Source organism: Notothenia rossii (assembly GCF_949606895.1).
Source record: "Notothenia rossii genome assembly, chromosome: 8".
NCBI lineage: Eukaryota > Metazoa > Chordata > Actinopteri > Perciformes > Nototheniidae > Notothenia > Notothenia rossii.
This window is the reverse complement of record NC_136906.1, coordinates 54,024,640-54,096,728: the sequence shown is the minus strand read 5'-3', so window position 1 is coordinate 54,096,728 and position 72,089 is coordinate 54,024,640. Positions and strand designations below refer to the sequence as shown.

The following is a 72,089-nucleotide window of genomic DNA, read 5'->3' as shown; positions in this document are numbered from 1 at the left end:
TGCATAACTGTTAATTGAACTTAAAAGATATGCAGATGTTTGAAATTAAAACCATCAATATGAAAATCTTCAGCCAGGAAATAATCATAATCAAACCTTTTTTTTCAATCTGAGACAAAACAAGTTGCATAATAAACTCACAAAGTCAAGACGAAGCTCTCAGATATGATCTATGACTCAAGCATCAAGAAGAACTTCTAGCAGGTCAGGAAAACCTGTTTGACAGGAGATAATGGTAGCAGAGAATATAAAGAGACATTTATGAATTACCAATTGTCATTTTATAACACATATAGTATGTTTCTTCACATAAACCTTTAAACATAACCTTTAAACATACACATATTACATTCCTCTCACCACATGAAATAAGCTCAGGAACCTAAAAGTGGCCCAGTGAATGATGGAGGAGACAAAGCAGGTCCTCAAAAGGGGACAGAGGGAAAACAACTTCTTAGGCTGTCATATATAGGGTGGTCAACCTAAAAGAGACATGGAAACATTATTAAGTCTCTTATCATCACAAATCAAGTATGAATTCATATAACATTATAAGACACATGACATACTCAAAAAATCATAGACTTCTCAAAAAGTGGTGAAGTGGAGGCAGTAAGGGAGCAAATCCTTGAAAATGGACGGAGGGGGAACAATTCCTCAAGCTCTCACATGTCAAGTGGTCAACCTGAGAGGGAATCGGATACATTATTAAGTCTCTAATCATCACAAATTCAGTATGATTTCATAAAACATAAAAAATGATAAACTCACCATACTAGAGGAGACTCAACAGCCAAACTTTGGTGCAGTGAAGGTAGAGAGTGGAGGCAGAGAGAGAGCAAGTCCTCGAACATGGACGGAGGGGGAACAACTCCTCAAGCTCTCACATGTCAAGTGGTCAACCTGAGAGGGAATTGGATACATTATTAAGTCTGAAAAATAAATAAAATGTTTTCCTCTGTCCTGCACCTAGAGTTGAAAACTTTTGGGATGTGCGTTTCTTTCAAAACTTTTTTAAAATTATGAAGTATGAATTTATACAACATTAAAAAATACATGATAAACTTACCAAATTCTAACAATGGTCCCAAATGAGAGAACAAGTCCACATATAGAACAGAGGGAGAACGACTCCTCAAATATATCAGAACAACCTGTAATGGAGAATAATTGATAATTTAGTGTACATGATCACACCATTAAGGATCAACACAAAAGCAAAATACAACTTCTGAAAAGCATCATTAAAATGACAAATAATGAATTACTACATCCATAATGTGTGATGTGTGATAATAACAATAATATTAAATATTTCTCGCCTTATCAGTGGACCAGCTTTTTAAGCAGCTCACTCTTCTCTGCAAGTCTGTCTATCACAGAGTCAGAGTCCAAGGACATGAGGATGTCTTTCTCTGTGGCCATCAACATAAATGCCTCCAATTTATCAGATGAGAGGGTGCTTCTGAGTCTGTTTTTAATAAACTTCAAAATTGAAAATGTGCGCTCACAAGCCACCTGTGTGAGGGATAATGTAAGCAGGTATTTATAAGCAAGGCCTAGGACAGGGTATGCATCTGTTAGCATGTTGAAACGGTGAAGTATCTGGTAGCAGCACAGAGGGCATTCTTTGCAGGAGCAACAGCTTATGGGAGTTATCTCAACCTCTTCTGTGTTGTCCTCCTCACCACCTGATCCATCTTCTACTGTTCTTGCTTTGTACTCTGCCAATGGGGATGCCTTCAGCCTGTTCCACTGGAGTGCAAAGCTTTTCAACTCGGCCTGCATATTTTCCTTGGTTGCCCTGCTGTCAAATCCTTGCAAGCACTTGCTTAAGTCTTGGAGGGCAGACTGGGGAAGAGCACTGGTGCAGAGCTGAGGGAAGTTTCTGGGATCCAGACATGCCAAGTCAGCATATAGATTGCCGTGTGTTAAAAAGCGCCCATGAATGGCTTCAATTGCTGTGTCCATGATCCGGTTATGCACATTCACCTCATAGGATTTTTCTGCATCATCCAGGGTCTCATCCTGAGCCATCTCTCCAGGCAAGACTTTCTTCATCCTCCTCCTCTTTTGTGGCAGTGTGGCCTCCACTTCAATGTCCGTGTCATCTCTCTCTTGGATTTCTGTGTTTGTCCAGTTGACAAATGTGTCTGCTGCTTTTTTTACAGATTCAAAATCTCTTCCCAAGCTTTTCAGCGTATCCTGTGTCGATGCCACCATTCTGTGAGCAGAGAGGATGTCCAATCCTGCCGTCTGAAGGTATTTAGACAATGGAGAGGTATGTTCAAATATGCGGAGGAAGATTTGAGCCGTCAAGATCGTCTCATACTTGAGCAATGACTGCATATCCTCTGGCCATGACACGGATACATGGTTTCACTGTTGCCTGTTTCTGTATAGCTGATAATGTCAACAGCACATCAACGTACAGAACCATCTTCCGGTTTTCCAAAGGAGCCAAACACCTTCTTCAGGGCCTCATGCTTGGCCCACCAGCGTGTCTCGCCAATAGGAGCAAGGCGTCTACGTCTCTTGTTTCGGCCTGACTCTTCCCACACATTCATCCTTTTATATGACTCTTTGATGAATACCGCAATGCCATTGAGGAGCGCAAGCAGGGACCCACTCTCAATAACAATCTGGGTTGTGTTTGCAAGCACCAGATTTAGTACATGTGCGTAGCACCATACATGCACCTGGTTTGGAGATTGTGCAGACAATAGTGAGGAGAATCCTTTGTATTGGCCTTGCATGTTTGATGCCCCATCAGTCGCATTTCCAATGCACATGGTCTTGCTGAGGCCCATTTTGTCCAGAACTTCTGACAGCATGTTGACAAAGGCCTGTCCAGTGGATGAACTGCACTTCAGCACTGCAACAAGCCTCTCATGAACAACATCAGTAACATACCTCATAATTATAGAGCATTGATCCTGAGAGGTGATGTCCTGTGTTGTTTCCAGCTGCACTAAAAACATTCCTGCTTTCTTGATATCACTGGAGATGTTTTTTTTAATCAGATGGTGAATTGCATCTATCACTGAGTTGACTGTGGTTTTGGAGAGTAAAGTTACAAGAGAACCTCTGCCTCTCGTGCCACCAGACAAATGCAACTTTTTGCTGTTCTCAATGCAGCTGTCCAGGTGCTCTTTTAAACAGAAATCATACTTCCCCAGTAGAAGTATGAGTTCCAAGAAATTACCATGATCAAATGTGTGGTCTTCCAGAGTATATGCTGCCTCATTTTCTGACCTCCTGTATGCAAGCCCCCTCTTCCCAAGAACCTTGATGATATCTGTGATGCGCTCCAAAACCTGCCGTCTCTTTCTGACCTGCTCTCTGTGCGCCGACATCTGACTGCCACCAAACACACTGCTGATATCAGCACTGGTGGATTTCAAGAGGTAAGCTTCAGCACAGTTTCTGTGTCCACTGCTTCTCTCATGCTCCTCTGTGCGCTGGTGTATATGCCTCCAATCTGACATTCCACTGATGAACAGACTGCTATCAGTTCTCTTACCGAATGCCATGCAGATGAAACAATACAGCATGTGACGCTCTGGACAGTACGTCAGGCACCTTCTACTGGTGCCGTCTCTGCTACAGAACACTTTCTGCACCACTGGATTGCTACTTTTTTGCTGAGGATGGTAATTTAAAAATGACTGACTGGAGATTTCTCTAATCAGGTTGTGAAAAAAAATCTGTTATTTGACTGGCACACTCATAGCTCTCAACAGCTGTTTCCCTCTCAGGTGATCCTGTCTTTGGGCTGACACACTCCTCACTCTCTCCAGCCTTTTCCCTCTCAGGTGATCCTGTCTTTGGGCTGACATACTCCTCACTCTCTACAGCCTTTTCCCTCTCAGGTGGTGCAGTCTTTGGGCTGCCTGAATTGGTCTGGCTCTCTCCCTGAACTGACCAGCTGGACTTGCCCTGAACCTGTCTGGGCTGGACATAGGGAAAGCATTTATCATTGGATGGGGAAATAACTCAAAACCACAGAATAATGTACAAGATAAAAGATTAGTTCATATTGAACGAAACATTCGCGAGCGTAACAACACTAGTGGCTTTGCCATGTTTTCATTATGACACTTAGTGTTTTCCAATGGAAAAAATTAAGATCTTTGTGACAAAACCTGAAAATGCTCAAGACAGCACTATCCACAGTCATTTGAAAACTACAGTAAAAGTAACACATTTACACATAAATTAAAGTTACACACAAATTATGAAATAGTTATCACCTCAGTAAACAATAAATGAATTGAAAGATTACAATACATTTAATGGCAAATATTGCAAATTAATCTAATTATTTCCTATAGGTTTACTTATATTTTGTGCTAAAATTCAAAGTATCTCATCTGTATTTACAATACAGCTTGATTCTGCAGCTTCATCTCTACTTACAGCTCGTTGGTCCATGTGAACGTTTACTGTTGCTATGGCTACAAGAAACCGCTGACGTTAGCAGCTCTTAGCTAGCCTAGCTAAATCATCTGAACAATAAAAACCCATATCACAATTCGGCATATTTAAACAAAATCAACCACAACTACCAACATTCACAGCCCTTCAACTCTGGGCTAATATGTTGTCACAAGTAGGACTATGCAGTTAATTAGGTCACATCACATTCAATGTAAAAACATTTTCTACTTTTTTTTGGACATGTCTCAAAAATATAGCCTAGCCAGCCCCAGGCTAACGTTACTTACCATGTATGCCTCCACTCGCTCGTCTCCCGGCGCAGCAGCACCTGCTGGGGGGGTGACCACGGCACCAAATAGGTCCGTCAATTTAGAATATTTAGCAGCCTCCACCTCCAGAGACTTCAGCTTTTTAAGTCGCAGTTTTTCAGCGCCACCCGGGCGTTTCTTCTGCTTATACATTTTCAGCTCTGCAGCAGCCCGTCCCGCGACTCCCAGCCATGCCATGAGGTCCCGCCCCACCCTGGTTTGTGTTGTGATTGACAGCACTGTCAGGGCTCTCTGAGCCTGTCAGCCCATGATTGATTGACAATGACAAACAATAGACCAATAATATGTGTCGATGCTGGCAACACACTGCTAGCCCTCTGTAGCCAATTGGCCGGCCCAATTGGAGGGAATTTAGAGGGGAAAAAAAGAAAAGAAAAAAAACATTGCGGACCGGCCCACATTGGGTCAACGGCCCACCGGGACGATGCCCGGTATGCCAGATGGCCAGTCCACCCCTGTGTACAGCGTAGGGCACTGAAGAACGATGCTGCTCCTACTTTGTTTGGACCAGCGGGAGATTCGGGTACACAACCTGTAAGTATTCATTGTTGTTTGTGTATTTATGATGTTTAAAACAAACAAGGTATCTACCATGACTGTTTAAATGGGTAAACGTTTTTCGGGCTGCTAAGTTGGGATCGCGGAGAAATGCTCTCCGCAGACCCATGCTCACGTTATAATAAACATTTCTTACTCAATATCAAGCCACACTTATTGTTTGTACTTCGGCTGTAAGTGTTTGTGTGTGCTCAGGATGAGTTTCGCTTGTTCTCGCTGTATCGCCGACCCGGAAGCCTGTCTGCTCCTCGCAGCAACGAGCCTTGCAACGTCCCGACCAATCAGAGCACACTGGGCTCACCGGGCCAGAGATGCTGTATGAAAAACCAATGTGAGTTTGGAAAATTGCACAATATAAAGCTATTTTAGTATACCTCAACAATGGAATTATGATCAGTAGAAATGGCCATGACATGGGCCCTTTAACTTAAATGTTTCTTAATAGCCTGACCTGGTGTCATGGGGCTGAAGGTAATAACATTTGAAACAGCCTACCATTCTATCCTTTTCATGATGTTTAGTCTCCAGGGGCTTAGGGGTCTATTGATCAAGTAGTGAGACCTGTTTTTGGATAGATTAGTCACTGAAGCAGGAGGCTTTCAGATCTAACAAAGAGCAGTCCCTTAAGTGTTTTGATGACTCAAAATCTTGTTATCGCTTCAATTTGTAGTCAAGGGGATCCTTTTACCGTGCACAATTTCAGAGAAAGTTCTCTTTTTCTTTTGTAGCACAATCGCTAAACACGTTCCCTTTATCGATCCATACAGTTATACATGTGGCCACCACAATTATTATCCCTGTGGAACATGTGACTCATTAGGCGCGTTAACACCGCAGTACTTTTCCCGCTTTAGTTCCGATATAGTTCCGATATAGTTCGGAAATGTCGCGTTCACACCAAAAAGAGCCGGGACTAAAATGAGTTAATCAGAACTTTTTTACCCCCTTTTCTGTCCCTGCTAGAGAGCAGGTACTTTCGTGGGAGAAAAAGGTTCCTATAGCCGCGTTCACACCGGAGTACTTTTCACACAATAGTTCATCAGAACTACGATATACTTGCGTTCACACCTATTACGTTCCCTTCTGAGCTAGGGAAATCAAAGGGAAGAAACACAACCAGAATGGGATTGGTAAAAGTTATAAGTTGTTTTAATGCACAACAGGTGAACAAAATGGCAGGCAAGCAGCCTGAAACAAACAAAAGAGCCAAAAACACCGGTTTGAATAACAAACAATAGAGGCCACAAGGACGCAAGTTTAAATGGGCAACCAAACTAAGGGAGGACTCTAAAACGTGAGTCTAAACGCATACTGGGAAAATAAATACTAATATAAAGAACGAAACAAAACCTCACTTTAAAAGTGGTACAACTAACCAAAGAATCTATACAAAACACAGCTAAACTAAAGGCAACAGTCACACAATACTAACCACTCTAAACACTATCTAAACACAGACTAGACAAGTTAACCACAGAACAAAGAGCAAGTAGCAAGAGGCGTCTGTTCACTCAACAGAGCCTCCAGAGTGGTGATAGTCCGCGGCCTTTGTACTCGTCCCCAGCAGGTGTGCGCCGGCTGTGCGCTGCGATTGGATGACGTCAATCCCATCACCATCTTCAGAGGCGGACCAGAGGATGGGCAGCCAATGACGTCAGGGCTACTGCGCAGCTTATTTACATTTTACACGCACAGCTGAAAACACTCACAGGCAGATTACTGAGCAGACAGAAACAGCAACCGTAACAACACCAAAAAGCCCCAGGAACTAAAATTAGTTAATCAGAACAATTTTTACCCCGTTTTCAGTCCCTGCTAGAGAGCAGGGACTTTTGTGGGAGAAAAAGGTTCCTATGTCTGATTGGCTGGGCGGAATGCAAACCACGCCCCGTAAAACTCCCAAAACGTGAAGCTGCTGGGAGTCCCAGCAGCTTCCACTGAAGCCAGTCCCCAATTCCGGAGACTTACGGCCTGGGACTTCGGGTGGCAGTATACGCCGTGAAGTGGATTGCGGCCAGCCAGTAAACCCAAAGCAGAAGAAAAAGATGTGACGTTAGTGGCTTCATTTGCCTAATCCTCCCCCAGGGACTTATTCCGGTGTGAGTGCGATCTGTACTTAGTTCATGAGAACTAAATAATTCTCATGAACTAAGTTCTCATGAACCTTTGTGGGAAAAGTACTGCGGTGTGAATGCGCCTATATAGATCTCGTAGTGCACCCTGCTGGTTTCAGCCTTTGCAGCAGATATTTATGCTTTGACTATAGCTTGAATCCAAGTAATTGTCCGACTCGATGTAAACTCATATGATACATCCAAACATTGCACAATTCAGAGTTAATTAAATTGAGGCTTAACGATTTTACTACGATCAAGTGAAGATGATATATAGCAGCAGTAGAAAAGAGTGTGACTCATGTGTGTGTTCAAAATAAATCAATACTTGAGGGTGAAATACTACATGTAGAAGGAATAAACCATTTAGTTCTTGAAAAGTTTGCACTTTTTTGATAATGCACAAATACAGTAATTGTTTTTTAAACGTGAACAATTACCATACCCATCAAATACATTTAATGCTGTTTAAATTCCAGTCGACAAACATTGTGCAAGAAAGATGATAATGAAAGTGTGGGGGATGTAAAACTCGCAGAGCTTATAGAGAGTTTCATCACAAGCTAAAACCTCCCGTTGAGCACTGAGCTTGATTTACTGACATCTATTTGACCCCCTAGGTCTAAAAGTTCTGAAATAGGGTGGCTAACTTTTAAGGCTATGAACAATAATTTTGGAGAATCTGATTAAAGATCTGTTCCCATTTATACTCAAAAGCGTAATTGAGGTCTAACATTGTTGTTGGGCGATATGGCCCGGCTAGGATAGATCTCCCTGCAGGACAGAAAAGCTTCCCATCACCAAATTTGGATACACTTTTCAGTTCAGACCATTTGTTGACATTAAGCTGAAAGCACACTGTTCAACTAATGTGCCAAAGGCTTAAGGTTTCCCTTAATTGAAAAGGGCCTGTCAGCAATAAGGCTTAAAGTGAAAGGTGAATGGCAATTCAAGGCAAAACCACCTGATTTACAACCAACAACATACAAGGAGCCAACAAAGACTGAAGAAACATCCAGACTTCAATATAATCTGAACTAATGATGGGATGAAGTGCAGGTGTGCAGGTGGTTGCAGGGCTGACGGGGAACAGGTGGGCCAGGAGACACAATCAAAACGGTGGGAAAATACACAAAGGCTGGAATTAAAAATAGACATGGCACAGGTGCAGCACACGTTTAAAAATAAAACAAACATAAACTAAACACTAGGGCCCTTTCTCATTTCGTCAAATCCCCCTCCTCGACTCCTCTGTCCTCCGGTAGTGACTCGGAAATGAATTTCAGCGGGCCATGTTGAAGGACATCTCAATTCTCTAAATGCACTTCGAGGATCGAGCGTCGAGGAGGCTCTCTGGAGGAGCTATAACCGAGGATACACTGATGGGTCCTCCACGGTCCTTCGCGGCTCCTTCGCGGATGCATTTCCGGGAACGTTGGGTATAAAATAGGCGTGACACACCGCTGGAATCATTTCAAAACCATGGCGGGAGCAATGCACAAATGTAAGTGTTGACAATGATACGTTGCATTAGTTATTTAAGAAGTGAAATGCGCGATCAAACTCCGCCCGTCTGTATGCAGTTAGAGCCCTCTAACCGCATTCCTTATTGACATTTCACCTGATATTCTTTATGTTTTTATCCACATTTGAACTACACCCAATCCTGCTACAGCATGCCATGGTGTTTAAAAGTGCAAACGTTAATTGTTTTGTAAGAGTGTTAAATCAACCAGAACTTTGTTTAGCATTCAGCACCATCATTTGGTTTGGGCTATGTTGTACACTAGAATCCATCGCTCATTACAGTCTGTAAATCTTCCAACAGTTTTAAGCTACACCTTTTACTTTGTCTTTTCACAGGGACAGAGCAAGACACTCTGACCCTCATCAAAGTGAGGGTCGAGAACGATAACCTGGCGAAGGCACACTGCCAAGAAAGCCTGGGAGTGAGTGACATTTTCCTGGATTGGGAACATAATAGATCCGTATTTTACGGCCATGCATGAGGCCATCGGTGGGAGGCCATTCATCAACCCTCCCATCCTGATGGACTCGGCCACTGCTGCTGTGGCTTCTGGCAGTGGCTCAACATCCACTGAGGCTGTCCAGAGCCAGGCCACAGAGTCTGGCTAGGACAGCCAGGAGTGTGTTGAGCCATCCACCTCTGCCGGTCCCCCTTCCCGAAAAAAAAGAAAAAGTGCTTTGCTACACATCCTGGAGGCAGAGGCGGACAAGGAGGAGGACCGCTTCAACCGCCAGCAGGCAGCCTCGGAGGAAGCCTCCGCCAAATTCCTCAAGCTCTTCGAGAAACTTGTTAGGAAGGAATAGTGTATTTTTTTTCTTCTTTTTTCTGTACTTTGGATGTGTTCATTTATTCTTTATTTATATATGTTACAACATTTAGTAAACATATTTAAGTTTGACCTTAACTGGTGGTGTGTTCATATTCCTGTTATTCAGCCAGTGTTCGTGGGTCTGGTGGCCCCGAACACCCTGTATGTAATATAAATGTGTAGGGGGGGGGGGGTACAGTGGGTGGTCACTGAAAATGTGTTCTGATATCTGTTCTTCACAGAAAATTCAATTAAAATCCTTTATTTATCCAGGTGAAATCCCGTTGAGATCATTGATCTCTTTTTCAAGGGAGACATGCAGAGCCAAGGCCATTGAGTGAGTCAGAGAAAATAAATTATCAATTTTCTTGAGAAAAATAATAAACGGGTCCCACAGACCCGAACACCATACAAGGGTTACATCAAGCATGAAGCCTTCTTTACAATTAGACATACAGAAAAACACATGTTTACTGAAGATACAAGGAGATATTTATTTTATACAAAGCTGAATATACATTTTATGATTGTGACCTGACTGAAAAGCCAACGTTTTTAAAGTCTTTTTGCAACCCAAGGCATAACTGTCTAAAGTCATGGCCACTGATTTCCGCTTTTTAAATCTCCACCTCAAATAATTCTGCGCATAAATCAACCGTGTGTAAAGTATCCAAATGCAATATCAGGGATGTTTTATTATAAATAATATATACATTAACATTGAGGCAAGTTACTGCATGTAGCTCAAACCCTACATAAGTACAATTGCCAACACATGTCTCTTCTTTCTTTTCAAGTTCAGTCAAAGCATAACAATATTTTATCACTGAACATGACTCAATTTCAACACTAAACGTAACACTTTCAAGAGATTGTGTGATGGCCTATTTCACATACAATTTGTAATAAAGATATGGGTCTGTAAAGTCCTTTGCTCTAAATAAACTTGAGCAAGGTGAAATTGGAAATAAGGCATATAAATGGACGAACAAAAGAACTGAGTAATGCATCTGGCCAGTAAATGCATTTTTCATCGGTGAAGAAAACAAACGGGTAACAAAAAAACGTGTCATACTTGTTGCGAATGGAATTAAAAGTAAATATTTGGGGGAACAATGTTCAGCTGATCAAACAGAGATTACAAAATACAGCGCTCTAACAAAACAGTCACCGCTGATGCAGCTGTTGCCACGTCATAATTAACGGACGTCGCTTAAATATGACCGCGCAGAGTAGAGGAGTTCTCATTTCTCTCACCGCCTGCTGCTTCCCCTCCTCTCTCCTTGGTTCTCCTCGTCGGCTCGCATCTCCTGTGGGCGGGACTAAGTATCGAGGATAGGAGTCGAGGAGGGGAGTCGAGGAGGGGAGTTGGAGAAATGAGAAAGGGCCTAGGATCATGACAGACATGAACGTTTTGCTAAAAAGGATTCAAAAGTAGCTTGCACACCTGTGCCAGGTCCACAAATAATGTACTCCACATTAACACAACACCATGACAACAGCTGTCCTTTAAAATAATGACGTGTTTTGAAATGACAATTGTATTCTACGCTCGTTGATTTTTGTTTGGAATTTCCTCACACTGCTTACACACTGCTTACGACAGCTTTTCCTGGCTCCAAGAAAGTATACTCTTTACATAAAAAGATAAACTCACTGACTCGTTTTTTAATACTCTTTATCCTTTATATCAGGGGTTTTCAAAGTGTGGGAAGGTGAGCCTCCCTTCAGAGAACATAAGAACAGCCGCGCCCCCCCTCCCAATTATTATTATTATTATTATTATTGTTGTTGTTGTTGCTATAATGCAGGGGTATTCAATTGTATTTCAAAGAGGTCCAGTAAGAGAAAATGTAATTTAAATGCTCTGTTTTCGCTGTCTACCTTTCTCTTTTTGAGCACGCCATTTGAAATGACTTGACTAACTCTCTTCTGGTCTCATTTGTGTTTGAATCTATCGTGCTGACTCACTGACTGCACCGATTTGATTGTCTGAGTAGCGTCACCTCCTTAAAACATTAAACAACAACTTTTTGTAACCTTTTTATCTTTATGTTTTTAAAAAAATGTTATTAACATTTTCAACTTTGCCTCCTTATTACACTCACCCCTACTTTAGTTGGAGCAATTAGTCTGCGTCTTTGATGCGCACAGGCGGATGATGCGGGGATGCAAAATGGAGACAGGAATAAATGCAGATCATCCTCTGGCTGCAGGCTTGACCGGTACTTGCTTTTGATCAAAGTAAGTATTATTAAAACCAAAATAAAGGGCGTGCCGGCCGTCAGCGACCCGAGCCGGCCGTCAACGGCCCGCTGACGACCGGCCGTTCTGTGATTCTGCAGAACACACAGAAGGCCAGTCCGCCCCTGCCAGGACCGGTCCATGAAAATCCTAGCTTCAAATAATCGTGGTCATACTTCCTCCGTTTTCTGCCAGACGCTGTCTCCTCTCTCACTTTAGGTAACTTCACTAAAAATCGATTCATGTTGCCGCTTGCATAAAGTTAGCTGAAGTTAACTACCCCGGGGAGGCGCGCCTCACACTTTGGAAACCGCTGCTTTATATGCTTCAAACACTCATCTTTGTTTAAATAATACCTTTTTAATCAATTGTTAGTTTGTTAAAAGTGCAACACCCAATCAATAACAATTCTAAATACTAGATATTATAACGCTTCTAAAAATTGATTCCTCTATAGTTATAATTTCATTATGGAAAGCCGGTATGTTGTTAAACTCTTAAAGTTGAATAATGATAAGAGGTGAAGAGAATTGACTCACAGAGTTCTGACTCATGGGAGTAGCTGTGCGACATGCGCTGTTGGAAGCACGAAACAACACATTTCATCTCGATATGCACCTTTATTTGCATTTCCATCCAAGAGTTCACAGAACACAACACATTTGCCAAGCTGTGCTCTTAAACAAATATTATATCAAACAGGTGACAGTGTGTGCAACAGGTGATACAACAAATAGAAAAAAATACCTTACTTGAATTAAACATGTTGCTTTTTCTATTGTGGAATTATTTTGTGATGTATTTTTTTGTCTGCTATTATTGATTTGATTGTCCATCTACATCACACTGAGTAAAGAAAAGAGTGTATTGTAATTATTGTAGGCAGATAAATGGAAATGTGGCAACTGAATGAAATTAACTTTTAATCTTCACACCTAAGCACAGCGCACAGTGAAATATAGTCTCTGCATTTAACCTATTCATTCAAACATTTATTTAAGCAGGTGGTCCCATTGAGATCATCAATCTATTTTTCAAGGGAGACCTGTCCTATCCTAGTATTAGGAGCAGTAGGCAGCTATTAAAAGGGCCCTATTATTGTCATTTTCAGTATTAGTATTTTGTGCCTCTACTGTGACATGTCTCCATGCTTTAATGTTCAAAAAGCTCTTTATTCTTCTACTGCCTGTACTGCAGCACCTCTTTTCACCCTCTGTCTGAAACCAGAGCCCAGTCTGCTCTGATTGGTTAGCTGGTATGCGTTGTTGTGATTGGTCAACTGCTTAAAGATGTCCAGAGCCTTAGCATATCATACCATTAACATGCATAAAAACCTATTTAACATAGTGCCCAGGGAGAAGCTTCAAGTTTAGGGTTCGGTCCAGTGACTTGCTCAAGGGCAGCTACATATTGCCCTGGGGTCAAACTGGCACCTCTCAAATGCCAGTGCACACTCTGTATTTGATCGATTCTTGGAATTTAACTGGTGACCCTTCCAAGCAGACATGTTACATTTGAAACCCTAAGTTCACAGAAATAAGACAACAAAATAAGTTGAATTCAGTCACCAGGGGGAGAATACTTACTTCCGGGTGTACAATTCGCTGTTATCCAATGGGAATGGACGCTCACATTGCCTTTAAGAGCTGCCGACATAAATGGATGCGGTGCTTCCATGAGCGTCAAATACCGCCGCCGATAGGAATACATTGCAATCAGTTGAAAGCTCTTTGCGTCTGTTTATGAAGCTGAAGGAGCCTAGGAGCGTCACAACTGGATGCCACGGGACCCTGACCAAGCGTCGCTCCTGGACGTTTAGGGAGTGAGAGTGTTTTGGCTAATACAATATGTCAGATTCAATGAATTAAAAACTAATGACATAATTTAACAAGAAGTTCATATAACTTACTTGTGATACTTAAATGCATATGAGATTGGAACTAAATGTAAGGAATGAAATTATTTGGAATATTTTTGTTGCATCATTTGCAGATTTCAGTCAAAATAATGTCTGTGCTTCTAAAGCTTATTGTGGTTTTGGGCACGGTTTTTAACAAATTATGTGTTGAAATGTAAAACTGACCATTGATAATTATCAATGAACCGCCTGACTGTCAGATTAATTACAAACCTTTAAGACACACATTTAAATTGTGTAAACAATACCAGCATTGTTGTAACATAGAACACTAACAGGAGGAATATATATGGGGGTCAATTTGTGGCAAAAATGTCTTGAGGTATTCTGTTATCTTTATTTTTACATGTCATTATGTATTATATTTATGGATTTTTACTTGTTTATCACTTCAGTTGTTTGCCTTTATTTTACGTTGTTTCCTTTCCGTACATGCTGATGACATACATCTTTAATAACCGGACACAAATATGCAGTCTAATGTCTTTTAATCTATTAACCTAAAACAGCTGGGCTCTTTTGAAAGCCTTACCCAGACAGGAAGATAAACAGGGATTATTTTAATAGCTGTGGATTAATACACTTAGTGAATTAGTGAGTATTTGAGACAGCAGTACTGATAGAAAAACAAACTACAACGTGTGTGTGATCATGATAATAAAAGAACAAGTCACACAGTGTGGTTTTATTTTTGTTCGTTTCCATAGTTTTGAGAGTATATCAGGGTTTGAGTCACTCGTATTTATTATGATAAAGAGTAGTCAGTTTTAAATCAAGCATGCAAAGAAAATGGTATAATTTTTCTCAGGAAGGGACAATGAGTGTTCTTTGGATGAATAACTAATGTAGCTTTTTAGAATTCTCAGGTTATTCACATTATGAAACAGCTCTTGTTGCATTCAGGAGATCACTCTGAAATGCTAATTATTAGCTATTTCAAATAACTTTCAGAGATATTTACACCAGCAACTCATGTGACTGATGAATACAATTTGAGTTCCAGGTAAAACTTCAGGAGACATTAATGTATCTTCAAAAATGTTACATTTTGTAAATTTTAAATAAAGCACACACATTAGAGCTGTAAATTCGGATAAAGTGTGACAGTTTATTACAATTAATATGTCAGCGTGTACATGGAAGTGACAAAACAAAGTACTACATATTTAAATGTCTAAATACAACAACCAAAATGTACATGATGAAATCTCAAAACAGTTTTTCTCTGCAAAACTTTTTTTGCACAAACATGACTCCATACTTCCTCATCGACCATCAGACTGAAAACAGCAAAAATATCCAATACCTGAGATTCAGTTCAGTTCGATCTACTCTATCGTCTAACAGCAGGCCAGGATCAGTTCGATCATGTCATCTGTAAAAGCTTAAGGCTTGAATTTATGATTATTCATGGCACTTTTAGCTTTTTGTAGATCTGGCAAATGAACCAAGAACCCACCCACCCCAGCCTGTGTTAAAACGTAAACTATTTGCATAAACATTAGTTGTATCAGTCCTGCCAACCAGTATGTGTGCTTATTGGACAATTAAAAGTCACTTTACCTTTAACTTGTACAAAGACAAAAAACTCCTACAGACAAAACACATGACCTTCAAAAATAGGAAACAAAAAACAAACTATAGTCTGAAAATATATACTATCAATTGAAACATTGGTCATCATTGATAAAGCATTTAAATCCAAGCAGCAAGTCATGGAGTCAAACTAAACTAGAAATATTGGAACAATGCAGAAAGTGCAGACATGATCGAAGAAACGCCAGGTGGGTGTAAAAGGTTTGGTGCAGCATTGTTTTACATTAAGTAGATTTTATACTAAGAACATGTGGATGGAGGTCTAGATTTAGAAAACATGCTAATTAGCTTTATTTAGCAGACAATTTCAGTGGCCAAAACAACATGATGACATTTAGAAAGGAATGTAATGGTATCCAATACAGCAGCACCCCATAAATAATACTTTATGAATACTTGTGAAGATTATTTTGAACATTTATAGAAATGCAAAAGGTTAAAATGCAACCTAAATCTGCAGTGGTCCAAGCAGAGGAGTATTATTTCACGCACCCACAGCTTAAAGTCCCAATATATACAGTATATTAACAAAAGAACAGTCCACTAATCCTACCCATAAAACCCCTATGTCCTTAACCCTTTGCAAATCCACCTTTTACTCCACCTTTTGCCCTCCTGGAATGTCAAACCTAAACATATGTCTCTGTTAGACACATATAAGACTTTAAAATACAATATAACAGAGTAAAAGGCAATTTGAGTATAAGAAATTATATACTCTCCCTCTCTCTCTCTTCTGACAATATGTGGAGATTATCCTGCTGAATATTATGTGTAAGTTTCATAAACATGTGTTTGCTACGGTGCTTATTTTCAGAAATATTCTGAAATCCATTGGAAAAATCCCTCTGCTTTTTGTGTGAGGAGTCCTATCTACAACTAAACATAAGCAAAACCAAGGACATGATCATTGATTTTAGAAGACATCCCCACATACACAAAGTCTTAACAATCCAGAATCAGAAAGTAGAATTTGTGCAATCATACAAATATCTCGGCACAATTATTGGCTCAAAATTGAGCTCTGATCCAAACTGTGAGGCTGTGTGCAAAAGGGGGCACCAGCGTTTGTACTGTCTTAGGAAATTGTCCTATTTTAACATTGACAAAACCATGATGATCATGTTATATCGTGCTTTTATCGAGTCAATTCTGTCTTTTTCACTAATGTCATGGTTTGGTAACCTGACTTTAAAGAGCAGAAACTCTCTGAGTCAGATCATAAAGTGGTCCAGCAGACTGATTGGTGAGCCACAGCTAAACCTGGAGACCCTGTACCTCAGGCAGTTACAGCGATTATCCAGCTCCATATTAGACGATGACTCCCACCCTCTGCACTCAGAATTCAAGCTTCTTCCTTCGGGCCGGAGGTTACTCCCAAAGAGTAGAACGAAGCGGTATAAAAACAGTTTTATCCCAGCAGCTATTGCACAAATGAACACATCATAGGAGCGTCACACAGATGTCTATTTTTATTTTTTTATTTAATTGTGAATTTTGAATGTCCATGTTTGTACTAGTGTTTTCCTTCTTAAAATGTTTTTTAAATATTTTGAGATTTTTTGAGCAGGGTATACTTGTACTTTTACTAGTCATTTATTAGAGATGTGTCTGTTGTTTGTGTTTGTTTTTAGTGTCAGGATGGAACCCTTGTCTTTTTCTCTGCAAACAGAATCTACCTACGGGTACAAATAAATAACCTGAACCTGAACCTGAACCTGAGGGAGCTCTTACGATGCTAACTTCTGGGTCGGACGACAACAAAACTTCATTTTTGCGCCACTCTATTAGCAGCCACATGCTTACTGAATTCACCCATCAAACTGTGGCCAAATCAACAATCATGTATTTTGATTGGATTATATCCGATTGTACAAATGTTCTTTTGTGTCTTGAATATTCAATAAATATGGCTTTGTGTAAGTATAACACCCTTAGCTCTGTATAGAGTCACATCTGTGCCGAATGAAAATATGGATTGACAGTTTAGTGTACGGTACACAAAGACAGTACAAGGTTAAGCCATGATTAGACAACGTATGTTTTGGGAATCTTTAAATATATGTATATTTTTTTTAATAATAAACAGACTGAAGCACACACAACTTACGATGACAACAACGCTACTTTTAAATAATTATTGATGCTGAAAACGTATACATGCGCCTCTGAGCCATTTCTGTCCTGCTTAGGCACAAATCATAACTAGCTTATTTTAGTAACATTGTGGTACCACTTTACAATAAGACTACCCTTATAAAGGATTCATAAAGGGTTTATAATTAGGTTATTAATTAGGTTGTAAACACTTTATTAATCATTAAGAACCATTTATAAACCAGTTCTAACATAGATCAACACAGGCTCACTATTTGGCAAGATGACTAAGCCTTATATTGGCTACTTAGCGAGAATCAACTCAGTGAACAACAGATACCAATGATGCTGGCTGATGAAGAAGACGAAGTAAGCTAAGTAGCCAATATAAGGCTTAGCAGTACAGATAAATGTGGGCTCACTATTTGGCAAGCAACCAGTCACAGTTGCCCTGTTTATTTCATGTCTTATAAAAGCTTATTAATGATTTATAAAGGGTTCACAACCTAATTAATAAATGAATTACAAACTATTCGTAAACCCTTTATAAGGGTAGTCTTATTGTAAAGTGGTACCAAGCGTTTGACAGAGGCCAGTCAGGTGTTTCAGACAGTAGGACATGTCCAAACACTTAAGACTCAAGCCCCTTCACAGCGGTGAGTGCTGGAGGAAAACAAGAGGCTAAATGTGTTAGCTGCAAGGGCTCAGCAGGTCAGTGCCAAATAAGTTTCACCAGCAAACAGAATACTACAGAAAGTGTAACATTACAAGACAATGCAACACATTGTGTGGATATGTTTTTTTTAATGATTTTGGTGTTGGTTGACATGCCTGTTGCTTTTAATCACAACTTGGAGGGATATGATATAAAGACGGGTTAATTGGGAAACTAAAGTATCTTTGATTTACCTGTAAGCTAACTTGGGAATAGAATCGCTGAAATCTCTATCTAAATTCCAATCAGACGTCGTTTGGATCTGGACTAGACTACGAGTAGCAGAGCTTGCTTTTTGCTACAATGTATTGCTGTAACAATGACGGATTCTTTCGACATTGCCTTAACAAGTATTTGAGGTCGTTTTTAATCTCTTAATGGCAATAGTTATCTCTTAATTTCACTGCAACAACCATGCTGTCCTTTACACTTTGACTTCATACTGCACATAATATAAGTTAAAAACTCACATCTTGAAGTCAATATTGCGGTTTCTCCTGGAGGATAGTGTCAAAATCTAGTCTCCACTTCCGACATGTGAGCAGAGACCTTTGATTTACCCTCTAGCTGCTATCTCTTCCTTAAAATTCAGACAGGAATCTTGGTATACAACTTCATTCGACTGACCCTGCTGTTGAACTCTCCCAGCTCTCAGGAGCATGCCTCTGTCGAAGAACAATCAATCCACTAATCAACAGCCTCCATTATACCCACCACATTTAGAAAAGCTTGATTGAATATCTTGAAATGTCAATTCGAGGTCCAATCAAAGGCGGTGTTACAGGGGAGGCTGCGAAACTCAGAGATTCTGGGGAATATTGAGTCTCATTTAGCACACTTGCCTATTGCGCAGCGTGCAGACGTAGTGGAACTGATCGTGGAGTGGAGCACCCTGTGTCATACTGCTCCAAGAAATGCAATCACCACCGGCGGGGGTGTTCCACCATCGAAAAGGAGGCACTGGCTATGGTTCTGACTTCAAACCACTTTGAGGTATACGTTGGGTTATCAAATATTCCTGTCACTATTCTTACCGATCACAACCCCCTTGCGTTTTTGCAGAGTATGCGTAACACAAATTAAAGGTTGATGCGGTGGAATATTTTCATGCAAGCCTTCAATGTTGAGATCAAACACATTCGTGGCTAAGACAATGTGTTGGCAGATGCATTGTCACGCTTACAATATGTAGCAATTGTTGCCAGTGTGTTGTTTGTGGTGTGTTTGACTGGTATTTGCCTGTTCGGTGTGTGGACTGAGTGGTCGTTAAAGACAAAAGTAGTCGTGAGCGCGTCTGTCAACTCAAGTTGATTGCTGTGATTGTTTTGTGTTCAAAAAATAAAAAAAATCACTAACTCATGGTGGGGGATGTTATGTGCTCCCCTCCTTTTTGTCTTTTTCTGTCTCCCTGCTGCGCAGGTGCACCTGGTCGGCCCCTGGCTCCGCCTCTGCCCAGGTGTTCCTAATTCCACTCAGCCGGGTTATAAGGAGAAACTAGAGGAGAACGAGGTCTCGCCTACCCTTACGACCGGAGACACTCTTCTTTTGATTATCTCTCTGCTACTTTTGAGCTGTAGACCGTGTATCTTCTGATATTTTTATGTTTAGCCTGGAGTACCTGGTAGCCCAGTTTTTGCGGTTTTATTTTGTTTCCCATAGGGAAGTACTTCAGGAAACTCGACGGACGGACGAACGGACGGGGGGCCAGTGGATTACGTTGTGATCAGCTGTTTTAGCGCAGTTCTCCAGTGAAGGGGGGAGTCTCCCTCCGCAGCTGGTTGGCGTAGTTTTGGCACAATTCCGTTGTACAGACCGACGTTAACAGCAGCCCGGTCTGTGCACACGGAGGCCGACTGTCGTCCGGTGATCTAACCGCATTCTGGAAAAGCTTCACAAGTACGTCGGTACGCAAATGCGCTTTGTGACACAAGTGACGGTATGCATTTCAGATTGTTGCCGCGCATGCGTACCTCCGTACCAGTTATGTGTTTATAAGCATATTAACCAAAAAATAAACAATGATTTGTATTTATCATTTAAAATGATAGTTATTTTTGGCCTATAGCAAAAACAGACATCAAACCAACAATTACACTTTTTAAAAATGGTCCCTGAATCAACCACAATTGCTTCTGCCCAACTGTATGTTTGGTGGTTAAGGATTGCCATTCCATTTATGCAAACCAAAACAACTTCTGCAGTTGATTCTTTGACTGAATATTGTGTTTCCATAAACGTTTGTGCAGCAATCCATTACCTACCAACACCATAAACGGTTTTGAATGCAAACTGAATGGTTTTGCAATAAAATGTAACTGTCCTTGTCTTGTCTCATTGTTTGAGACACATAACTCAAAAGTCTTGCTGTGTGTAACACCGGGTGAAAGTAAAGCATGGTGTATTTCAGTCCTTTTTTAGACATATTTAGGGTATACAAGAAACAGGTGTAAGAGTACAAAACACAACAGCCAGTACAAACAGTAAAAACATGACTTAGAGCTTGACGGTCACACCCAAAACCTGTTTAGAAATGGCTCACGTCAGGGTTTTTTTTCTTCTTTATTTGCAGGTTTGGAACTAATATATATATAAAATATATTTAAATCTTTATAGCAATTTCACACTTTTGTAAGATTTGGATTCAGAAAAAGTTATAGCTTTGGATGTGACTCGACTCTGATCAGAAACTTCTTAGGTTTTCAAACCTCAGTCAAGCCGAGTTGTGAGAACAACACTTGAGTCAGTAACATCTGTGATGTATTTTTCTTCATGGCGATAGAAGACAGTATGTCTACGGAGAAACGTCAAGAAGCTCACACAACACATCACTTGTATGACAACGCAACACCACAGAACAATCAAAACCTTGCCAGAAAGATGTGTGCGGGACGGTGAGGTGCTGTGGTAGGAATACAGAGATACGTGGGTGAAAAACAGGAAGCGACACTTAGGACTGTGAGCTGTTGATGAGGTCATAGCAGGATACAGGCAGCGTGTGATTGGGTAAGTGTAGGGCACAGAGGGCAGGGAACAATGCAAACTGTCCGAAGTAGAATAGGTAAAAGGGTCAGTCTAAAGTGTCTCTCACATCTCCATTTGAGATTCTTTGGGTGGTGATCTGTCCTTTATCGAGCCAGAGATGGTGTAAAACCTGCAGGGACATAAACACATTTTTAAAACATGTTTGACTTCAATTAATAATTTGTTTTCAATATGTTTTTTCTTTGCTAACTGTGCCTTTATTAAAAGGCACCATATTAAGCCCATTTTCCATATTGTATCTTTATTTTTCTCATACTGCCTATGCTCTGATTGGTTAGGTAGCTGGCTTTGTTGTGATTGGCCAAGCGCAATGTTCTGCCCCTTAGCCTATCACATACAATGTGTTGAAGCACGAGTATTACAAAGTGTTGTCACTATGTTACAGAAGTAAACAAAGGGGTCCAATGGAGGTGTTTCAGGCAGTCGGAGGGAGTGTGTGGAAGCGAAACTCCCTCTGGAGAGAACTTTTGGACTTTAGCCTTTGCAGACCATCTACATGCACACAAACTGGAAAGAAACCCAAAAATAGAAAACACTTAACAGCACAATAGAGATCATTAAAACAAATTAGAGACAGAGGGGAAGACCCATCTAAATAGCCTTAATGTTGGAATTGAACACAGGTCCGCCACAGCTGCGACTGAGCCCCGAGTCCATGGGCCGCTTCTCTACCAGGTGAGGGCAGCAATAAATGAATCAGAAAATCATAATTCCAAAATAAAGTTCTTCAAACTAATGCTTTATATCTGATCTGGGGCTCAGGGGGGTATTGCTCTGATCTGCAAATCAGGGGGTCACGTTCAATCCCATCACTTGCAATCAACATGTCAAGGTGTCATTGGGCAAGATACTAAATTGCTGGTATGTCTACGGTCGCTTTGGATAAAAGCCAAACACCATGTAATGTAATGGAATGGAATGGAATGTGATGCAATGATTGGTTTAATATACCCTGGAAATTCTCAAAGACATCTGTAGTTCCTAGTCAGCTGGTAGCCACAAAAACCAACAACGTTCCAGTGAATATGAAGCGTGAATTAAATAACTAAAGCGAGCTAATGCTAAGGCAGCACTGTGCCATGCATGAACGGCATGCTTCATTAATCACAGAAATAAAGGCTAGAAAGATACGCATTGTACGTGAATTTACAACAGAGCCGGCCAGCTAACCAACCAGAGCAGACTGGGCTAGTACATTAATGTGTAAAGTCCAACCTGTGATGTGATATGGAAATGAGCTATTAGCTCAAATCTGGCATAATTAATCTCTTCTCTTTTCTGAGATTAATGTATTTGTATGCATGGTCCTTGTTGAAATAAATACATAATATCCTCCAACCATTCTTTTTTAAAATATAATACAAACAAAATAATATCCCTTCTTTCAGTTTTTCTTTTTGTTTGACAGTTTAGAGTTCATGCATATGAAAACGGTATTGAAATAAAAACCCAACCGTAACCCCATTTAAAAAAATGAAAAAACAAAGAAAGATACCACATGTTTTACCTTGGCTTTCTGAAATGCCTGCGTTTTCTCATAGCCTGAAAACAGGAGGATTTGACGCAGGAGTTTTTCAGGTCCACCACCTGGTAGATGATGGGGTTGTACATGGCGGAAGACTTGGCCAGCAGCGTGGGAATGACGGACACAGAGATGGGCACAGAGTCCGGCTCACCAAACGCTGACACCACTGACACCACTGCATAAGGAATCCAGGCTATTAAGAAACCTGTACAGATCAGCATTGCCACCTGGAATACAAAGAAGATTCAAACAATAGCTCAAAGGTTATACTGAATACCCTTATGTCTCTTTTTAGTCACCCACCTTTGTGAGTTTCATCTCAAGGTTGTGGCTGTTGGTGATGCGAGCATCAAGCTGTGACATTTCCTTTGCGGATGACTTGACCTTGAAGATAATCATGACGTAGGAGAAAACCATGAGGACTGTTGGTAAGATGAGACAGAAAAACAGGATGGCCACGACAAAGGTCTGTCCGGAGACGGAGGCCTGGGCCAGCCACCAGTCCAGTGTGCAGGAGGTCCCGAAGGGTTCCGGGGCGTAGTTCCCCCAGCCCACCAGGGGCATCGTGGCCCAGAAGGCTGCGTACGCCCACACGAAGGCCAGGCACAGGAAGGCGTGGCTGCGCTTTAGCCATGTGCCTAAAAGTGACAAAATACACAAGAATGATGGTGGACTAGTGGTGACAGAGATCATTTGTGAACTGAAATGACATCATTTCAATATAACCATGCAATTATTAGTTTCAGTTGATAATGTGCAACCCATTTTAAGACAATTCAAATCGGACAGAATGTAGAAAAGAAGAATAATCTAAGTTGCTGCTTTCTTAGTGCAGTTGCATCAGCATCAGGTCTCAGATGTAGACAAAGAAGGAAACTAGGTTGAATTGAACAAATCATAGTAATTAATGTCCAGGGCCGTTAATACTTAAGTCAGAAGTACCCCAATGTGCCTTGAAGGAGTTCTATGATACATTTCAGTCTACTTGTGTAATTGCATTAGATTTAACAAGGGCATATTAGAATTACCAGAAAGGTGTATATTCTAGTCATAGGTTTGGGTCCAGGTTGTTTACAGTTACTTAATTGTTTTTTCGCCCTAACTCTCTTAAATTAAAGCTCACCTAAACACATTGCCATTCATTTCTGTAATTCACTGTACATGATATTTAGGAGAACAACGTCAAAGGAGATCCGGACATACCGTATCTGAGATGACAGATTTTGAAGTACCGGTCCAGACTGACCACAGTCATTGTTATGAGGCTCCCACAGCCGAAGAAGAAGCCCGCCCAGCCATAGAAACGACAACCCTCCCAGCCGAACAACCAGCGGTGGGAGAAACTAGATACAACGAAAAAGGGCTTTCCCGTCACTGCAAGGACAAAGAAGGGGAAGGACAGAGATGAGGGAGAGGAAGATAGAAGGATAAGATGCATGAAACGTGAAATGGAAGGAAAAACAGGATGGGAACGAGTGGAAATGGGGTTGAAGAAAGAGAGAAGGGGGTTGACAGAGAAAGGATCAATTACAGAGTAAAAGGAACATGGCTATGATAAGATTAAATGTGTATTCTCTTCATCCAACCATCTTCATTACAGATCACATGCAGAATCTAAGGAAGATACTTAAGATACTAAGTTACTTAAGAATGAATAAATACAATTGTGATTCTGTCTTACGCCTAGCACTTATGATACAACGGAAATCCATTAAGGTTTGGTTAGGGTGGTATGCAAACTGTGTGTATACTACAAAAATGATTTATTCACACAAGGCATGTAATGTATAATGCTTGAGAATTTATAATAAACACAAACAAAACCATCCTTTTCCCCCCAGTCTAGGGAGACAAAGATAGCAAACATAATTTCATCATAATTGAACAACCATTACAGTTTTTGATCATCTGTACACCGGATGATTAAGCCATTTCATCATTTGTATTAACTAAAACATTATCAATTGGGTCTCTACCCTGCTCTGGTTGGGGTTGCAGAAGATCAGTCGGTCTGGAATTGGTAAGGTCTCGGTCTTGGTATTGGAAATGTCTTTCAGGCCTTGGAAACCGGATGACTAAATATGGAATGTGGACTGGTGAAGAGGCAGTTCGGCTTCAGGGACGCTATATAGTTGATAGGTTGGTTGCAAAGCCTAAACTTCACTGTCTCTGTTCTTTTTATATATTCCAGCCCACACCCACATTACAATTACAGTTACATCTGGTGCCTTGACACAAAATAACAGGCAGAAAAACCTGACTGAGTTCCGTGTGTTTTAGTTTTGAAAGCAATAACCCCTTTCCAATTTCCACACTATATTCAAAGGATGAAAAGGATGAATTGATGTGACATCCCTCCGACAAGTGCCATACTGAACATCATAAAAGGAAATTGAAAAAGAAGAGGAAAAGGACTGCTTGGTAAAATCAGCAGTTTAAGAATTCCAGTCCTGTCTTACGTATGAATGCTGTGGTATCTTCAGGGGGATTTGTAATAGCATTTTTCCTTGAAATAGGCAATGACCTTCACACACAAACCAGGGTTAATGATATAAGCATTAAGCAGAAGGCTCAAGTGTACTTATTTTTGCAGCAAATCGCAGCGGCTCACAATTTGTTTTATGTGTCAGATGTGACCCTCTCCCTAGAGACCTGGAGCCTCATTTATAAATGTGGCGTGCGCTCAAAAGATGGCGTACATGTACGCCAGTTTCTAAGCAATCTTTGCGATTTATAAAAAACAAACGTGTGCGGTCCTCCACGGACACTCTGAGCCATGCGTACGCAAACAAATGGGAGAGATGAGAAACTGCGACACCGTTGGCAGAAGGAAGAATGGAGAGAAACATGTGAAAACTAAAAAAAAATTGCTAGTGGGAATGCTTTATGCTGAAAAGCTGACGCTAAACTGCTATGCTGAAATATAATGTGTAAGAAGAAAGTGAAGAATTTTGATTGAAATGATACATGAACACTGTGGGCTTGAATGTGTGATGAGAGAAGAAAAGAAAGTAAAAAGGCTTGAAAAAGCAGCAGAATATTTGAACTGCAAACTTTTGAACTAACTTAATGGCAAATGATCTGTCACCATGCCCATGGCATTTGATGACATCCCATAATACGCTTAGACGCGTTGATGGCTGCATCGTTACCAAACCTCTGAAGTTTTGGGCCGTTTGAAGCATTTTCACTGAAGTTATGAGAAAACCGTGTTTCATGGCGAGCATTCTGTTGCCATGGCAACGGCATTTGAATAAATCTCAAAACTGTCCCGTAGATGTCTTCACGGACACAGGTGTTTATATTTGAGCTAACGACGTCTCCAGAGATCAAAGGTTTCCATGGTGATGGGATTTAATGGAGACATGTTGAACGTTTTTGTCACTTCATGCCCTCAAGAGGCATTTTGGTTAAATATTTTGCTTAATTTTTTTTCAAGCTACGAGATGTTTTCCTACGTTTCTCATGGAAAATTATGTCTCAGGAATGTAGGGTTTGGGAATTATGGCAGGTTAAAAAGAAAATATGAAGGCAAAATTAAATCTGTCCTCCACTATAGCTATGACATCACACACTCTAAAATCTGAAGAAGGCCTCTTTACCAAGGTCTGAACAATGTTTAATATCTCTAAAATTACGAATCAGATTTAAAAGTTGTGTTACACGAATAATGTCAGAAAGATGTGTAACATTTTAAAGTTGGAATGAAGTTTCTGAGTGAAAGTGTGAAGGAGCAGTTAGCAGTTGAAGTTGCATGAAGATTGTTGAAGTCTGAAGAGTTTCTCCATTGACTTCCATGTTAAAACTTCGATGAATTATGGGATGTATCTCTGGAATTATGAAAGTTATGAATAAGAAAAGTAATAGCCATTGATTCCCGACCGAGCTGAACGTTTTGATGTTCGAACGGAGTTTCTGCGATTTGGAATGTGGGAGAAGAAGAGGTGCAAAATAACCCGGCGGAATAATAAAGAATTTTGTGCGTAGCTTAACAGATAGTTGGAATGCTGCTTCAGCATTATAATACCATAAATATAATGTCACCTCTCATCTATCATATATGAAGAATTAATTTGTAAAAAATGATTAAAGCCAATCTTAAAATGATTTAACAAACGCCTGTTTGAGACTCCTCAGTGCACACAAAAACATAACTTGGAGAAATAAATAAATACGGAAATGTTATTTAAAACCACCTTGAATATGTTGTCTTAATGTTATGAAATGTTTTCTCATAAATGATGAGGTAAGCAGAAGGACAGAATTACATCTAAACTGACGCCGTTTTGCATTTCTATAGGTTGTAGATACGAGCATGGTTTTATATACTATCATGTTTAATCATGTTTTGTGCCGTTTGCCAAGACTTGATAAGTCGCTCGTAAAACACAGGAGGTATGGAAACTAAGAACACCATATGTGTTAAATTGTACAGCTGATATAACACAACACATTTGTTTTATTTCATTTAACTAGTGGATAGAGTTGCTGCGGGGGGGGGGGGGGGGGTTGAGATGCACAGGCTGCAGTGGAGACGCTGCGCACAGCTGGTCAACAGCTGGAACACAAACCACAAAAACAATTCAGATCCATTCATGACTCCACTCCGGAGGGATTTCCTGATCATTTCTTACAGTTTCTCATCATGGGGGAGTCTCCTGTCCCCGGCACAAACACACTGCCTGAGAAAGGTTATGTGTATTTTTGTCTTAAACTTTTTTCGGACCACTTATTTATTTATTTTGGTGATGATCCGACCTCCATGCTGCTACTCTGGTTCAAACTGCATCCACCAAACAATGTGATTTGTCTCAACCTCACCAAAATAACCAAAATCTGACTGTGTGAAATGTCTTTTTTAGCTGTTCTGTCGGCATTTCCTCCGATCTTCTTCCTGCAGTCAGTCTAAATTAGGGATGGGCAACGTGGATGGTGGTGGGGGCCACATGATTTATGTACTGGCCACCAGGGGGCTGCCGGTTCAATTGTCACACACACACACCCACCCACCCACCCACACACCCACACACACACACACACACACACACACACACACACACACACACACACACACACACACACACACACACACACACACACACACACACACACACACACACACACACACACACACACACACACACACACACACACACACACACACACACACACACACACACACACACACACACGCACAAATTCCATGTATTGTATGTAATTATTAACAAATATACTAACTCTGACATCTTCATTGACTTTTTTCAATCTTTCAAGGAACATCCTCTAATAAGCTCACTAAACAAATATCAGTTCACAGAGATGTTATTTAATTTTTACAAGTGGCATGTTTGTATTGCACAGGTTATTCAACAGTGGAATAAAACTATTTTAAACTATTGGAAAGCACAGAAAATGTGTGTGCATTAAGATTAACCATTAAGAAGACATAAACATGAAGTCATGAAAACAAACCCAGACATTAGTTGTCTAACTTAAACCTAAGACACTTGTAGCCTGTCTCTGCATTCCCCTTATTCCACAATAAGGGGAATGTCCACACAGACACCTGTCAACCCGCACTCTGCTGCTCCACACACAAACGCGTCACAGATTATTTTGCGGTATTTGGCTGCTGAACAAAATCATGTACGCAGCTCGCGACGTAACTAGGAGTCTAGTGGACGGTATCAGTGCTACAAATAATTTGCCCATCCCTGGTCTACATGAATATTAATACGTGCTGTTTCTTTGACTATTTATAGGTAAATATGGACGTTACGTGAAGCCCGCAAAAGCTGCGCCGCAATTCGAGTTGATTGTGATTTATAAAGGGAAACTGGCGTAGGACGTGCGTGTGCAGTGTTTTATAATTCTGAATATTTTTGTGCGTATTTACTTGCTTTGTCCTACGTACGCCACCTTCCCACGTGAATCCTATGCAAAGCTTTATAAATGAGGCCCCTGGACATACCAACGGCCACGGCATGAAAGGGATATACTGCACATCAGATTACATGAGACGTGATGTATTATTTGAATTGCTGGAAGCCCAGTAGGGCCAGAACACAAGGTTGCTCACACGTTCGGATGCTTAATAGTATATTTAAAGATTATAAGTCATAGCATGAAAAAAACAACAAAGAAAGTTTCAGCCGTACAAATCAGGCCATTGTTTTGTTTGCCCTTTGGCTTGGCTAGCCTGGTAACTAAACCATTGCTGTTATTTGTCCTCCAGCTCAAGGATTATTGTGTTTGGAGAATATGTGCATAGTTGAAATGTGGCATCTACAGTAGGCTGAGGCCCAGTTAGTCCCAGCAAGCATACATAGTTTGTTTAGGGGGGTCTTATTTGGTTTATGCCTTCTCCACACTTTTGCTCCATTTTATAGGAGTCATTTTCCTCTGAAGATTCAGACTTCAGGGTTACCTACTCAATTATTCAATTGATGAAGATTCGCCACCACTGCATAAAATATCACTATTATTCCTCTAAACCAACATTGAAAAGTGTGATAGGATTTAATTAAGGTTAAAAAACTGTAACTTCCTTTCAAAAGTCCATACAGGGGCGCAGCTGCCCTGTGTCAGGGGGGTATGCAGCAACAATTTTGGCGCCCCCCCCCAAAAAAATTTTATATATATATTATATATATATATATATATAGTAATAATAAATAAATAAGTCTGCTGGACATGGCCTTTAAATAATAAGGGTTTATTTTAAAGCATATCAGCCACTGTAGGTCTACCATCATTAAATAATAAACAAATTTACACATTTACAATCATTATAATCAATGCAACATAAAACATTAAAACATTAAAATGCAAAAGTAAGCTTACAAAGATCCATTAGAACACACTCTGTTAACAACAACCACAGATGTAAATCACTTTATAGCTAACTCTGGTACCTGAACTGTCTTGTACACGGCCCCTGACAAATAAGCTAATAAATAAAAAAAATTAAAAAATGATGTAGCTTATGTAACAATGTTGCTACCTGAGATTGTAGTAGAGCACTCTTTAGTTGCTACTAAATCGTAACATGGCGTGCCTTTGCACTTGCCCATTTATCTAGTATTGCATCGAATGAAACAGTTCGTGCCACACTGTTTTCAATTGAAATGACTGCTAATTGGGTTAAGCGATCATTGCTCATGTTGGAACGAAGGTATGTTTTAATCAGCTTTAGCTTGCTGAATGATCTCTCGGCAGAGGCAACTGTCATAGGCATTGTCAGGAAAACTCTCAGGGCTACTGTCAGATTTGGGAAAACCAAATCAAGGTTCTCCTGTAGGAGGACATTTAGTTTATCCAGAGCCTTTTCATGCCCCCTAAGTAGACGGCTTGCTGGGTAAATTTCCTGAATGATATCCCTTGAAACATCATCGGTAGCCAGTGCATATCTTGTCACTGATTCCTCCAACTCAGCTTTTGTCATGTGTTCCATTTTGTAAATGAACTTAAACTTTTCGGACACAAGCTGAAGATTGCAAAATCTGTCAGACAACTCCTGAATTACAGTGTCAACAATAACATTAAAAACCATGCACCTAAAATGGGTCTCAGGTTCCTGTTCAAAATGGCCAGTGCTTGAATCATCTCCATGAAATCTCTTTTGCTTTCTGCAACGTCTTTCCTTAAAGTCAGGGGAAGCATCCATCTCAATGGCTAGTCTGCGTGCAATGTCAAGGGATTTCTGAAACCCCTCCTCTCTATACTTACAGAAGAATTCTTTCAGAGAATCGATCATCCTTATGGCAGTGTCCATCGAAATGTTCACTGCTTGCATTGCCTTGCTAACAAACGTGATCTCTGACAATAGATCATACCAAATCAAGAGGCACATCAGAAACTCCATGGTAACAATCTCGCCAGAGAGCGACTTTGCCTCTGAGACTGTTTTGCCGTCTTTTTCCACTTCCTCAAGCTTTTCCAAAGCGTCAAGAATCCCCCCTAACTGGAAACGCACAGCTTTGACAGAGTCTATTTTCGCCTCCCACCTGGTTTCACTGAGAGGCTTTAGAGTAATGTCCACAAACTCTTTGAGGATATCCCACCTCTTCACCGAAGCTGAAAAAATGGTGTACAGTCTCTGGATAGTGCCAAAAAAGGTAAGACACACTCTGTTTGATGATGCAGCATCACATAGGAGAAGGTTGAGACTGTGGCTACAGCAGGGGATAAATAGTGCCTCTGGACACTTCTGCTGCACCAAGGCTTGAACACCTTTGTGTATACCTCTCATATTCGAGCCATTGTCATAACTCTGTCCCCTACAATTCTTCAACTCCAACCCCAGGCTATCCAGCACCCCAGTCAGTGTTTCTGTGAGACCTTTACCAATTGTGTCCTTCACAACTATGAAGCCAACAAAAGACTCATTGATGGTGGCTTTCTTTTTGTCGTCCGTATGAACATACCGGATTATGACTGAGGCCTGCTCCTGCTTTGAAATGTCAGGAGTGCAATCCAACTCCACAGCAAAGTACTTGGAGGCTTTGACCTGGGCACAAATTTTACCAAGTACACAGTCTGCAATTGAATCTAAAAATTCATTCTGAGTGCACCAGGAAAGATATCCTGTGGTTTTTTTAGCCGCTACCTTTCTAAGATGCTCTGCTAGTGTGACATCATATCGTGCTATGACCTCAAGGACACCCAGAAAATTTCCATTTTTAGGATCTCCTAATGTAGCATTCTTCCCCCTCAGTGGCAAGTTCCTTTCTGCGAGAAAGAGTATGCAATCGATCACTCTCGTTAACACGCTTCTCCAGTGTGCCTTTTCAGCTTCTATGGCTTTTTGCAAGGTACTGTCAATTGTCTTACCAAGGCGTAAGCGAGATGTTAATTCTTTCCACAAAAGATACGCGTTGATGTGTAAACCACTGGTTTCATGGTGCTGCAGCGTTTTTGAAAGACTCTGCCAGTTATTATATCCCACCACAAAGCGTGTGTCAACAACGCTAGCTCCACCGAAAAGTTTACACGCAAAACAATACACCTTATTCGTACTTTTAGAATACAGTAACCAATCTCGTGCAACTTTCTCTCCATTTGACATTGTGCGAAAACAATACGCTTTCGAAAAACACCTTCTAGACTTCTCTGATCTTGGATATGGCCCATCAGGACATTTGTGTGGGCCATTTTCAACAACACACTGCCTAAATGAGTCCCCAATCTGATGTGGTGGTGGCCAGTCTGATGGATCTTCTGAGTAAGGCCTTGACTCAGCCCTCTCCTCTTCACCTCTCTGTTCCACAACCTCATCTTCACCTCTCTGTTCGACATTCTCTTCCACCTCATCTTCACCTCTCTGTTCCACATTCTCTTCCACCTCATCTTCACCTCTCGGTTCGACATTCTCTTCCACCTCATCGTCACCTCTCGGTTCGACAATCTCCTCAAATTCCACCTCTGTGGTGAGTGGCTCTCCATCTCTGTCTGCACTATTATCCCCAAAAAGGACACAGTGAATAGGTTGGTCAACAGAACTTCAAACCATACTGGACATTGAGTTTTGTGTGGTCAAACTAATAGAACTCCTACTACCTGACATCATCACTGGTCTCATCTCTACTTGATGCCATCGCCGACCTCATGTCTGTCTCATTCACTCCTTGCCTGTGTTCTTTTCCACTAAGATATATTGTCAAACAAACATTATGAAATAGATTTTCCATATTAGTTTTTCCTTATTAATAATATTAAAATAATATTAAGAAATGAATCTGTTGGTATCAAGACCCCTACACTTACACCTAATGTTAGACCTACCTGTTGCCTTCCCCTGTCTTTCCTGAGCCACCATCCTCACACCTGAATAAAATGAATTCACTGTTAAAGCAGCTGTCTAAATTAAATTATTATATCAGCCCAGTGATAAGGCAACTTAATAATAAAAAAAACAACACTATTATGCCGTGTAAGGTTGTGCTGCTGTTGAAAGTACATTCACATTTTGGATTTTAAAAGAACAAATAAAAAACACTATTATGCCGTGTAAGGTTGTGCTGCTGTTGAAAGTACATTCACATTTTGAATTTTAAAAGAACAAATACGGAGAGCTACTTAGCACAGACCTGTAAAGAGATGTGACCCTGTAATAACAGCTTCTGTGTCACCAAACAGATGTATAGCCTGTATGTCTGACAGCACAGCTAACATAGACAGCTAATGGCAGCACAACATATTTAAATGATTCCATGGTTAGCTATGTTTTCCAGCTTCTTGACATTTATTGTGCATGCTACCTTATATTTACCAGTTGTTATTTTACCTTAATACAATTTGGACGTGACATGCATGGGGTTTAACCAAAATCTAAATGTAGCTATCAGAAACATCGGTTTGCATTAAAGCTAGCCGTAAACCACACTTCAGCTGCTAGTGTTAGCAAACACTAGCCAATCTGAGAACAGTCTGTTAACATGAACTGACATTTGCAAGCCTCTTATTTGGTAGCAAATGTGTGCATGATTCCATGATAAACCAGAGTTATTGCATTAGTTATGTTTTCCAGATTCTTGTCATTTATTGTACATGCTACCTAATACTTTCCATGTCAGCGCTGGCGCAGCAACATTGGTTTGCATATTCTAAGCTAGCCATAAACCCACCCACCTTTGGCTGCTACATGCCCAGTGTTAGCATACGCTAGCCAGTCAATATTTCCAAGCACAGACAGACGTCACACTTTAAATCATCCTATTCCTACCTGTTGCCTTTCAACATCCACTTATTTAGCTGTTGTCGCATCCCTTGACACGCCGTCTCCTTTTCCCTCTTTCTTTTTCTATTTTCTGCCCCCGACCGCTTTTTTGGTTTATCCATGATTTCTTTTTGACGTTAACTCACAACGAGCGCCTGCTCCTCAGTGTTCACGGCGTCCCTGCTCGTGCTCCCTCCTCTATGTCAAAATTCTATGATGGAATCTTATGAGATAGGGCGCCCTTCTCTAGCATATTACTCCTCTAAAATGTTTTAAAACCTTAAGGAAATGCAGAAACTATTTAGAAACATAAAGAAAATACCATTTTATTTGTATTTAATTTAATTTTTTTTTTTTACCATCGCTTGTTGGGCGCCCCCACTGGTGTGGCGCCCCTATGCGTCGCATATAGTGCATACCCACTTTTTGCGCCACTGAGTCCATACATACACAATTTCACACGAGATGCATTGGTAAGAGAAAAACAGTTACATCTAGTCAGTTTGTGCTTGCAGGTCAATGTATAATCATTTTAATAATAGTTTCCTAGGTATAGCTGATTTGTGCAAACATTGCTAAAACAGGGATGAATAGCAATTAGTTGGCCCCATAATACTCTGCGTGTTGGTGACACAAGAGGAAAGGTCACAGATTAGGATAAACTCTAGGAGTTGATCAATACTCAACAATTCCAATGAAACAAGTTAATCAGTTTAAACTCGTAAAAGACATTAGTGTTGATCCATGAACATATTGACCTTGTCATTGTGCTTTTTACAAGATTGGTAGCCCTTGCAATACAGGACACTAGGGCTGCAACAAACGACTAATTTGATAATCGATTAATCTATCGATTAATGAAACGATTAATCGACTATTCGGACTATTGTGCCTTGCACAATTTCTCAAACGCTCTTATTTAGCCATCAACTTTTAGATTTAGCTTGAGGTTGTTTTAGGCATGTGGAAACTAACAATGAAGACAATAAAGGTGAATAATTGATTCAAAAATACATGTATTATTAAATTAATTTAACACATTTTGAACAAAATTAACATTGCATTTTATTTAAATTAAATAATCTGATGACAGAATAGCTGAAACTTTAACAAAATAAATAACTCAGTTACCTCTAATCATTAACCAATATTTGTATAATGGAGTTAACTCTGTGTGTTGCTGCTAGCATTCCTGACGTGGAAAAGTTACTCGTGGATGGGGCTACAGAGCTACTAGAAAGACAGTCGAACCCGGTGCATTTCTCCGTCTGAATGTGGTGCACTTTCGCTAAATGTTTAGACAAATTGCTCGTGTTACCGCCCTTACATGCTAAACTCTTATTGCACTATTGGCAACGAGCATTGTCCATATCGAGATGGGTAACATTTAACCACACCTTGGAGCGCGTTCTCTCCGCCATCTCCTCCTCCGTGTGTGTGTGTGTGTGTGTGTGTGTGTGTGTGTGTGTGTGTGTGTGTGTGTGTGTGTGTGTGTGTGTGTGTGTGTGTGTGTGTGTGTGTGTGTGTGTGTGTGTGTGTGTGTGTGTGTGTGTGTGTGTTACATGCATGTAGCAGCCGCGTGTGTGTAAACTGCCCCGCCCCCTCGCACACAGACGGGGGAGAGAGAGATCTCGTCTGGATTGGAAAGGTCGAAAATACACCATAGACGAATTTTTTTTGTCTTTTTGCATATTAGAAACGAGTTGGCGACACTAAGACTGTGATATAATGTTTATGTAGCAATAAGACATATTTTTTAAATGTCTCCAGTACCGATAGAAAGACCGATAACGTTGGAGCTTAACGGTGCGTAAACCAAACGTTATGACGTCACCAACGAATCGATGACTGAATTAGTTGGCAACTAATTTGGTCATCGATTTTAATCTATTAGTTGTTGCACCCCTACAGGACACATCCTCTGGGAACTATGAATATTCATACTAGATTTCATTGTAAACTTGCCAGATTTCAAGATGGCTTGCTCCAGACCCAAGCATTAAAAGGACCTACCGGCCAACAAAATAATCTGCTCAATGACCTCGTCATCTTTAGGTCCCTCAGGACAAAAACTAATTTCAATAATCGAGAATATTAATAATGATAATGTATTTAGCCTATCTTGATCCGTACACTGTCTGATACCAATTGGTCAATGCACTTCTGGACAAGATAAGATTATCGTCAGCGACAACTATCCCTAATGCTTTTATTTTTTCTAATCAATAGATGTTTTTTCATGTTAATAGGACTCCAAGATATTTTGAGATATAACTGCCAGTATAAGAAAATCTTTAAGGCATTATTTTATTTACGAAATAGGATCTTCATGAGATTTAGGAATAGCACGCCGTGTCCTTTTAGGACCCTCAAAAGGCTTAATAGAAATCAGGTCAACCTGGCGAGGATTATAGCAGTAGTTACATCATTTCAGTTGTATAATGTCTAAATAAAAAGAATGTACTCATTATTCAAATTCAAAGCACATTTATTGTAGACTTTCTAATAGGAATTATTGTTGATATATGTGTAGGTATTATATTAATGTGCAATCTATTCCTTTTTATGTGTCAAACCAAACCCCCACTTTTTTATATTTTTTTAACACTTTTTCTTCACTGACCAGAGCCATGTCTCAATCTTTGAACGTACAGTATCAACATTTTGGAAACACCTTCTCATTCAATGTTTTTTGTTTATTTAAAATTGTTTCTACTTTGTAGATTAATACTGAAGACATCAAAACTATGAAAGAACACAAAAGTGTTAAAAAATCCGGAATATTATTTTTATTTTAGATTCTTCAAAGTATCCCCGTTTTGCCTTGAGGACAGCTTTGCACACTCTTGGCTTCTCTCAGTCAGCTTCATGAGGCCGTCACCTGGAATGGTTTTCAATTAACACGTGTGCCTTGTCATCAGTCAATTTGTGGAATTACTTGCCTTCTTAATGTGTTTGAGACTATTAGTTGTGTTGTGCAGATGTAGGGATAGTGCACAGTGGATAGCCCTATTTGACTACTGTTGCAATCCATATTATGGCAAGAACCACTCAAATCAGTAAAGAGAAACGACCGTCCATCATCACCTTAACGCTACGTACACACGGTTCCATGGCTTTGACGCTTGCCGGTGGGCGTGTCTGGCGCTTGGGGTTAACGCGACCAACAACCAATCACATTAATCTCCCACACACACAAAGCACGCGATTTGATTGGCTAGCGCTTGTACTTGCATATGATTTGATTGGCTAGCGTCGATGCTTGAAAAGTTGAACTTTTCTCAACATTCACCGCGAGCAACGCAGGCAAAGCGAAGCAACGTAACGCAAAGCGTGACGTCACCCCATTCACAGTGAATGAGAAGCGTTTCCGTCGAAGCTTCCAACGGAACCGTGTGTACGAGGTGTAAGAAATGAAGGCCAGTCGATCCGGAAAATGTGCAGTCGCAAAAACCATCGAACGCTATGAGGAAACTGGCTCTCATGAGAACCCCCCTGGGAAAGGAAGATCAAGAGTTACCTCTGCAGCAGAGGATAAATACATCAGAGTTACCAGCCTCAGAAAGCACAAATCAAAGCAGCTCAGATTAGAGCCCACATAAATGATCACAGAGCTCAAGTAGCAGACAATCTCAACTTCCACTGTTCAGAGGAGACAACGTGAATCAGGCCTTCATGGTCCAATAGCTGCAAAGAAGCCGCTACTGAGGATGAGCAACAAGAAGAAAATAATTGTTTGGGCCAAGAAACAGAAGGATTGGACATTGGACAGTGGAAATCTGTACTTTGGTCTGATGAGTCCACATTTTAGATTTTTGGTTTCAACCTCCGTGTCTTTGTGATATGCAGAGAAGGTCAGCGGATGGTTTCTGCATGTGTGGTTCCCACCGTGAAGCATGGAGGAGGAAGTGTGATGGTATGGGGGGGGCTTTGCTGGTGAAACTGTTGGTGATTTATTCAGAATTCAAGGCACACTTAACCAGCATGGTTACCACAGCATTCTGCAGTAGCCAGCAAAATATAAATCATATTCTGGAAAAACTTTTTTGTTTACTAGATAATTCCATATGTCTTCTTTTATAGTTTTGATGTCTTCAGTATAAATCTACAATGTAGAACAAATCAAAATAAATACAAATCTTTGAATGAGAAAGGTGTGTCCAAACGTTTGACTAGTCAGTAGTGTGATGTTATAATTTGTAAGAAAATGTTACAAAATACATTCCTGCATTCATAATCTGACAGTATTGTGTTGGTAATAGCAGCAGCAGTCTGCTTTAGCAGGATGCTAACGTGGGCATCCCAACATGCTTACAAAGGCAATGTTCACATTCTAATGTTTACCACAAATATTGGCATAGCTTGTTAGTATAGAAGCATGGTATAATAAGTACCAAAGTCTATTGTCATTTGTTCTTTAAAAAGACCAGTCATGTGATCATGACTTTTAAAGCTGATACCTTTATTGTTAGTAACTATGGGTCATGCTCAATGCAAAAGGGGCGGAGTGAGACCAGAAATTGTTAGGGAGTTGGTGATTTTTCATTTTCCATTGTAAATTGGGATCAAATTATTAAAAGGCCTCCTAACCTATAACAACTACTTAAGTGTGTTGCTGAATGGCCCTTATTTAAGAGCAATGAATTCGTTTTGAGTGGCAGCCAATGGTGTGCACCTATGTTATTATACTAAAGGTCTTTCTGGGAGTACTGTAGTTAAAGGAAGTGCTTTCATCTGCACTTAAGACAATAACACATGAGGGCTTGCTCATGCAAACTGAAGCATAGTTGAGAAAACTTGAATGGATAATTATGTTTCAACAAGCGGAAAGAATTTTGTCTAGTCTGGCTAAAAAATCTTAACAATGAAAAGAAGGGTTCTTATAATGCCAGAGCAGCTCACTATTCACTCTAAGAATAATAATTATTCTATGTCTCTGTTCAGCAGTGTAACCAGGCTGAGCAAGATCTCCTGAGCTCTATTGAGCCTTCTATTCCTATAGCCATCAGTAGTACAGTATTCATGAGCTTCTTCGATAATAATCAGGGGTGCACATAACTGGTACGCATGCGTGGCAAAAAACTAGATGTCCACAAAAAAACTTTTTCCCAAAATATCTTCTGACTTTCTTGGACAGATTGAACTGGGTGCTGGCCGAGCCGAGCAGGCCAGAACCAACGGACCTGTGAAGCTTTACAGGAGGCGGGCTTAGATCACTGGACGACGGAGTTGGTCGACGTGTGCACAGACAGGGCTGCTGTTAACGTCGGTGTGTCCAACAGAATTGTACCAAAACTACGTCAACTGGCTGCGGTGGGAGACTCCCCTGTGCACATTCTGTGCCCCGCGCACACACTGGAGAACTGCACAAAATCCGCTGATCGCAACGTTCACGTTCTGTGCTGCTGCAGTTTTATTTACAACAAACTTACTCAGGGTGTTAATGGAAGAGTTTGAAATCAGAAAGAGGTGGAAGAAGTATTCAGATCTTGTGTAGGAATACTCTTGGCTTCACTCTTGGCTTCCTTTTCAGACTTAAATGTTGTTTTTCAACTTCATCCCGTAAAAGGTTGGTTTCTGGCTTATTCCTGTCCCAGCTGGACTACGATGATACCATTTATAGATTTGCTTGTCCCACTGTTTTGGCCAAAGTTGACCAGTCTACCATGCTGCACTGCGTTATATATCAAATGCACCCTATAGGACTCATCATTGTAAACTGTATAGCCTAACTGGATGGTCCTCACTTACTATGCGTAGGATGCAACATTGTTTTTTATTAATGTATAAAGCCATTTTAGGTAAGCTTCCACTGTATATTTGTGCCAGATTTGCCCCAGGTTGTGACAACCTCAGATCCAGTGGCTGGATACGGTTCCAGGTTCCTGCTGTGCGGACTGAGGCTGCACTGTAAAAATGGCTGTGAAATCCAGTTATTTACAGTGTTTGTGCACAGTAAATTACTGTATACCATTTAAGAGTATAATACCGTGTTTCGAACCAAAATTTACAGCAACTCTGGAGTTACTGTAGAAATAGCAGTAGCAACGTCCCAACTGTATAAAATCACAGTAACCAACAATGTACCGTATACAATCACAGTAACCAACAATGTACTGTAGATATTCACAGTAACCAACAATGTACTGTAGATATTCACAGTAACCAACAATGTATTGTAGAAGATCACAGTAACCAACAATGTACTGTAAATAATCACAGTAACCAACAATGTACTGTAGAAGATCACAGTAACCAACAATGTACTGTAGAAGATCACAGTAACCAACAATGTACTGTAGATATTCACAGTAACCAACAATGTACTGTAGAAGATCACAGTAACCAACAATGTACTGTAGATAATCACAGTAACCAACAATGTACTGTAGAAGATCACAGTAACCAACAATGTACTGTAGATGATCACAGTAACCAAGAATGTACTGTAGATGATCACAGTAACCAACAATGTACTGTAGATGATCACAGTAACCAACAATGTACTAGAAGATCACAGTAGCCAACAATGTTATGTAGAAGATCACAGTAACCAACAATGTACAGATGTAGCACTCCAGCTTACAGCTTCCTGCCTACGACCTGCCTAAGACCAGTATAGAGGAATGTTAAGCCCTCCCACTATTTTCCAAAAGGGCATTGCCAGATTTTCAATTTCAGGTTTTAACCAGGAGATGGCGCTTCATTCACAAATACAGAAAGACAAGTTTCATGGACTTTCAGTTGTGTTTTGAAGAGCATTTGAGCACATCAATATTTTAGATACTATCAGGTGTGAAAGTGGTTTGAATTTCTTGCAGGTACTATAATGCTACCCCGACCTTCATTGGTTCATATTGTTCTCCTCCCGCCCCCAGCTTCATGCATCCCTGAACACAAACTTCAAATTTGTAATGTCTTTATGGGGTAGAAATTAGAAACACTTGACAATATGTATAGTCAATTATTTATTTTCAATTGTGCATACAACTTGTGTCAAAACTTAACAGACCATTAGCAAGGCATGTTGAGGGAGGTAAACTACACACTTTTCCACATTTTCCACAGAGGGCTGAAGTAGCTCTCCTCTTCTGTGTACCGGCGAGCCATGCAGCTTGTTGAGTGGGCTGCTCTTCTTCCTTTGCCCAGCCAGGTCTTCACATAAGGCAGTGGATCCCACTGTCTGCATGGTGGTCCCACAGAGCTAATGAAGAGGAGATTTGCTGCATTTGTTGTTGTAAGTTTGCTCCTATACTCAGTTATGATGTTATTCATTGTGCTGAACCCCCGTTCACAGTCAGCATTGCTTGGAGACAGTGCCACTGCCATGAGCAACTTCTTCATTTTGTTGGGAATGTTTCTTCCTCCACTGGCCTTGTATTCTGTGAATCCAAGATGGGCCTATTGTTGGTTCACATGTAGGACATCACACAAAGCCCTCACCTCATTATCTCCAAATCGAGGATAGTCATGGTCCCAGTTGTCAGGGTTGAGGACTGCCATTTGATTGATAAGGCTGTTATAAGCCTCTTTTCGGTTGGCTGCAACACTGGCCTGTGCTCTGTTTGCTGTGGTTGTGAAGAGTCTTTCTTTCATATTGTCTGCCACTGCTTGGATGAACTGAGCAGAGTCAATGATGGGAGACCTGCCAACTCTTAAATCCTCTCCCTTGAATTCCATCACTTCCTCTGCCTGACTGGCATCAACTGCATGTTGTCCTGGGTAGCAATTGAAACTTTCTATGCGTTTGACATACGTCGTCATGATGTCATGGGCCTTTGGGAGTGTGGTCTTCCTGTTCTGAAGAATTTCTGACAAGTTCTTAAGTTCAGTCAGAACATCTGCCATCAGTGCAAGACTTTTCAGGAAGTTGATGCAGCACAACTTAGAAAGCAGACCTTTGAATTTGGCCCTCTCTCTGCTGTCCCTTGTATCATCCTCTGATGCCTCACGGAAATGTTGTGCCAAGACTGGATAAGACTACCAAACTGCAGAGACTGCCCTCCATGAAGAAGCTACCCAGCGAACACTGAACACTTTTCCAATCCTCCTGAGGGCGATGTCCAGGTTGTGAGCAAATTCACTCAGCTGCCGCATGTTTTTTGGTGACTGGCTATATAATGAATATAGGCTGTCCATGAATGCCTGGAAGTCCTTTGTTCCCCCTGTCACATCCAGTGCCTGGTCAACAGCAAGCTCCAGTCTGTGATTAAGGCAGTGCCATAGTATGATACCTGGGAAGTCATCCTGGAGCAACTTCCCAACACCTGACTTCACTCCCAGCATGACACTGGCCCCATCACTGCAAAATCCAATGAGGATTTCTCTCAGCAACTCAACAGTAAAGCCATTTTTAAGCAAGCAACCCATAATCTGTTCCTTGATATGAGGAGCAGACATACTATCCAGCTCAACCAGGTACAACGGAAAGGCAATGGGCTCCATGTCTCCATCAACACTAGCCTTCAGGAACACAATTAGTGTTGATTTGTGCCCAACACTGGTTGACTCATCAGCCAATACTGTGATTTTGCTTTTGGTCTCTATTATCTTTTTTAGAAGTTCCTTTTTCATCTGTGATGACACATGCTCAATTATGTCAACAGACAGTTTTGCTATGCAAAACACGCCCCAAATCAGCAGAATTTGCATGCTGCAGGTCAATCAGAATCTCAAAGTCTGTGAAAGGCTTGTTGTTCTTGGCCACATAATAGGTTGTCATGAATACCTTGGCAGTAGACTCAAACACAGACTCCTGACTACTCGCGTTCATGTTCAGAAGAATATCTTTATTTGCTGTCTGAATAATCTTGACTGCTTCATTATGTGCTGCAGAGTTCTTGTGTTCACGGATTTTTTTGCGCAGTGATGAAAGCTGGACATCCCTTGATGGACCAGCTGGGATTATCTTTCCATCAGCCTACTGAATAGCAATATTAACACCACGGGAGGCCATGACACCCAGATCCTTCACATCATGGCATGGGGTACAGCCTAGCCTTCCATTGTGAGCATACATCCATTCATTTTTCTGTTTGAACTGTTCATATTGTTCTTCTTTCCATATAGAAGGGTATGCAGTAGGGCTAGCATCACCTATGGTGGCTTCTGAGGGACCTGCTGCCACTTCTTCTGGCTGAGTCTCCTCTTCCTCCCTCTGGGCCTCAACTGTTATAAATTAGAATAAAGATGTATAACTAAATTCAGCAGACAGTCAAAAATGTACAAGTCTCTGTCTTTCTTTGAATTTTCAGAATATTGGTTACATAAATTAAAATACTAATAAAATAAAATGTATGCCACAATGTGCAGATTAAAATAGAAGATATCAAAGCAAAATATTTAATGTTAAAATAGTATGCTGTGTACATGTTGTGTTCTGAGTAAAATAGCCATTGACTATATAGAGCAGGGGTGCCCAACCTTTTTTTAACCAAGACGGCGGCGATCGTTGACGGGGGGGGGTTATTAACTATAGTTATTTGACCACAATATTTGAACACAATTACAGTTTATTTTATTTTCAACTATATTCTTCTTCTTCTTCTTCATATTACTACTACTACTATTATTATTATTATTATTGTTATTGTATATGTAATATTTTTCACTCCCTTCTCTTTTTCAAGTGAGGGTGCTTAACATTCAACTGGGACCCTTATACACCCCCGTAGAACCGGGCCTGGAGGTGGCCAAACTACGGCCCGCGGGCCACATGCGCCCCGTTGATGTGTTTAATGTGGCCCGTCCAATATTGGTATAAATGAGCCAGGGTTCCCGCGCTGATCTTAAAAAGCCTTAAAGTCTAAAATACAACGATCCAATTTTTATTTATGTTATCCCCCACTGTCCACACGCCGCGCGCGCCGCGAAAAGTCCCTTCCTCCCTGGTCGTCGCAGCTGCGCGTGGACGTCACCCCGCGCGCGGGAGAATGAGATTAAAACAACCCTCAGCCCGACATGAATCAAGACGGAACCAAACAATGCCCCCCGGCCCGGCTGTCACATTGATACATCATTGTGGCCCCTGAACCAAAAAGTTTGGCCAACCCTGTTGTAGGACATTAACTGAATATTGTTGTTCTACTTTTAGACATCTCGAGATCGACTGGGGATCGACTGGTTGGGCACCCCATATAGAGATACAGTTTGCTAGTTAGCTAACTTATTATATTCATCATGGCCATGTTCATGTCCATTCTCTGGGCTAAATAAGCATCATCACCTGTGTCATCTGTGGGCGTTGTTTTTCAAATTTTAAGCACATTCTGAGTTTCTTCATCTCTCTCCTTTCTCTTAAACATCTAAAGAGTCGTCGTTTGCATTTTTGCTTTAATTACCACGTAGCCTAATTTTCTAGCTGTCATTCAGTCACTCCATTCTTTTCTCCTCCCGCTATTCTGATCAAGTGGGAAAAAGCTAATATGTGACCCGCTCTATCGAAATCAGTCGGAAGTCGCAACGGCTCATTTCAAAATAAACGTGGATTTGCGTAAAAAAAAATTGTTTTTCGGGGTTCGGGTGTTTTGTTTAATAAACAAAGTCTTGGCTTTCAGAATATGAAACTTGTTTCGGCAAATTCAGATGATAAATACAACTTAGAAGCTTGTAACGGCATAATTACAAGCGAAGAACGGAGTAACTTGAGGTCACAGCAGGCATAACAGCAGCCGGTGTTTCTCGTTAGTGTTTTCCCCGGGACACACACACACACACACACACACACACACACACACACACACACACACACACACACACACACACACACACACACACACACACACACACACACACACACACACACACACACACACACACACACACACACACACACACACACACACACACACACACACACACACACACACACACACACACACACACACACACACACACACACACACACACACACGCGCGACCAGACCAGTAATCCAAACCAAAATATCTGCCCTTCGTAGTATAAATTCCACGGGTGGAGCTATCAATTCTTCCCGGTCCTCCGGACCGCCTGGAAATCTCTTACCGGTACTAAGGACCGGGTAGGACCGGCACACTTTCAACACTGGATACTATACTAAAGTATATCTAATCTTGTAATTCAATAACATATAGTCTTTATATATTAAATAATCATAATAATAATGTACATTTTTACATTACACTTCTTTATTTGTTATGCTCATACTTTTACCTTTACAATCGTTTGCTTTAATATGCAGTATATTTGTTGTATATTTTTGTGTTTGCTTCCTCCTGCTCCCTTTCGGACACAGAATGTATGATTTATTATTATTATTATTATTATTATTATTATTAATATGAAGATATTATTAAGATAAGATAAGATGTCTTTATTGATTGAACATTTTAGTTTAGAATTTGCTGTCCCACGGTAATTCAGAAGGCTCACAGGTCACATTCCGACCATTATTTAAAACAATAGGTGCTTTCACACCGTCTACAGTTTGATTTGTATAGAGGGAGCTCTGTGGCTGAATGGCCAGCGATTAGGTGCGGCGTTATCATAGGTGATCAGAGCTAACTGCCTGCCGTCAGATTTCATTTAAAAAACAGATCTGATTTTAAGACTATTTCTGCGCTCATAAAGAATGATAAGAATAAATATAATGCGTATTGAACTAATTTAATTAATTAGTGAGTTTATTTAACACTAGAACCACCAATCGGGTCAATTTGTGTGATGTGTGTTGTGTGTGTGCAATGTAACTTTTTTTCAATAAAATATTAAAGTCTCCCAGTCCGTGACTTTTCCTGAAAGGGTGTTATGTAGCACCCTATATTGTTAAAAATTGCATTCTAATTGCGGGATTTGACGGGTTTAGGTAGGCCTATACAAAAACCTCTGGCGGTTCTAGTGTTGAGGTAATTAGGTACAGTAGAAGCCCTTTTTTATCAGTAAAAAATGTAGCAGTTGAACATAAAAGTCAACTAACTGAGGGTCACTTGCAATGACAGTGTTGTGTCTAACTGTAAGCTTGTCACTCAGAGTAACCTACAGTTAATTTAGCTGCTGGAGAAGAAAGATCAGGGGGGAGGGGGGGAGAGAGCTGTGGTTGATGGGCCATTAGTTGTGTAAATACACAGCTGAGAGCTGCCGTTTCATTCAGACTGTTTAAAAAACGATAACAACGGACTATTTTTCAAGATCAAGATCCCTCCGCTACGCTTTGGGATCCTTATCTGCCGACGAGGCTCCATTAAAATATAAATATATTTTGTGAATTACTGAGTTTAGGAACGTTAATAATGTTTAATGAAGTTGAATACAGTATATTCGTATTTGTCAGGGATTTCATGTCATTTCATGTAGATCTGCAATAAAAAAATTGTTGGGGTATGGGGGGGTCTGGGACACGGAGTAATCTGCGGCCGTGAGCTGTTATGTGCCATCATGACACGCATGGTGTTCTTTTTTTATATATTATAATGAAGTGCGAGCTGTGTGCTCGAGTCTTCCTGCCTGTCGGCTCTGCTCATGGATGTATAATAAGGCTCTGCTGCTCCGAGATGATGGTCTAGCTTCAGCAGCTACATTACCTACGGGTGCGTTTGTTAATATTAACTGCACGTCCGGAGTCACTGTGGCACAGACTGGACCGCTGGTGAACAGCTGTTAGAACGGGCCGTTCAGGGGTTCAGAGCAGAGCTCCCTGTCAGAGCGGCAGAGCGTGGTGTGAACTGAAAAGTTTTTCTGTGGCAATATTATTTAAGGAATCGTTGAGCTAGCTAGCTAGCATACATTGTCACTATCTGCTAACGTTAGCTTTAGCCTTCTATTTCTAATAGTTTTTTTCATAGGCTATAAAAAGAGGTGGTATAACTATATATATATATATATATATATATATATATATATATATATATATATATATATATATTGTACTTGAGTAAAAGTAGAAGCACTCAGATCTTGTACTCGAATAAAAGTGGAAGTACTCAGATCTTGTACTTGAGTAAAAGTCGAAGCATTCAGGACTTGTATTTGAGTAAAAGTAGAAGCACACAGATCTTGTAGAGTAAAAGTATAAGTACTCAGATCTTGTTCTTGATTAAAAGTAGAAGTACTCAGATCTTGTACTTGAGTAAAAGTAGAAGTACCAGAGTGTAGGAATACTCTGTTTCAGTAAAAGTCCTGCATTCAAAATGTTCCTCAAGTGAAAGTAGAAAAGTATTCTCATCAAAATATAGTGAAAGTAGCGACAGTAAAAGTGGTCATTGTGCAGATTGGTCCATTTCAGAATAATATATATGATATGTTTTATAATGATTGATCATGAAAGTGTTCTCAAAGCTGGTAAAGGTGCAGCTAGTTTGAATGACTTTGTATACTGCAGGGTAGCTTGTGGATTTACTCCAGGTGGAACTAAAGTCTGATTTAACACTTGATTATATTTCACATCATTCATCCACATCTGTAAAATAACTAAAGGTATTAAATACATGGAGTGGAGTAGAAGTACACTATGTACCTCTGAACTGTAGTGGAGCAGAAGAACAAAGTAGCAAAACATTGAAATACTTAAATAAAGTACAAGTATCTCAAAATTGTGCCCAAGTATAGTACTTGTTGAGTTTATGAACTTAGTTACTTTACACCATGTGGCTATAAAGATAAAAAGACTTAAACCTTGCACAGAGGCGCGAAAATACATTTTCAAAATGCTCAACAGTGCTGCCAAAATTATAAACTGACTGCTACACAATTAAAATAAATGCTTTTATATATTTCTATTAGATGTGACTCTTTGGCGTTTCTGTTATTATTAACACTGCTGCTTTAGTTGTTCTGACTGCTGAAATCCTCTGTTATTCCGTGGGGTGGGGGAGCCGGGGGCTCGGATCCTTTTCACCTCTTTCATACAGATGAGTTTGCATCCCAAAGCCTCAGTCACCTTAATTCATGTAATAAAAACATCTCAGGTCAGTAACACTCAAAGCTAAATGTGCAATACCGTGTTCAGCTATGTTACTATTTATAATGTTATTGTTGTTACATCAGAAGATCTACATATTGGAATGATTTCTTAACTTAATGTAGGCCATTTTTTACAATGTGTGTTTGAAGGATTTATTAAATTACTATGAATATTGTCATTGTTGAAGGTTTTTAGAGAAGGATGAACTATAAGCCTGAATTACATAACATTTTATACCTAAAAACATAAAAGCCACAATAAATAAATCACAATTATTGTAGTTATTTTTACCTCCCGTATTGCTTTCAACCCACCAGCTTTTATGGTGTTGTTACGTCACTAACTGTAAGCTTGTCACATACAGTCTATGGTCACTCAGAGTAACCTACAGTTAATTTAGCTGCTGGAGAAGAAAGATCAGGGGGGGAGGGGGGGGGGGGGGAGCTGCCGTTTCATTCACACTGTTTAAAAAACGGTAACAACGGACTATTTTTCTTAGCGGATGCATGTCAATTTAAATCAATACAACTATTTTTTAAATCAATAAAAACATTTTCTGAATCCATAAAAGCATTTAAATTAATATTGGGAGTCATGTCGTTACTTTGTTGAGAATGTGGCCATGTAATAATCGGGATAATTTGCAGCGACTTGTTCCTTATGGGGAAAATAACACCCGTCGGCAGATCAGGATCCCAACGCGCAGCGGAGGGATCTTGGTCTCCATTAAAATATAAATATTTTTTGTGAATTACTGAGTTTAGGCACGTTAATAACGTTTTAATGAAGTTGAATACAGTATATTCATATGTGTCAGTGATTTCATGTCAATTCGGCGAACATAAACATAAATGATCGTGGTGAAGATGATGATTAAATTAGGATTAAAAATCGAGAGCCGGGCTGCATTTCCTCCCATTCGTTTTTTTTGACTAAACAACATTATTTTGTTAAATAACAACCTGGTGATGTTTTGTAAATGATTACATGTCTCTTATTTAGCACAGAGTATGATATCCGTGACATATGGATCTTAACAAAGTTCCGCTGTACATCCAGCGTACTGTATCTGACTTTATTTCACATGAGCTCCAGTGTGGAACCCCACTGCACCCCCTGGTGGATCAATGATCCATTGCAGCTGGCTTCATTATAATTACATTTATCTATCACGGGGACGGTCTCAAGTCAAGCTGGAGGTTTTCCCTTGAGCGAGGGCAGATCACGTACCAATCACGGCCCTCGCGTTTCAAACTGTCTGAAATGAATCGCTACATCTGTACTGTAGATATTCACTAGTGCTGGGGGGAAACGATTATTTTGAAAACGATTAATCGGGCGATTATTTTATCGATTAGTCGACTAATCTAATGATTATTTTTCTGATGTTCGATTTATAAAAAACATAATGTATCTCAAATAAATACCAAAAAACATTACTTCATTCATGACAACTGCGCACCAGCTTACGTGCAGCCCTGGCCTGGACATTGCTTGGCTCCGTTAGTTGACATACATTGATACTGACGTTAGTCTAATGTTATGTTTGACTCGTAAACGACCACAACATGAGTTAGCTCTCTGTGCAGTTTGTTCATTCCGGGTTAGTAGCGGCTAGATAGCGGTGTTCTGCAGACGTAAACTAGCTACCAGTCCATCCAACATTAAGTGCTGACAAACGTTAACTAACACACAGCTGGTGCCGCTAGCTAGGTAGCTAACATTAACTACTAACCAACCAAGCACGAACAAACCGCACGGAGAGCTATAAGATAGTTAGCACTACCGAAGTGCACAGAACTCAAGCTGCACAACACACTAGGGCTGTTCCTATTTATGAATATGCTTTTATTTCGAAGGAGAAAAGTAATATCTACATATAAAGACGGAGAAAGTAAAAGATAAAGTTTATGGTTAAGTGTTAGCACCCCCCGAACAAGCTCTTACGTTGATATTGGAGATTTCAATAAATTAAATTTGAAAGACCTAGGGCGAGATGTTTTTGTTTGGAGGCTTTTTGCAGGGCTTCGTGCAAATTCCCGTGAGGAGGAGGTGGTAGCCGTTTCAGTCTCCATAGTGTTTAAAGTGCGATCGCAAACTGCTTGTTGTTGTTTTGGGTGACCCACGTGTGTGGCGATGTGTCGACGAGGAAATATGTCGTTGACATCGTCGACGCATCGACTTCAAAATATAATAATATAATCAGCGTCATCAGATCTGATGCTCAAAGGGCACCCTTTCAGCGCCCTGGCCTGTGTGTCTGTGAGTTGTTTATACTCGTATCCAAGGTGACGCTACAGTAGAGGATGGCTGCGTCTGCAGGTGTAGACTCCGGTGCTAGTGGATCGCCGGAGCTGTAGATTAACATTTGCACGCTTATTGTAGTAAGGGCAATGCCTGTAGCACCATGGAGCATATGTGTGGGCTGGACCTGTATTTTACAGGAAAGGAGTGATCAGAGGGTCGAGTTGTCGATTCTTGTTCAGTTTTCATCTTCCTCACCCTCTCAGACTTTGAGTTGCGCGCGCTGCTAAAGAGATGCGCTAACATGGAAACCAAACAATGGTGTAGCTGTATTAAAGTCAGAGTGGAAACAGTCGTGAGTAAACCTGATTTTGTCAGAAATCGGGAGAAATGCAGGAGGGTTGGCAAGTATGACACACACACACACACACACACACACACACACACACACACACACACACACACACACACACACACACACACGCACGCACGCACGCACGCACACACAATGTTCGTATTTAGTCTCCTGATTTTCAATGCCCGAGTATGGTTTTGTCACCATTTCCATAGCCCCACCAAAAATATTTTCCACCAGCCGCCACTGAAGATCACAGTAACCAACAATGTACTGTAGAAGATCACAGTAACCAACAATGGACTGTAGATGATCACAGTAACCAACAATGTACTAGAAGATCACAGTAGCCAACAATGTACTGTAGAAGATCACAGTAACCAACAATGTAGTGTAGATATTCACAGTAACCAACAATGTACTGTAGAAGATCACAGTAACCAAAAAAGAAAGAACCAACTGAAAAACCCCCTTTATAGCTAAAATATCTTAAATAAACCAACATATCTTTCTTAATATATATAATTTTGATGTAGTGTAATTATGTTAATGTTATATACTTATTAGATATATATTTGCAGGGGCGCCGTAAGGGGGTGAAAAGTTAGAATGATTCTAAAGGCCAGTGACTGACAGGGGCCCAAACTATTTTAGAATATTAAGAAAAAAATGTTTAAGTAACCAATGTGATATCTTTTCATGGGGCCCAAAATCCCTGGCGGCGCCCCTGTATAGTTGTAAGACCCTATGTCTTAGCAAACCGGAAGAACTACAAATGTGGTGCTGATTTATACAAAGAATGTGTCTTGGCATTGCACCTTAAAAACGCAACACAGAGGAATAAAAATAGACAAAAGTAAGGTAATAATCATCATGTATTATTATTGTGGCGCCTCGAAAGTAGACAATAATAGCCGATAACAGCTGGGGGAGGTCTCAAAAAGCTTGCCTGAAGTCGGACAGCTCGGTGTCGCCTTGATTCGGTTTGCAATGGCGGGATTTGTATTACCGTTCTTCGTTGCAGATGAACAATTATTATAACACTACAAATTAATGACTCAAGTGTCTGTTCATTTTAAAACAAATCAATACAAGGGGGGTTGAATCCTACATGTAAAAGACAGAACGACTTAATACTTTGCAAAACTACTTCCGTCAGTGGTCTTGACCAGTTTGGTTTTATAAAGAATGCACAAATGTGTTTAATCGTTAATGTCAGATATGTACTAAGTAAAGACATTTGTTCCTGCTCAAGATTAGATTCAACTTTATTGTTATTACACAGATTACAGATAATGAGATGCAGTTTAGCTTCTAACCAAGAGTGCAAAAAGCAGTAAAGTGAAAAGTAACGTACACAATCCACAGAATAACATTTATAATGAATTGAATGATGAATAAACAGTGAGGGGTATGAACAGGAAACAGGAGTGGTTTAAATAAACACTGTTCTTTATTTACCCAAAAGTCCACAGAAAACATCATAAACCAATCATTTCTAATAACTAGGCCTGTAAAAGAGGTCAACAGAAAATACTTCAAAGAAACATGGCATCAACTTAACACTTAGTTGTTAACTCAACAAACTGACCTGCTACAATGAAAAACCAAGGAACCTATATAGTGGCTTGGCCAAACCAAGTTGAAACCAAGGGATAATTAATAGTAACAGAACACACAAAGGACACTGACAAAACCCAAATCCCCTCTTTAACATGAAAGCAGGTGGTTTGTCCCAATCTGTCCCAATTGGCTCCTTGCAGTATTTATGAGTCCTCAGCGCTAGGCCACACCCTTTGCTGAACCAGGAAGTAAACTCCCCCAAAGGACATGGTAACTCAAGAGACAAAGAAAGTAATTAATACAAATCATTTTGTCAGTTAATTTATGTAACCCTAGCCAAAGTTTGACAGTCCAACGTCAGGCCGCTTAGTGAAAAAGCAAGTTAAGCTAACTGTACTTGGCAAGCTTATCAAAATGTCTTACACGTGTAAGATTTGTAAGTTCAGGACAGGGTCCATTCCTGCATGCATTTGGTTGTTTGTATTCAAAGTGTTTTCAAATATTTTGTATTATCTAAGAATAGTGATAATGTATTTGCCAAACAGTGCCTTTTATTGTGTCTCATGTGTTGGTTATGTTTATGTATTATGTCTGTCATTTCACGTTTAGTAAGGTTTTCATGTTTATTCACGTCATGACAGGTCTGTCTATTTATGTAATTCATCTCTAGTTAAGTCCCTGTGTTTCATGTCGTGTCTCGTTTTCCATTTCCTGTTTCATTTTCTACTTACCTCTTGCCTCTCACTTCAGGCCCTGTTACTTCCTCCCTTTTTGTGTTTTCCCGCCATCGTCAGTGTCTGCCCCGCCCCTGATTATTTCCACCTGTTCCCACTCACCTCATGTTTAAATAGTCCTGTCTCCCCCCTGTCCTGTGTCAGTTCATGTTTGTTCCCACATGTGGTCGTGCCAGGCCTCAGCAAAGAGAGGATCGTTTCCAGTCTTGTCAGGTTTTGTTGTTTTGTTAGTTTAAGTTTATTTTAAGTTTATTTTAGAGGGATTTTCTGTTCAATGACATTAAACAAGAAAATGTTTGTTACATTCAAGACTGTGTCTCTGGGTCGTGCATTTGGGTTCTCCAGTTTGTGTCGAGGTCGTGACACCTTTTCAACTACACCACGTCTCTAAAATGGCTTGGCAGAAGAAATGGCTTCATATTCTTTCTTTTGTTATCGACATTGTTTTAAAAATGCAATCTCCATGTTTTGGGATATTAATATCGATTGTTTTATGGATGAAAATATTTATCATTTAGCATAATAAAATACATGGTCTTGATACCGTTCAACAATTAAGAATACATTGATAAAATGTATTGTTTGCTGTCTCCCTGCAGTTATTGGTGAGCTTTAACATTTTGTCAAGAATTTCTGGTAATCTGTAAATTACCAGCCTGACATGAGGTATACTATAATAAAAATGTTTACAGTTACGATACTGATACTGTAACTTAAACTTATAGCATTAAAGTTTCTATTTTACAATTGAAACACTATTACCGTAAACAAAAATACAGTTTTTTTTAAATGGCAGTGTTTTATTTTATAGTTAAAATACATACTATTAGCTTAAACAAAAATACAATGCTTCGAAATTACTGTTTTATTCTACAGCTATGACAAAACATAAAGTAATTAAATATTACTGTTTCATTTTACAGTTAAAACACTATTACCGTAAACAAAAATACAGTACTTGGAAGTTACTTTGTTTCATTTTACACTGTTGCTGTAAATAAAAACTTGTAAATACTGTGATTTCCTTTACAGTAAGTAACTGGCAGCAATTAACAAGTTACTTACTGTAAAATGAATTACAGTATTTAACTTGTCAAGTGTTGCCAGTTAAAAACTATTAAATGAATTACAGTAAGTAACTTGTCTATTGCTGCCAGTTAAATACTGTGAATTTCACGGTACGTTTCTTACAGTGTGGAAAAAGGAGTCTTTTTTATTATGCTCCTTGGTCTTGGAATGAGCTTCAATCAAGCCTCAAACTGAGGGCACTTGTCTCAATAGCATGTTTTAAATTGAAGTTGTCTGAAGTCCTTACCACCGGCTGCTCTTGCAGTAATAAGTAGTGCACCTTTCTTACTGTGCTAATGTGCACAATGTACAGATGTAGCGATTCATTTCAGACAGTTTGAAACGCGAGGGCCGTGATTGGTACGTGATCTGCCCTCGCTCAAGGGAAAACCTCCAGCTTGACTTGAGACCGCCCCGTGATAGATAAATGTAATTATAATGGATCATTGATCCACCAGGGGCTGCAGTGGGGTTCCACACTGGAGCTTATGTGAAATAAAGTCAGATACAGTACGCTGGATGTACAGCGGAACTTTTTTAAGATCCATATGTCACGGATATCATACTCTGTGCTAAATAAGAGACATGTAATCATTTACAAAACATCACCATGTTGTTATTTAACAAAATAATTGTGTTATTCGAAATAACGGACGGGAGGAAATGCAGCCCGGCTCTCGATTTTTAATCCTAATTTAATCATCATCTTCACCACGATCATTTATGTTTATGTTCGCCGAATTGACATGAAATCCCTGACACATATGAATATACTGTATTCAACTTCATTAAAACGTTATTAACGTGCCTAAACTCAGTAATTCACTAAAAATATTTATATTTTAATGGAGCTTCGTCAGTCGATCAGGATCCCAAAGTGTAGCGGAGGGATCCTCATCTGCAAGACGGGTGTTATTTTCCCCATAAGGAACAAGTCGCTGCAAATTATCCCGCTTATTACACGGCCACATTCTCAACAAAGTAACGACATGACTCCCAGTATTAATTTAAATGCTTTTATGGATTTAGATTTTTTTGTTATTGATTTAAAAAATGGTTGTATGGATTGATTTAAATTGACATGCATCCGCTAAGAAAAATAGTCCGTTGTTACCGTTTTTTAAACAGTCTGAATGAAACGGCAGCTCTCAGCTGTGTATTTACACCTTCAAAAAAAGCCTTCAACAATAACAATATTCATAGTAATTTAATAAATCCTTCCAACACATTGTAAAAAATAGCCTACTGTAAGTTAAGAAATCATTCCAATATGTACATCTTCTGATCTAACAACAATAACATTATAAATAGTAACATAGCTGAACATGGTATTGCACATTTAGCTTTGAGTGTTACTGACCTGAGATGTTTTTATGACATGAGTTAAGGTGACTGAGGCTTTTTAACATACAGGGAAGCAAACTCATCAGGTATGAAAAAGGTGACAAGGATCCGAGCCCCCGGCTTCCCCACCCCACGGAATAACAGAGGATTTTAGCAGAACAACTAAAGCAGCAGTGTTAATAATAACAGAAACGCCAAAGAGTCACATCTAATAGAAATATATAAAAGCATTTATTTTAAATTGTGTAGCAGTCAGTTTATAATTTTGGCAGCACTGTTGAGCATTTTGAAAATGTATTTTCATGCCTCTGTGCAAGGCTTAAGTCCTTTTATCTTTATAGCCACATGGTGTAAAGTAACTAAGTTCATAAACTCAACAAGTACTATACTTGGGCACAATTTTGAGATACTTGTACTTTATTTAAGTATTTCAATGTTTTGCTACTTTGTTCTTCTACTCCTCTACAGTTCAGAGGTACATGCTGTACTTTTCCTCCGCTACATGTATTTAATCCCTTTAGTTACCAGTGATGCAAACACAGGTATGGTGAAAAAAGAGAGAACTATTCGAAGCAGAAAAAAAACAGCGTAATATACCATCTGACAAAGGCCTGTGCTATAATACTTCAATTAACTGCTATTCTTTATAACATACTCAGATCAATAGAGACAGAGATGTTAAGTTATAAATCAAGGGTTTTTCCTTTAAATTTGTACAACATCCTCCGAGGGCCGTACAAATTATTGAACCAAACCTCTGCTTAAAAAAAATTAAATCACAGCCCATTCATTTGGCCTTTCTTTCATTCTGTGCAAAGAAAAAACAACCTCTTAATCCAGATATCTTACCATGACTCATGTTTGACGCATGCATGCATTCACGTGCACGGTTGTGGCATGACCACCAAAATAGAAAGATATGGACACAAGATGTGTGCAAATGTATTTAGTATTCTATCCATGTGAACATGATTTAAGTGGGGGAGACCTAACCTTCTCTAGGGGGGTCCGGGGGCATGCACCCCCGGGAACATTTTTTTTTAATTATTGAAGTTAAAAGCATCAATCTGGTGCACTTTGAGAGCAACATGAGGAGATCTATGGATACATCTCTCAACACCCATATGAAACAGAACTGTAAACAGATTTTTCTTTATGGATATTTTACAAATCACTCCCCTTTTAAACTATATTCTTGTTATTTTTAACAACTTATTTCTTACTGTCATATAATATTTTATACCTGTTAATAATTTAGTCTCTAATTTCTCATTAATAACTATAATGATCATATCAAGGTGTGCCTTAACCTCACTGAGCTGAGGTTATTTGAGCCTCTCAGGAGAGAGCTCTCTTCCACCTGGTTGTAGAAAAGCTCTTTAAATTCGTTAGCATAGCTAGCTAACCAGATGCTAATAACAACAGATCGCCACTGTTCTTACAACTAAAGACATAGCCTCGCAAACACTGCGGCATGTGTACGGCTCCTTATGGGTACTGCAATATTTGAAGAGCTGGAGCGGCTTTCCGATGCTCTCTGTTACTCCTTTCAGAAGAGACATAACCACGTGAAGACACGTTACGCTCGTGTTGTGTTCAAGGAACCTGTCCTTGGCCAGGAAAAACAGGCACTCGCTTGTTTAATTATTTTGCGATCTAGATTTCTTCTTGTTGAAGTGAGAAGTTGTCCGTATAAGTCGGACGGACGGACGGACTAACTGACGGATCCCCCACCCCCCAAAACGAAAACTCTTTGGTTCTCCACGAATTACACAAGACACCCAAATCAGCGTAAAAAAAGCGGGAGGCACCGAAAAGCGACTAATTTGCATCACTGAGTTACTTCACAGATGTGGATGAATGATGTGAAATATAATCAAGTGTTAAATCAGACTTTAGTTCCACCTCGAGTAAATCCACAAGCTACCCTGCAGTATACAAAGTCATTCAAACTAGCTGCACCTTTACCAGCTTTGAGAACACTTTCATGATCAATCATTATAAAACATATCATATATATTATTCTGAAATGGACCAATCTGCACAATGACTACTTTTACTGTTGCTACTTTAACTATATTTTGATGATAATACTTTTCTGCTTTTACTTGAGGAACATTTTGAATGCAGGACTTTTACTGTAACAGAGTATTCCTACACTCTGGGACTATTACTTTTACTCAAGTACAAGATCTGAGTACTTCTAGTTTTACTCAAGTACAAGACCTGAGTACTTCTACTTTTACTCTAGTACAATATCTGAGTACTTCTACTTTTACTCAAGTACAAGACCTGAGTACTTCTACTTTTACTCTAGTACAAGATCTGTGTGCTTCTACTTTTAATCAAGTACAAGATCTGAGTACTTCTACTTTTACTCAAGTACAAGACCTGATTACTTCTACTTTTACTCAAGTACAATATATATATACTTATACCACCTTTGTTTATAGCCTATGAAAAAAACTATTCGAAATAGAAGGCTAAAGCTAACGTTAGCAGATAGTGACAATGTATGCTAGCTAGCTAGCTCAACGATTCCTTAAATAATATTGCCACAGAAAAACTTTTCAGTTCACATCACGCTCTGCCGCTCCGACAGGGAGCTCTGCTCTGAACACCTGAACGGCCCGTTCTAACAGCTGTTCACCAGCGGTCCAGTCTGTGCCACAGTGACTCCGGACGCGCAGTTAATATTAACGAACGCACCCGTAGCTAATGTAGCTGCTGAAGCTAGACCATCATCTCGGAGCAGCAGAGCCTTATTATACATCCATGAGCAGAGCCGACAGGCAGGAAGACTCGAGCACACAGCTCGTACTTCATTATAATATATAAAAAAAGAACACCATGCGTGTCATGATGGCACATAACGGCTCACGGCCGCAGATTACTCCGGGTCCCAGACCCCCCCATACCCCAAAAATATTTTTATTGCAGATCTACATGAATCACACAAACGACCTATTTTGGATTCAAAACGGCGAATTTTGCCGAAAGGTGACAAGTTTGCATCACTGAACATAGACAGAGCACAACTGAAACATAACATCTGAAACGATGTAACAACATAATACGCTTGTGGGGATGCAGCTTGGGATGTGAGGGACACGGCTTAGAACGGGCGTGTCGCCTGGCAGGACAGGAGAGTGTGTGCACCAGTCTGCCTTGATCTATGAATTCATGTCCGTGACACTCACTGCTGCCCACAGCTGTTTTATAGAAGGAAAACCTCCTTCACTTCATGAAAGTGTTTTAACCACACACACCTCTACACACACATGACGGGTGTTATTTTCCCCAAAAGGAACAAGTCGCTGCAAATGATCCCGCTTATTACACGGCCAAATTCTCAACAAAGTAACGATATGACTCCCAATATTAATTGAAATGCTTTTATGGATTTAGAAAATGTTTTTATTGATTTAAAAAATAGTTGTATGAATTGATTTAAATTGACATGCATCCGCTAAGAAAATTATTCCGTTGTTACCGTTTTTTAAACAGTCTGAATGAAACGGCGGCTCTCAGCTGTGTATTTACACAACTAATGGCCCATCAACCACAGCTCTCTCCCCCCCTCCCCCCTTGATCTTTCTTCTCCAGCAGCTAAATTAACTGTAGGTTACTCTGAGTGAGAAGCTTACAATTAGACACAACACTGTCATTGCAAGTGACCCTCAGTTAGTTTACTTTTATGTTCAACTGCTAAATTCGTTACTGATAAAAAAGGGCTTCTACTGTACCTAATTACCTTAACACTAGAACCGCCAGAGGTTTTTGTATGGGCCTACCTAAACCCGTCAAATCCCGCGATTAGAATGCAATTTTTAACAACATAGGGTGCTACATAACACACTTTCAGGAAGAGTCACGGACTGGGAGACTTTAATATTTTATTGAAAAAAAGTTACATTGCACACACACAACACACATCACACAAATTGACCCGATTGGCGGTTCTAGTGTTAAATAAACTCACTAATTAATTAAACCAGTTCAATCCGCATTATTCTTATTCTTATCATTCTTGATGAGCGCAGAAATAGTCTTAAAATCAGATCTGTTTTTTAAATGAAATCTGACGGCAGGCAGTTAGCTCTGATCACCTATGATAAATGCGCCGCACCTAATCGCTGGCCATTCAGCCACAGACACTGTTTGAAATGGGGGAGAGCTAGGGGGAGCTTGGCTCCCCCGAAGAGGGAGGGAGCTCCCCTGAAGGCTGACTTTGAGATAAATAGGGGGAGCCCAAAACAATTGTGCATATTTGTGTCCCACAGATTAGAAATGTTGAGTTTCTGTAAATAACAGTTCTTGAAATAAATAATAGTTATTGTTCATTACAGTTTCTGAATATTTGTTTTATATTTGTGAATATGTCTGGGTGTTGCCATCTGTACGTGGCGGCGCTGCATTCTTACTTACGTTGCTATAGTTATGGCGGTATTTGAAATGTTCATATTGATATTTTTTTAACTCTGGCTTTGTAATAAAAAATATGGCAAAACGAAAACAGCCAAGCGTCACAGCTTTTGGATTCACAAGCAAAGAAGCAAAGAAGCGAAGGAGTCTAAAAATGACAACGTGAACGGAAAACAACTTTTAGTTGGCCGGCTGTAAGCGGCGTTAGGGTCGAGCTTGACAGCTCCACACAGAGGGAGAGGCCTGCCGATGCGGAGCCTGAAGAGGCTTCAACAACGGCCACATCCGCCGGCATAGCGACACCGTCTGTATTAGTAGAAGAGTGTTTTTATAGCAATTGATTGCATCCGCGCTGCTGCGCCAGTCAACAGAGCGTGCGTGTGACATATTTAGTAGCAGGATGTGCTCTGAAAAATAGGGCTCCCCGAAAGCAAATGGGTAATTCGAAAACTGACAAAGCTCCCTCTATACAAATCAAACTGTAGACGGTGTGAAAGCACCTATTGTTTTAAATAATGGTCGGAATGTGACCTGTGAGCCTTCTGAATTACCGTGGGACAGCACATTCTAAACTAAAATGTTCAATCAATAAAGTAACATCTTATCTTATTTTAATAATATCTTCATATTAATAATAATAATAAATCATACAGTATGTGTCCGAAAGGGAGCAGGAGGAAGCAAACACAAAAATATACAACAAATATACTGCATATTAAAGCAAACGATTGCAAAGGTAAAAGTATGAGCATAACAAATAAAGAAGTGTAATGTAAACATTTACCGTAATTTTCGGACTATAAGCCGCGCCTTTTTTCCCATTTTTCGACGCTGCGGCTTATATAACGGTGCGGCTAATCTATGGATTTTTACAGCTAACGGCCACCACCTCTAACTCTATGGGCTCTATGGCCGGTCCGCGCCCCCCACCTTTAAGCGGCGGGCTCCAGCAGGAAAAGCTGGAGGCCGGAAAAGAGTGAGACAGGTAGCGCGCAAAAGTAAAAGTGGAACCGAGAGTGGTACGAGAGACAGAACGAGAGCAAGACAGACAGACATTACGAGAGCGAGACAGTTTGTCCCCGTACCACTGGTTGAAAACCACTGCTGTCGATCACTGCCGGTACGTGCACTGGGAGCGCACCGTTTAAGTTTGAAAGTTGAAAAGTTTTTGTGTCTGAAACGCTATGTAATACAGTACAGTTTACACAGCACAGTACATGTTCTGTAGCTACTATTGCACTAAATGCTAACACTTGAATACGTTGTGCAAATATGCAACTTGTTTGTTGAAATGTTAATAAATGGGAGCTTCCTCAAACAGCCATCTCTTTTCCGACAATCCCCTCTGTGCACGAACCCTTACATATGGTAATTAAACATTAAAACACCTGCGGCTTATAGTCCAGTGCGGCTTATATATATACACATCATTCAATTTAGCTGCTGCGGCTTATATTCAGGTGTGCCTTATAGTCCGAAAATTACGGTACATTATAATTATGATTATTTAATATATAAAGACTATATATTATTGAATTACAAGATTAGATATACTTTAGTTGATCTAAAATATTGATGTGTTCAAATGCTCTTCAAAACACAACTGAAAGTCCATGAAACTTGTCTTTCTGTATTTGTGAATGAAGCGCCATCTCCTGGTTAAAACCTGAAATTGAAAATCTGGCAACGCCCTCTTGGAAAATATCGGGAGGGCTTAATATTCCTCTATACTGGTCTTATGCAGGTCGTAGGCAGGAAGCTGTAAGCTGGAGTCGGAAATGAAGTGCTACATCTGTAGTGACTGCTTTTTTGTCTTTTGTTTTCTTAGTTATGTTCTCTGTATTTTATATGTTTGTGTTATGTGTAACGTTGCTGCCTTATTGGCCAGGTCAGCATTGAAAATCAGATTTTATTTCAATGCTTTTATCTGGTTAAATAAAGGTTAAATACAAATAAAATTATATTACAGTAAAAGTCCTGCATTCAAAATGTTACTCAAGTACAATATGAAAACTATTATCATCAAAATATAGTTAAAGTACCAAAAGTAAAAGTAGTCATTCTGCAGATTGGTCCATTTCAGAATAATACATATGATATGTTTTATAATTATTGATCGTTAAAGTGTTATAAAATTAGTTTGCATGACTTTGTATATTGCAGGGTAGCTTGTGAATTTACTGGAACTAAAGTCTGACTAAATTTCACATCATTCATCAGAATCTGTAATGTAACTAAAGGTATTAAATAAATGTAGTGGAGTAAAAGTACACCATTTACCTCTGAACTGTAGCGGAGTAGAAGTACAAAGTAGCATAAAATAGAAATACTCAAGTAACGTACAAGTATCTCAAAATTCGACCCAAGTACAGTACTGGAATAACGGCCCCTACACACGGCGGCGTGCGCTGCCGCTTAAACGCTTCTGCCCATTCACTTTCAATGGGGTAACGTCACGATTCGCCAAACTGTATTGTGGGAGCAAAGCGTAGCTTCTCTCGCGGTGCTCGCTGCAAAAGTAGAGCAATGTTTTACTTCTGCCGCCTCGACGGCGGCGTCAGCCAATCGAATCATATGCCAGTACAAGCTCTAGCCAATCAAACCGCGTGCTTGTGTGTCTGGGGCGGGAGATTCATGTGATTGGTTGTTGGTCGAGTTTTTGCCCCCCCCACCGGCAAGTGGTGTAGGGGCCGTTAGTGTACTTTGTTCCTTCTCACCTCTGAAATCAGATATGACTTCAAGTCATGTGATCATTTCTTAGTATTTGATCCTTCAACGCGACCTCAGGAAGTCCAAATTGGAGGTTTAAACATACAGGGACAGGGAGGTGTATCTTCATCATCTACCATGCAAGAAGTGTAAATAGAGGACAGTGAGGAAGACTGCACTTATTAACACCATGCTATGTGTGGGGTGAGTACCAAACGCTGTCTCCTGGTACTCATCTGAGTAACTCACTAAAAAAGTAATGTGCACCCCTGATAATAATCTAACTATAGACCAATATCTAACCTTCCCATTCTCTCTGATATGCTTGAAAAGACGTTGCAACATCTGTGGGATTTTCTCCATTACAATACTTTTGTATTGAAGTTTATTTTCATTCTGGGTTTAGAATGCATTACAGGATTGAATAAACACTGTTGAAAGTTACAAATGACATTCTTCTTTCATTAGACAATTCACTGGTATCTGTTTTGTTAGATCTTAGTGTAGTATTGGACAGAATTGATCATCACATCTATAACATGGACTCTAACAGTCGATTGGCATCAAGGGAGTGCACTAAGCTGGTTGAAGTCCCTTATCTGAGTGATCTCAGTTTGTAGGTACTATGTATTGACATACATGCCAAATTCAGTCGGAGTTCTTCAACATTCTGTACTTGGTCCTACTCCATCTGCCGTATAGATGCTTTTTTAGGCAGATTATTAGAAAAAACTAAACTTTAACTGTAATGCAGATTACACCCAATTATATCCATCAATCAACCTAGATGAAACACATCAATTAACTAAACTTCAAGTGTGGCATTTAAAACCTGGATGTGGTGCAATTGTCTTGTGTAAAACACTGACAATATGCAAAATGCATCGTTAGCCTGGATGGCATTACCATGGCATTCAGCAACACTTAATACATTTGCAGTTATCTTTAATGTTACACTCAACAGACTTCTCGAACTGCATCCTTTCATCTACGTAACAATGCAAAACTCAGGCGCACACACAGTCTCCAAATGACGTAGAAAAAAACAGTCAATAGATGTGTCACTCCTACGCTGGATTATTATAATTCCTAATAATCTGGCTGTCCCAATAAATCTCTTAAGACTCCTGTTGATCCCGAATGCTGTGGCGCCTGAACTGATAAGAATTAGGAAACAAGATCATATTGGTCCCATTATAGCTGCTCTGCACTGGCTCCTGGTCAAATTCAGAACAGAATTACAAATCTTTCTCCACACCTACAATGCCCTGATCATAAATAGCTCATAGTGATCTATTGCCAGACTAGAGAACGGTACAGGTTCCAAAAGTAGAACGGGAGCCAGAAACTCCAGTCCTCAAGCTCCTCTCCTGGGGAACCAGCTCCAGGTTTGTGTTACAGAGATAGACACCTTTACATTTGCGAGTATGCTTAAGGCTTTCCTTTTTGGTAAAGCTTACAGCGAAGGCTGGATCAGGCTTACTTTGAAAAAGCCCCTAGTCAAGTTGCTGAAGGCTTAGACCGTTAGCGGACCTACACCAAGAACCCCTCTCCCACTCGCCCATTATCTGTATTTGTTGTTTTTGATATTGGGCTATATATAAATCAAATCGGATTGATAGTGTTTGGGGATGGAAACACTGTAACATGGACAAGAGCTTGTGTGCCCACTGTGCTAAGGGTAAAAGTTTAACAGAAATGAGCAAGTTCTAATACATTTGAATGCATTTATAATATTAATCATATTAGCTATTAATCATATTAGCTATTAAGCCTATCTCTTAATATGTTCCATAATGCCTCATAGCAACAAAGCAGATGTGAAGCAACATGAGCAACATTTGGATTTGTGTTTCTGGCCTCCTGATTAATTTAAGTCCAATGTTCATCTCTGCTAGACTGTCCACCACCTCTTGTGTTAAACCATATAAAAAGGTTGGAGTGTCATTTGTGCAAAAGCTTGTTGCTAACTTTGTCTTTGTTTGGGTTAAGTACTGTACAGTGGAGTAACTATATTTTTTTATGCTGCAAATAGATGCACGCTGCTGGTGCTGGAAAGTGCACCTGGGCATAATAGTTGTGGGTCTTAAATAAAACCAAATCAAAGAGGCTGATATACCCTGTAGGTCTGAGAGAAATTGCAGAGCTTTGTTGTTTTTGTTTTTTCCTGACGATGAGTAGCCTCTTTTTTCCAATATGCATGACTCATTTGAACCATTCTCAATGTAAAAATAGTGCAATTGATTCAATGATTAATTGAATGACCTTTAGGTAGCTTGGACATTACAAGCCAACAAGGTAATGTGACATCAAATGAACAAATCGCAAATCTTTTCCAAACCCTAACCCCCAAATGATAGCAGTTAACTTCCCTAAGTAAAAGAGCTGTGTACTGTGTTATTGTTTAGTTAGTAAGACAGTGATCTTCACCTAGATCTGTTAAATTACCTGCCAGTATGTTTGCTATGCATTGGTTGGAGACCCTACAAATAGTGCAACTCTGTCAATTAAATCAATCAAGAATCAGTCTAGAACTATTTATTATTTTACAGTTGAATCATACATCGGAATAAAACCATGAGATTGCCAAGTACCCATTATTGGTTTATTGCAATGTACAGTACATACAGTATGTACATTTGTTGGTTTGTATACATGAATGTAATTCCTTTTCCCCCCGAATTGATCATGCTTCTTTGTTTGTAACGTTTAAAAACCGAAAATCCATTGAGTGCTGCACACATATTGATGCCTTCAAAGCATTCGCAGTCTGCATGATAAGACATGGTTGAAATGACAATTAGAAATCAAGATACCACATTGACCAAATGCTCTCAGATGGATTATATGCATATTATTATTGGCAGTAGCAAAAACATTTGCATAGCGCACAATGCACAGCAGCAGTTGTTGGGGAAAGAAGCAGCAGTCAAGCACGTGTCAGTAACTTAATGAATAAGGGGTGGGGGCTGATAAATACAATTCCATTGTGTAAACACAGAATGGTTAATCAAAGGATGAAAATTACTCTTTTTACATTTACTATATTGAAAGCTGTTGAACTTTCTGGACGAATAGAATACAATCAAAACCTATTATGGATTGTGGGATTTGATGACACATTACATTTGTCATCTGGTTTAATTATTGCACGCACAGAACAGATGATTGAATTCAGTGTACTGGCTGATTCAAGTTATCAAAAAGCCCTGACCTTTATGCCAGTATTCAACTGGTTGGATGGCCCATTTTGGAAGAAAAGTATTCAATTGTTTTCAATATGGCATCACAAGGCATTTTACGAGCCAGCTGCATTTGTATCTACGGGGCAAACACATGGGCTGATAACCTGGCTTCACTTCCTGAGCACAAATGGTCTTTGTTTACTTGATTTCCAGTGCATAGAGCAGGGCAAACACAGGTCCATATCCCACACTGATGCACGCTTCACCAGAATGCCTGGGAAACGTCTTGCTGCAGTGCTCCATCAGGGTTCTTACACCTTTTCCAAAGTCAAATTCAAGCACTTTTCAAGCATTTTCAAGGTGCATTTTCAAGCTTTTCAAGCAGCGTACAGCTGTTGTAAATTACATATTTATATGCACATACTTATACTCAAATGATTATTTCCCTACCTCACATTAAATCAGATGTTCTTTATGCTATAAACAACCAAATGTGTGTTTCGTAATAGCATTCTACATAAGGATGAACAATTAAAGATAAGAAAACAAAGTTTAATATTGTAAAATGAGTGACCCATATCATATATAGTAGACTGGGCATCCCATATAACCTGGCTGAGCCAATATAAAACAATCAGCCAACTAACTTTTCAATAAATTCTTTATTAACATTTTTAACATTTTTGAGGTCCTTTTAGGGTGGCAGTAAACATACGGCTCTCCAAGGTTAGGACAAAACCATTGAAACACAAAGCTGATGTAAAAAAAAGCGTGTGCAGAGATCCTCTTTCTGTGTAAGAGTTTTGGAGGTTTCCAGGGAATTTGTTTCAGAATATGAAACTTTTATTGCCAAAATCTCCCGATAAATACATGTTTGAAGCTTGTAAAGGTAAGATGACAGCTGTCCCTCGCACTAATGCTTTTACGTAGCGATGCTCCCCCCTCCCTCCCGCTGACATTATGAATGTATGGCGTATAGCAGGGGTCGGCAACCTTTTTGATATGAAGTGCCATTTAAAAAAAAAATGTTATCAGCGTGCCAACGATCGATAATTATCAACGGGGGGGGGGGGGAGCCTCGCTGCGGGGAAGCAGTGTGTGGACCTGTCAGCGCAACTTACATGATGCCGAATTTAACAAACACATTTAAATAATTGATTTAAACGGCATAATAATAAGGACGATCGTCCGTTCGGTGATTCTCCAGAACACACAAGTTATGATATTAGGGTCATGCAGAGTGAGATGAGATCGCTGTCCCTTTAAGAGAGAGAGAGAGGGGTGCGGCTTGTGCATGTGTGTTTGTGAATGGTAGAGCGACAGTGAGGGAACGTGTGTATGTTTCTGGAAGTGAAACGGGAAAGCAGAAAAACAGAGGTCTGTGATGTATTTTGTGAAACAGAAGAACAGCTAAATAAATGCAACGTCCATCCAAGAAGAGCTCGCCTCTCTCCAGTCATTTAAGCTAAAGTGGGTTATTGAACCTGAAGCTTGTTGCTTCTGCCCTCCTCGACTACGGTCTGGGAGCCGACAGGAAAGTTCAACACACAGATGGCAAGTCCGCCCCTTTGTAGCATATTATTTCGATGAGAGATGAGCAGATCGCCACTGGGCTTTCAACTAAATAAACACAGCCACGCAAAAACTGCGTCATTTGTACAGCTCCTTATGGGTACTGCAATTAGTGAAGTGCTTTCCTCCGTGGTGAAACGATCAGCACTGCACCACGGAGGAAAGCGGCAGAAAGTCACCTGGAGATAAAGAGAGCGGGGCTGCGTTGCGTGCATGGCTTTCTTCTGCAGGTAACGGGGAGACGAGCTCTGGCGGCGGTCTCGCGTTCAGGATCCGAAAATTAATTTAAATATTTTGCACACTTATTCCACTTATTCCTAGTGTGCCACTGGTTACGGTGCCGCGTGCCAATGCTGGCACGCGTGCCAGGGGTTGCCGACCCCTGGCGTATAGTAATCATAGATAACACGGCAGGGTCCGTTACAGTTTGTTTTCATCTGATTTCAAATAAACAAAGTCTTGGCTTTCAGAATATTAAACTTGTAACGGCAAATTCAGATGATAAATACAACTTTGAAGCTTGTAACGGAATGATTACAAGCGGAGAACGGAGTAACTTTACGTCAAAGCAGGCATAACAACAGCCGGTGTTTCTCGTGAGTGTTTTCCCCGGGAAACTAACACAATACACACAAACACAAAAATACACACACACACACACACACACACACACACACACACACACACACACGCGAGCTTCACCCAGACCAGTAATACAAACGAAAATATGTTTCCTTCGTTAGAAAGCTAGGAATATCCTCTTTCCAACAGTGTATAACTCAAAATGTGTCTCCGGGTCAATGTGACTGATTTCGATGGAGCAAGTTTAGGTACGAAAAATACTACCAGTAGAAATACATTGCTTTTATGTGCTTCATCCTCTGAAAACCACAGGATGGCAACTGTCGCACATACTGACATAGGTACGCTCCTTTTTATTATTGTCACCTGCATAAGCAATTATCCCACATCGAGTTCGCTAACGTTACTAGCTTAAACAAACGTAACATGCAACGTTAGCCTAATCCAAAATGCTCTACTACGGCTTACCTTTCATATGGCTCGTCAGCGCAGACTCTCCCATCGCGAATAATTGAAATTCTTTGTGGCAAACTGTGCAGAAGGCGAATCGTTGGGTTGATCCTCGTTTTAGCCACAGCTTGTATTTCTTTTCGGATAGCCAACGCTCGTTAAAACAGCAACCTCCTGGCATACTGTCATTCTCTCATTAGAATGCCCAGGTCACACAAAATAAAACACTTGCAGGTCGCGCGCATAGCTCGGGAAGGCCGGAGCGGAGCTGTTTTATGTAGAAGCGAAGCAACTAAGCGCGCTCCGACTTCTTTATTTTCTTTCAATCTAAAAAGCGAACTATTCAGTCAGACAGCAATTTATTGTAAAAGTAAAGCATTTACAATTTCAAGCACTTTATCTCAAATCCAAGCACCATTCCCACAATTAAAGCACTTTTCAAGTCATGAAAACACCTCGTAAAAATTCAAGCATTTTCAAGGATTTCAAGCACCCGTACGAACCCTGTCCATGCTTGAATACTTCACTTACCCGGCTTTACGGACGTGAAGGAAGTCACGTATACAATTGTGTAAGCCATAGTGATACACATATAAAGTGAGGTAACGTTACGTTAAGCAGAAAATAACTTGTACTAACCATGAAGAGTTTTATAACGTTAGCCTAAATTAATACAGTGAGCTTTTTAGCTTTCTTTTCAATTTTCTTAACGTAGGGCTGAACAATAATCAAACATTAATCATAATCACAGCTAGGCACAATTAAATTAACAAACTATCCCTGATATTGAAGTTTAAAATATGTGTGAAATTTTAAAACAATTCTTGAAAGAATGTTTGATTGATCAGAGGCAAAATAAACACATATGAGTTATTTCTTAATATAACCTCTTAGAAATGTTTAGTTTCTAGAAATGTCCATATACAGTTTTCTAAATGGTCCAAACATGGATTTATAACCAGACTGCACCTTCTCCAATGATGCTACATTTCAATTTTTAAGCTTGCTAAAGCCAGTTAGAACCATCTCTTGAAAGAGAATAATTGAATGCTGACAATAATTTGACCTTGATCATCAGTGTCTCGTGGTTTCTACTACGACGCTCACATCATATTAGAAGAAGAACAAGATGACCTATTGTCTCATTACTTAAACTTACAATGATTATGTTAAACCTATTTATCCAAAAATGCCCTAAACAATCTGCTCAAACAATCTGCAGCACACACTGATCAGTGTCCACTAAAAATAGTATTTAAATATTATGGTCAGCCTAAGTTCTCCATACATTTCAATTCATATGCCTGGAGTCTGAGTGAAACCACATGACAAGAAACAAAGCCGCGTCTCATAAATGCGAAAATAAATTACTTTCGAAAACAATTGATTACATTTTGCCAGCTGTTTGATTTGTGGATGTTGTGATTCTATGTAAATCCCCTTCGGCTACAGCTTATGAATGGACATTATTCAAACATTGTCTAACTTCCCCCCCAGGGGACTTACTTTTTTTTCCTGTGTAAAAACATTAGGTGAGTTAGCTTTACTGATGACGCTATGTAACTTATTGGTCACATGATGTTAGGTCATAGCTTATTTTAAACCGAACATGATGTTTTTTGCAAATCGTTTTGTTGCAAACACTTTCCCAACCTCAACCACATGCTAAAACAACAGCATCAACTTTAATTTTGGTTTGGTGCTGATCACGATACGCTAGCAGGCTACCCTAAACTACCGACCATGGTAAGCATTTAAACTGCTGAATATCAGCATGTTAGCACTGACCTTGTCAGTATGTTAACATTCTATATTCCAGTGCGTTGAGCTAAATGCTAAAGTGCAGCTTCATAGAGGCACTACTATGACTGGAGACTCTTGGCATCATTTAAACCTTTGTGTTGAATACTACTGTCACATTATGTTAAATGCATTGTTTCCCCTACCATTAGGCACTTTCACACCAGAGTACTTTTCCCAGGAATTGTTTCGATAGTTCCTGGGATTTTCCCTTCACACCAAAAAGATCTGGAACTAGAACTTTTTTTCGGGAACCTTTTCATCACTTTTCAGTCCCTGCTAGAGAGGTGGTATTTTCCCGGGGAGGAAAAGGTTCCAATTTCTGATTGGCTGGGCAAATTTGCAAACCACGCCCCGTAAAACTCAGAAAAGTTTTGGTGAAGCTGCCATTTTATTTGCTCACATTAGCATTTGCCTAGCGCACCAACGGAGAGAGACTAACTTATGGTAACACAAAATAAAACATGGGAGCGTTGGAGTGGTGAGGAGGTGTCGGCGCTTCTGGCGATTTACTCAGAAGGCTTCAGTAAAAGCTGCTGGGAGTCTACCGAAGCCTAGCCAGTCCCCAACTCCGGGGACTTCGGGTGGCAGTATACGCCGTGAAGTTGTTTGCGGCCTGCCAGTAAACCCATAGCAGAAGAAGAAGAAGTGAAGTCAGCGGTTTAATTTGCGTAATCGTCCCTCAGGGACTTATTCCGGTGTGAAAAAAAATGTTTTCACAAAGTCTCCTTCAGCTTCATAAACGGACGCAAAGAGATTGCAATGTATTCCCATCGGCGGCGGTATTTGATGCTCAGGGAAGCACCGCATCCGTCCATGTCGGCGGCAGTTAAAGGCAATTTCCCATTGGATAACGGAACATTTTACACCCAGGAGTAAGTATTCTCCTTACTGTCGATTGATTTTACAGTGATATCTGCACTACTCATCAGCTCAAAAATATCAGGTTATCCTTGTTAATTAAATGACATTGATTGGTTTAAATTGTGTACAATGCTTTTGTGATTTTCCCCCTTCGATTCGGAGAAACAAATATATTTAAGGAGTTTAGGATGGCAGAACCATCTACACTACCCATAATCCTCAGCTATTGTTTGGGACTACACCATGTGCTTTGCTTGACAAACCCCGTGATTAGTCCTCAAGCTCTGTGATTGGATGTTGAAGTGGCAGTGCAGCAAGGTTACGCCGAGCGTCAAACAGCACTTTGATTTGATTAAAACGTATCCCCCCCACCCCCCCTTGGGTTCCGGCTCCTCCAATAGTGCAACACAATTAAACCGATAAACAGAAAAAATTGTGCAAGTAAATACAAAACGAAAAATAGTGAAATAGTGCAATAAGAGTCTATATACAAGTGATTGGACTATGATATAGGAGATACATAATTTGTAAATTGCAGCCAAATTAATGTTGTGGATGTTGTTTCAGAAGTTCAGGTGTTTAATAGTCTTATGGCCTGTGGGATGAAACTGTCCCTGAGTCTGGTGGTTTTAGTCCGGATGCTGCGGTACCGCCTGCCAGACGGCAGCAGACAGAACAGTTTGTGGCTGGGGTGATGGGGGTCTTTTGTAATCCTGAGGGCTTTCTTTAAGGTTAACCTGGTATTTTTACTCCACTACATTTATTTGAGTTACTTTACAGATTTGGATTATTGATGTGAAATATAAACAACCCTTGAATCAGACTTTAGTTACACCCGAGTCAAATTCAGTGAAGGTGATTGTCAAGTGCCAACAATCAGGAGAGATATTTGATAGTGGGTGCTTGAGAAGACTAAAAATGTATCGTTCATTAAAAACTGTATATAATGGCTCTTTTGCACATCCCTTTCAAGATTTTCTAAGGTTTATTGACATATCAAATACACAACTACGGTGTAGTTATGCAATGAAGGAAAAACTTAGGTCACAGGTTCGTCGACACATCTATCAAAATGTGTGTACCTCCACAATTAAACTGTCATATTCTGCACATGTCTTATTATATTTACATACATCTTATAAGAGTATAATAAATATGTAAAATGTCAGTTAAAATAAGTGCTTCAACATAGTTAACATTGCAGGAAAGTTGATTGTCAAGTCCCAAAACAAACCATGCAATATATTACACTTTAAGTACTTTGTCAGGCTTAATATGTATCTGTAGATACCCCCAAAGCTTTTTGCTTACATGTATTTAAAAGAAGACCTTAACCTAAAGTATTATTTAATGTTTTAATAAAGCCTAATTAGTTTGTCTGTTTTGCACATCCTCCTATTAATATATTTGTACATCCGGCACTAAACTATTTTATTCTAGATATCATTTACAATATCTTCTTGATATTTTCTATTCTATATTTATATCATTAACCTTCCACTTTCCTCCTATCTGTATGTACTAGGGGTTACGTATGGCAACCCTTGTTATTTAAACACAGGCGGAGCCCTTTCTAGACGTAGCCGGCCCCGGGGCGGGCCTACCTGAATGCGCACGCATCTCACC

At 40.0% G+C, this 72,089-nt stretch overlaps 2 protein-coding genes and 1 long non-coding RNA gene across 8 annotated transcripts in view; 1 reads left to right on the top strand and 2 right to left on the bottom strand.

Annotated features, from left to right (window-relative positions):
• LOC307014102 (uncharacterized protein) overlaps positions 1-5,221 on the bottom strand; it is a 6,032-nt gene extending 811 nt beyond the window's left edge. For 2 of the 4 annotated variants that reach the window (XM_079641823.1, XM_079641825.1), the window contains exons 1-7: positions 4,728-5,221; positions 1,323-3,954; positions 1,070-1,154; positions 772-903; positions 570-685; positions 361-482; positions 142-215 (exon numbers count right to left, since the gene is read on the bottom strand). In XM_079641823.1, the coding sequence (XP_079497949.1) occupies positions 2,424-3,554 (1,131 nt within the window). In that variant the 5' untranslated portion in view covers positions 3,555-3,954; positions 4,728-5,221 and the 3' untranslated portion in view covers positions 142-215; positions 361-482; positions 570-685; ... (1 more) ...; positions 1,070-1,154; positions 1,323-2,423. Of the gene's footprint in view, positions 1-141; positions 216-360; positions 483-569; positions 686-771; positions 904-1,069; positions 1,155-1,322; positions 4,185-4,727 lie in introns of those variants that run through there. The other 2 variants (XR_013801153.1, XM_079641824.1) reach the window with 2 other exon arrangements.
• A 3,349-nt stretch (positions 5,222-8,570) lies between these two features.
• LOC307016078 lies at positions 8,571-9,873 on the top strand. Its single transcript, XR_013801753.1, has 2 exons — positions 8,571-8,945; positions 9,305-9,873. It is a non-coding gene; the product is annotated as an uncharacterized lncRNA (long non-coding RNA).
• Positions 9,874-15,027: 5,154 nt separating this feature from the next.
• opn5 (opsin 5) lies at positions 15,028-45,822 on the bottom strand. 3 transcript variants are annotated; one of them, XM_079646248.1, is made up of 5 exons: positions 45,649-45,822; positions 24,118-24,288; positions 23,218-23,552; positions 22,897-23,141; positions 15,028-21,498 (listed from the first exon to the last, which is right to left on the bottom strand). In XM_079646248.1, the coding sequence occupies exons 2-5, from the start codon at positions 24,167-24,169 to the stop codon at positions 21,432-21,434; spliced, it is 699 nt and encodes a 232-aa protein (XP_079502374.1). In that variant the 5' UTR covers positions 24,170-24,288; positions 45,649-45,822; the 3' UTR covers positions 15,028-21,431. The 3 variants fall into 3 exon arrangements, with proteins under 3 accessions (XP_079502374.1, XP_079502372.1, XP_079502373.1); XM_079646246.1 differs by lacking the exon at positions 45,649-45,822 and adding an exon at positions 33,638-33,933 and having other exon boundaries at positions 24,118-24,257; XM_079646247.1 differs by lacking the exon at positions 45,649-45,822 and adding an exon at positions 33,638-33,750.
• Between the last annotated feature and the right edge of the window lie 26,267 nt (positions 45,823-72,089).

Coding starts and splice junctions, on each gene's coding strand:
- opn5 (XM_079646246.1), bottom strand. CDS start 33,753: ATGGATAAACCAAAAAAGCGGTCGGGGGCAGAAAATAGAAAAAGAAAG. Junction 24,258..33,637: donor TGGATGTTGAAAGGCAACAG/GTAGGAATAGGA, acceptor CGTTGTATCTAG/TTTCTCCCACCGCTGGTTGT. Junction 23,142..23,217: donor TTGAGATGAAACTCACAAAG/GTGGGTGACTAA, acceptor TTTGTATTCCAG/GTGGCAATGCTGATCTGTAC.